At 42.5% G+C, this 71,825-nt stretch overlaps 2 protein-coding genes across 2 annotated transcripts; both read right to left on the bottom strand.

The window, feature by feature from the left end:
- Positions 1–12,479: 12,479 nt before the first annotated feature.
- LOC120063038 (tetraspanin-36-like) lies at positions 12,480–21,816 on the bottom strand. Its single transcript, XM_039013153.1, has 7 exons — positions 21,670–21,816; positions 19,237–19,428; positions 18,754–18,828; positions 18,511–18,606; positions 17,246–17,395; positions 15,210–15,293; positions 12,480–14,925 (listed from the first exon to the last, which is right to left on the bottom strand). Exons 1-7 carry the CDS (start codon positions 21,727–21,729, stop codon positions 14,848–14,850), a joined length of 735 nt encoding a protein of 244 aa, XP_038869081.1. The 5' UTR covers positions 21,730–21,816; the 3' UTR covers positions 12,480–14,847.
- A 14,383-nt stretch (positions 21,817–36,199) lies between these two features.
- Positions 36,200–66,294, bottom strand: smarcad1a (SWI/SNF-related, matrix-associated actin-dependent regulator of chromatin, subfamily a, containing DEAD/H box 1 a). Its single transcript, XM_039013152.1, has 23 exons — positions 65,867–66,294; positions 64,709–64,835; positions 64,452–64,599; positions 64,274–64,337; positions 63,920–64,011; positions 63,628–63,723; positions 63,413–63,491; positions 62,719–63,278; positions 45,287–45,483; positions 44,670–44,760; positions 42,064–42,163; positions 41,755–41,814; positions 41,053–41,128; positions 40,203–40,338; positions 39,772–39,903; positions 39,520–39,615; positions 39,261–39,378; positions 38,792–38,907; positions 38,411–38,599; positions 37,968–38,086; positions 37,539–37,721; positions 37,151–37,260; positions 36,200–36,942 (listed from the first exon to the last, which is right to left on the bottom strand). The coding sequence occupies exons 1-23, from the start codon at positions 65,976–65,978 to the stop codon at positions 36,881–36,883; spliced, it is 3,063 nt and encodes a 1,020-aa protein (XP_038869080.1). The 5' UTR covers positions 65,979–66,294; the 3' UTR covers positions 36,200–36,880.
- Positions 66,295–71,825: the final 5,531 nt, after the last annotated feature.

The raw sequence follows: 71,825 nt of genomic DNA, 5'->3' as shown, positions 1-71,825 counted from the left end.
TGTTAATTCATCAATCAAGTACAAGGGAGGAGCGAAAACCCGCAGACACTCGGCCCCCCGTGGAATGAGTTTGACACCTGTGCCCTATAGCATTCAGTGGTGTAAAGTACTTAAGTAAAAATACTTTAAAGTACTACTTAAGTCAATTTTGGGAGGTATCTGTACTATACTGAACAGAAATATGAACGCAATATTCAACAATTTAAAAGATTTTACTGTTACAGTTTATATAACGAAATCAGTCAATTGAAATAAAATCATTAGGCCCTAATCTATCGATTTCACAAGACTGGGAATATTGGCCACAGATTTTTTTTAAAGAGGCATGGATCAGAAAACCTGTCAGTATCTGGTGTGACCACCATTTGTCATGCAGCACGACAGATCTTCTTCGCATAGAGTTGATCAGGCTGTTGATTGTGGCCTGTGGAATGTTGTCCCATTCCGCACACTCCAAGAAGTTGCTAGATATTGGCGGGAATTGGAACAACGCTGTCGTACACATCGATCCAGAGCATTCCAAACATACTCAATGGGTGACATGTCTGGTGACATGCAGGCCAAGGAAGAAAAGAGACATTTTCAGCTTCTAGGAATTGTGTACAGATCCTTCCAACATGGGGCCATGCATTATCATGCTGACACATGAGCTAATGGGGGCAGATGACTGGCATGACAATGGGCCTCAGGATCTCATCACGGTATCTCTGTGTATTCAAATTGCCATCGATATAAATGCAATTGTGTTCGTTGCTTATGTCTTCCCATACCATAATCACACCACCACGGGGCACTGTTCACAACGATGACATCAGCCATCTGCTCACCCACACGACACCACGTCTGTGGTTGTGAGGCCAGTTGGACGTACTGCCGAATTCTCTAAAACAACGTTAGAGGCGGCTTATGGTAGATAAATTATCAATAAATTATATTTTAAAAGCTCTGGTTGACATTCCTGCAGTCAGCATGCCAATTGCACGCTCCCTTAAAACTTTAGACATCTGTAGCATTGTGTTGTGACAAAACTGCAATTTTAGAGAAGACTATTATTGTCCCCAACACAAAGTGCACCCGTGTAATGATCAAGCTGTTTAATCAGCTTCTTGATATGCCACACCTGTCAGGTGGATGGATTATCTTGGCAAAGGAGAAATGCTCACTAACAGGAATGTAAAAGAAAAAGTGAACAAATTGACAGAAATAAGCTTGTTGTGCGTATAGAACATTTCTGGGATCTTTAATTTCAGCTCATGAAACATGGGACCAACACTTTACATGTTGCGTTTTATATTTTTGTTCAGTGTATTTATATTAGAGGTAGTTTCGCAAGCCAATGCTAACTAGCGTTAGTGCAATGACTGGAGGTCAATGGGTATCTGCTAGCATATACACATAGACTTTCAGTCATTGTGTTGACGCTAGTTAGCATTGGCTCGCAAAACTACCTTCAACTTCCTTCATTCTGGACCAATGAAGGATGACTGACAGGGGTCACTGTATTGAAGCCACCGCTCAGCCATCTTGGTACTCCTCAATTGTAAAAAAAAAAAAAAAAAAAAAGAAAAGAAAAGAAAAGAAAAAAAGGGAGACCATTTAAAAGGAAAGGGGGAGAGGTAGTAGGTACAGAGCTACGGCAACCAAGTGGCATAGCCTTTGATTTAATTAAATTAATATTGTAGCCAGGGAATACACTGAATAATTAAATAATATTAACAAGAGATGTAATTGAAGTCTCGGTGCTAGAGATGAATATCAAAACATCATCAGTATACAAGCTTATTTTATGATGAACGTCATCAATGAGCAGACCCTGTATAGCAAGCGTTAACCTGATGGCCTCGGCCGGTCGTTTCATAGCGAGCGCAAATAGGAGGGGACAAAGGACAGCTCTGTCTGGTACCTCTGTGTGTGGAGAAGCTATTTGAACTTAGACCATTTGTAAGGACAGCAGCCTGAGGGTCATCATATAAAATCTTAACCCATTTTATAAAGTTGTCACCTAGACCAAATTTAGTCAGTGCAAAGAATAGTTAAGACCACTCCACAAGGTAAAATATTTTTTTTGCATCTAGGGAGAGCACAAGACCATCCACAGCACTTCGTTGGTAAGCTTGAATAACATTAAGAAGCCGCCTGACATTATTACATGAGTTACGGCCCCTAATGAAGCCAGTTTGGTGCCAATAGTGGCAAAAAGTCCTCTAGTCGTGTGGCTAGGATTTTACAAAGCATTTTCTTTTAGAAAGCAAGTTCTGAAGGGCAATAGGTCTGTATAGGGAAAAAGACTCTGGGAATTTTCCCTTTTTGAGAATAAGTGATATGTTAGCTTCCCTCAGCTTTGAGGGAGGCGGTCATTTGAAAATGAGTGGTTAAACATATCAGGCAATGGCTCAAGGATCAGGCCATGAAACTCCTTATAGAACTCACTACAAAACCCATCTGGTCCTGGGGCCCTACCATTTTGCAGATTCTTAATTGCAAACATTATCTCTTCCTTGGTAATGGTGGCATTAGGAGAGACCCCTGTTCTTCGGAGATACTAGGGAGCTGTCACGACTTCCACCGAAGGTGGCTCCTCACCCTGTTCGGGCGGCGCTCGGCGGTCGTCGTCACCGGTCTACAAGCTGCCACCGATTATTTTTCCCTTTTCTGTTGGTTTTGTCTTTATTGTTTTCACCTGTACCTTGTTTGTGGTTAATTCGGGGCTATTTAAGCCTTCAAGGCCCGCCTGCTTTTGTGCGGGCTTATTTTATTTTCTGTCAGTGGATGTTTGTGTTTTGTTCCATTACGGATTGTTTGGTGTCCCGTTTTGTGGTCATTTGTGCCTGTTGTTTTTGGCTTGACCATTTTTGGAATAAATACGTCCTTTCTGGAACCTCTGCTCTCTGCGCCTGACTCCACACCCACCACTCCTAGCTAACGTGACAGAAGCCCGCACCAAAAGCATGGAGTCAGCAGGAGCAGCTGCGCCCCCTCTCCCATCTATGGAAGAGCGTGTCCTCCATCACACGGCCATCCTACACCGAATCGGGACGGCGATGGACCAGATGATAGAGAGAATGGACCGATGGGAGAGGAGTGGCCTCCCTACCTCGTCTCCAGCTCCTCCTCCACCTGCTCTACCTACTTCTCCCACAGCGTCCGGACCCAGCGCTCTTCGGCTCGCGCCCCAGAGAGAGTACGATGGATCGGCTGCCGGGTGCAAGGGATTCTTGCTCCAGCTAAAGCTGTACCTGGCTACTGTTCGCCCGACTCCTTCTGGAGAGGAGAGTGTGAGCGTCCTTGTTTCCTGTCTGACGGGCAGAGCCCTGGAGTTGGCCAACGAGGTCTGGGAGAGTCCAGACTCCGCAAGGGACCACTACCCTGAGTTCACCCGCCGGTTCCGGGCCGTGTTCGACCACCCACCAGAGGGCCGAGCAGCGGGTGAACGACAGGGCCCTGATGGACCACTACCGGTGTAGCCTCCGGGAGGACGTCCGCAGGGAGCTAGCTTGTCGGGACGCCACCCTCACCCTGGACGAGCTCATAGACATGTCGATCCGACTGGACAACCTGCTAGCTGCCCGCGGGCGTCCAGAGCGGGTCCTGTTTGTTCCACCCCCCAGCCCTCCCGCTCCAACACCCATGGAGTTAGGGGGGGCCGCATCTAGGGGAACCGGAGGAGGAGGCTCCTCCTGCACTAGTTGTGGTCGGAGAGGGCACACTGCCGATCGGTGCTGGAGGAGCTCGTCTGGGAGTCGAGAGGGCAGGCAGAGCACTTCTCGGACAACCCAGGTGAGTCCGCACCAGTCTCTTCCTTATTGATTCGCCTGCGTTTCCAGTGGTGCTGGGGATTCCCTGGTTGGCTAGTCACAATCCTAGGACTTCATGGAAACAGGGGGCTCTAAAGGGGTGGTCAGAGGAATGTTCAGGTAGGTGTATAGGAGTTTCCATCGGTGCAACGATGGTGAAGAGTCCAGACCAGGTTTCCACTGTGCGCATTCCCTCAGAATATGCCGATTTGGCTATCGCCTTCTGTAAAAAGAGGGCGACCCAATTACCACCTCATCGACGAGGGGATTGCGCGATAAACCTCCAGGTAAACGCAGCACTTCCCAGGAGTCACGTGTACCCACTGTCACAGGAGGAGACAGTGGCTATGGAGACATATGTCGCTGAATCTCTGGGACAGGGGTACATTCGGCCCTCCACGTCACCCGTCTCCTGGAGTTTCTTCTTTGTGAAGAAGAAGGAGGGTGGTCTGCGTCCGTGCATTGATTATAGAGGTCTAAATTCCATCACAGTGGGGTTTAGTTACCCGCTACCTCTCATCGCTACTGCGGTGGAATCATTTCACGGAGCGCGCTTTTTCACAAAACTGGATCTCTCAGGAGCGCGTATAACTTGGTGCGTATCCGGGAGGGAGATGAGTGGAAGACCGCGTTTAGTACCACATCTGGCCATTATGAGTACCTCGTCATGCCGTATGGGTTGAAGAATGCTCCAGGCGTCTTTCAATCCTTCGTAGACGAGATTCTCAGGGACCTGCATGGGCAGGGTGTGGTGGTGTATATCGATGATATCCTGATCTATTCCGCCACACGTGCCACGCATGTGTCTCTGGTGCGCAAGGTACTTGGGCGACTGCTGGAGCATGACCTGTACGTCAAGGCTGAGAAATGTGTGTTCTCCAAACAAGCCGTTTCCTTCCTGGGGTATCGCATTTCCACATCTGGGGTGGTGATGAGGTGTCCCTCATTCAGGGGCAGCACTCTCTCTCTGTCCTTCTTCATGGTCCGAATCACACAGGGGGACTCTTGATTAACTTCTTCTAATTATTAGTGTTTACATAGCCCCTTTAAATCTCACCCAATGTCTTCAGTCTTTCTAGTGAGAGTGATCAGGCCTCACCAGGAAGTCAGAACAGAGGTCAGAGGTCAGTCAGCCCTATTAAGTGAGTGTTTGTTTGCCTGTACCTCAGACATTATTTAAAGACATTTCAAATATTTAGTGTATCAGGTTTACATTGGGTTGTTCAGTAAATTTTTTCTAATAAAGAGAATTTACATGTGTGCACCCAAAACTCTGAAAATAGAAACTTCAGAAAATGTAATTTGTGTTCAGTATTCTAAAACCAAAATAAAAAGAACCCACACAATAAATCAAACAGAGTATCAACCACTAACAAATATTCATTAACAGGTGGGTGCTGGCATGTGTAAAAACAAACAAAATGGCCAGGCCTTACTTCATTTGGGAGCTTCCTTAACAGCTGGATCCGGGTACTTTTAACTGCTCTCCCAAGGCACTTGCCTTAGGAAGCCTTTCAAAGGGAGAGATACTAAATCATTGATAAATAATTAAAATCTCCTCCAACCACAGCATTATCTGAGTTCAATTCTGAGAAGTCTAGAGATACCTTAGTGAGGAAATCAGGGGGGTGGACAGGGAGGAAGTAAATATTCATTATGTAAATGTTTTGCCCTTGTAAAGTAGCTTTAATTATAACAAAATGACCAAATTAATCTTTCACACATTTCAACACCTTAAGTGGTAGGTTATTTTTCACAAGATTTTCCACACCTCTACTTCTGGATGTAAATGTTGAGGAAAACACTTTTCCAAACCCCCCTTGTTGCAATTTCAGATGCTCCTTGTCATCCAAATGAGTTTCTTTCAACAGAGCAATATCAATTTATATATAATCTGTTTTCCTTTTAATGGGATTATGACTCCCTCTAATGTTCCATGTACTTGTATGCACATAAACACAGTCACTTACCTGCCATTGCACTTCAACCAACCACTATGCAGACTGAAGATAGGGCGGTACCTTTCCCAATGTGTTGAACTCTCCCCATTCTCACTGAACATAAACAAACTATAATACACTCGAAAAATAAACATGTAAAGTTCCACTAGCTAGCTAACATGCAGGGGATTTCAACTCTCCAATGTAGACTCTTAAGTCTACATAACCACTATAAAGCCTCATCACGTATACATATGAAAATGAAAATGAATAAAATAACATTGAGGCTCTTCCAACTAAGACCAAGCCTGGGCACCAAATACACATTCACACAGATCTCAGTCTGAGCTATGGTGGCAGTTACTGGAAAAATATAAAAATACAAATGTTACTGGACAAGAGCACTAGAGAACTCACATCACTGCTTTGTGACCAGATTTGAATAAAGTTATCTAATGTTGCAAAAGCGTAGCGTAAACGTATTTACCTGAGAGAGTCAATAAACGCAGCAGCCTCTTCAGGTGTGTAAAGCTTCTTAGGCGTTCCGTTAACAATAATCTTCAATGTGGCTGGGTACAGCAGTGCGAGGTCCATCTTCATTCTCTTCAGTCGAGCCGTCACCGTATCAAACGCCTTGCATCTTCGTACTCTGTGGAGTAGTCATTGAAGAATAAGACCCTTGGACCTTGGCGCTGAATACCGTCAGATCCGGCCGCGTCCGTGATGCACTGCTTCTCGGTGAAGTTGTGGAACTTAATAACCACTGGTCGTGGGCACTTGTTGGGACCGGGTAATGATGTTTGAGAGCAATGGGCTCTATCCAGCTTCACACATCCAGCCTTAGTATCCATCTGTAGGTAGCCAGGAATCCATTCCTCTAAGAATTTTACTGAGCGTGTCCCTTCAGTATTTTCCGGGAGACCCACCACACGGATATTGCATCTGCGTCCTCGATTATCCAAGTCATCATGAGCTCAGGCATTTCGCACACCTGTTTCTCAAGTATCTTTATCTTAGTGTCCATTGATGTAGTTGAAGTTTCCACAGTAGCAATTCTTCCTTCCGCCTCATCAACACGCTTGACAACCTTCTGTTGTTCAGCTGAATGGCCTGCTATTGCTTCCAAGACCGTCCCTATCTTGACATCAATCACTTTAGTAATGTTGTCAGTCATCTTTTGGATCACCAGATCCATTGTGCATGGATCCGCAATGGTGTAAGCTTCGCTAACGTTAGTTAGCTCATCCTGCACATCTACAGGGTGTAACGTCCTGACCAGAGTTCTTATGTGTTTTGCTTGTTTAGTGTTGGTCAGGACGTGAGCTGGGTGGGAATTCTATGTTGTGTGTCTAGTTCGTCTGTTTCTGTGTCCAGCCTAATATGGTTCTCAATCAGAGGCAGCTGTCAATCGTTGTCCCTGATTGAGAATCATATATAGGTGGCTTGTTTTGTGTTGGGGATTGTGGGTGGTTGTTTCCTGTCTTTGTGTTTTGTCTGCACCAGCTAGGACTGTGACGGTTAGTTTGTTTTGTCATTTTGTATAGTGTCTTGTTTTGTGTTAATTAAATCATGGAAAATTACCACGCTGCACATTGGTCCTCAGATCCTTCTCGCCTCTCCTCGTCTGAGGAGGAGGACGACTTAGACGAGGACGACCGTGACACAGGGGTTGCGGTTTTGGTCGAATTCTTAGTAGTTCTGCTGGGCATGTTGTCGGAAACTCCGGAGAAATAGCCATCAAGACTCATTATAAGGTAACTTATTTCACAAATTCGACCACTTTTTCAAGCCAAGAAATGTATGTGTAAAGAGAAATGAACGAATGCCACGGGAGCTGGCTGAAACACAGTGTTTACTCTACGGTGCCATTTTGTCCCTCGGAGTCTTTTTTAACATCAGGAATAATTCACTTTCTCTATTCATAGGAGTAACAACATGAGTTTGTGCAGGAAGCAGAAATAATGCTATAAGACGTGAGTTATTTAAATGTATGCATCACTCAGCTGTGCTTCACAAGTAATACAACGGATCTAATACAGGTGTGATCATATAGCCTTCCTTTTAATAAAAAAAAAATTTGAAAAAAATGGCCCGAACAACAATGCATTGGCAGGGAATTTGCTGGCTGAAGTCTTTGACAATTGTTTGGGCCTTCCCCTGACACCGCTGAGTACAGAGGTCCTGGCTGGTAGGGAGCTCGGCCTCAGCGATGTACTGGTCCGTACTCACCACCCTCTGTAGCACCTTGCATTTGGATGCCTTACAGTTGCCGTACCAAGCCGTGATGCAGCCAGTAAAGATGCTCTCAATGGTGAAGTTGTAGAACGTTTTGAAGATCTGAGGGCCCATGTCAAATATTTTCAGCCTTCTGAGGGGGAAGAGACGCTGTCTTCACGACTGTGTGAGTGTGTGTGGACCATGTTAATTCCTTAGTGATGTGTACACCGAGGAACTACAAGTTCTCGACCCGCTCCACTTCAGCCCCATAGATGTGAACGGGGGCATGCTCGCCCCTCCGTTTCCTGTATTCCATGATCAACTCCATTGACTTTCTGACGTTGAGGTGTTCAGTCGCAGGGTCCTGAGCTTGGTGATGAGCTTGGAGGGGACTATGGTGTTGAATGCTGAGCCTGTAGTCAATTAACAGAATTCTTACATTCCTTTTGTCCAGGTGGGTGAGGGCAGTGGGGAGTGCAATAGAGATGGCATCATCTGTGGATCTGTTGGCGCGGTATGCGAATTGGAGTGGACCCAGGGTGACTGGGATGATGGTGTTGATGTGAGCCATGACCAGCCTTTCAAAGCATTTCATGGCTATAGATGTCAGTGCTATGGGCAATAGTCATTTAGGTAGGTTACCTTGGCGTTTTTGGGCATGGATACTACCCCCATTTAGACAGGTCCACTAGGCTGAAGATGGACCAGCCTATCTGGCATTTGCCAGAACTGCCCAATTGCCAGTCCGTCTCTGATTGTAATTGATGACCTTTTCATTAATATCAGCTGATCAGCTCTGTTCAGCTCTGCTAGAACTTATGTTGCATGATATTCTAATATTGGGGGTGATACTGCTTTAATTCCCAATTAAAATGTATGGATTGCTATAAATGTTGTGTCGTTCATGAATTGTTTTGTTTATAGTGAACTGTTTACCAATGATACAACATAATGCCTTTATACTGCAAAACGTCATTTTTATGCATTGCTTAAAGTACTTAAAGTACGTCCCAGTAGTGACGTGTAGAGCTGTATCGAGATATTTTGGGGATTTAGAAATATTATTTTGAATACTCGAAAGTGAACCAAAGTAGTTAATGTACAGTATAGATAAATAAAAACAAAGAAGGCTATTCAAATGAAAATAAATGTTATGTTTTGCTAAGTTGTATGTGTTGGTGTTACAGCCTTGAAAATCAATAATTACATTATTATATATAAATACAAGGACCTTAAGCATTCCCTCCAGTGGCACCGTTATCGCAGGAGGGTTCTATAGAAATAAATGATTAGCTATTCACACCTACATTTGAGGATTCCATTGATCATTTTGTGTGTCTAAATCCAATGTGTCATTGGTGTTACTCGATTTAAATGACGGGAATTTACATTGTGAACAAAGTGGTTAATCATATCCCTTTAGTAAATTATCTTTAAAGGCTTTAATGACCTTAAATGGAGGCCACAGGTGCTCAATTCTAAGATAATCCTCAGTAACCTAAAAGATGTCATTGGTGTTACTACTACACAATTATTTAAAGTCATTAAGCTGCCATATAAGTTGATTTAGAATGAGAAGCCCAATTACATTATAAAAAAATAATTATATATATATATATAGGAACACCAGCCCTTTCCATGACATAGACTTGACTAGGTGAATCCAGGTGAAATAATCCCTTATTGATGTCAACTGTTAAAATCCGCTTTAATAATTTGTAGATGAAGGGGAAGAGACAGGTTAAAGAATGATTTTCAAGTCGAGACAATTGAGACATAGATTGAGACATGGACCCCTGCTGTTTCCACATAAAATGTTGCATTGGTGCTGGAGTGCAAATGTACATGCCAGGTCACCCTCAAAAGAGGTCTCCAATACTGTGTTCATAACCATGTGGGAAGGTGGGAATTACCAGTTGTGAAATCGTAAATACCAGTTGGATGCATTCACGTGCTTTGAACCTTTTGAGAAATGCAGATTGGCTAATGGATAAAAAGTTGCGTCAACCATAAACTAAAAGTACAGCTATCATGCTTGTAAACAAATGATGGTGTTTTAAAAACTTAATAGATAGCTTTTAATAAATTATGTTTTGTTACATTTAACTGCCGAAAATGCTGTTATGGAGGTCATTTCCTTAATAGGTGATGTCAGAAGTCAGCATGTTGGAAAAGTTGGAGCTCAGGGATGATAGACAAGTTGTTGTACAGTAAATACCACCTCCCCACTTGGTTATGAATGCAATATAACCTCAAGGGTCTTTCGTGGTTAAATAAAGGTTATATAAATATATAAAACATTTTAACTTACAGAATGATGCATGGGGCCCTATCTTTGTATATACTCTACTTAGAAGTGCATAGGGAATTATTGTCAAATATTAACATCCTATCTTGAGCATTTGCACCACAGGAGGTTGGTGGCACTTTAATTGGGGAGGACGGGCTCGTGGTAATGGCTGGAGTGGAATCAGTGGAATGGTATCAAATACCATTCCATTTGCTCTGTTCCAGTCATTATTATGAGCTGTCCTCCCTTCAACAGCCTCCGCTGATTTGCATTCGTCTTTTTCAAATATGTTCCTAAACCAGTGTAGCCCTCTCTTCTGAGTAACCTGGGTTCCTATCAGTTTGGACCTAAGAACTAGGTGTGTGGCAATAATAAACTATATGGAACAAAAATATAAATTCAACATGAAACAATTTCAGTTACAGTTCAGATAAGGAAATCAGTCAACTGAAATAAATGGGCATAGGCCCACCACTGGCATAGGCCCACCACTGGGGATCCAGGCCCAGCCAATCAGAATATGTTTTCCCCCACAAAAAGGCTTTATTACAGACAGAAATACTCCTGTTTCATCAGCTGTCCGGGTGGCTGGTCTTAGACAATCCCGCAGGTGAAGAAGCCCGGATGTGGAAATCCTGGGCTGCGTGGTTACACGTGGTCTGCGGTTGTGAGGCCGATTTGTTCTTATGGAACATTTCTGGGACCTTTTATTTCATTTCAGAACATGAAACATGGGAACAACACTTTACATCTTGCATTTATATTTTTGTTCAGTGCATATACACTAATTAGAATTGGAATTCCTGTCAAATATTAATATGCTATCTTGTGCATTTACAAACATTTAAAAATAAAAAAAAGTTCCTAATCAAGAGATAACCACTACGCTCAATGCCTACAACTTCTCAGAATTTGGGCACAGTGCATTTTTTCCATGGTTTACATTCACTATTTTGCAGGTCTTACTAGCCTATACAATTTCTTCCATCCTAGCCACATTTCCTCATCTGCTTGCATGCGCCTACCCTATATCAAGGTGTTTTGGTACTTCCCTAATGCACTACGCTTTTCCAGGTGCTAACTTTTACTGTACCACAGGTCAATATAGTTAGTCTAACTGTCTATCCTGCCGTCTAGCCATCATTCAGTGGCAATAGTGGTAAGTGGATCGTTTGTCCAGATTTGCAATAGTCTAACTAGCAATCATACCACACATAAAAGCACTCAACGCTGCATCAATTTTCAGAACAAATAGGAATAGCTGATGGCAGCGGGGAGGCCAGCTCCATCATTGTACATGAAAGAACTCCCCTACTGATCTTGTTTGGGGACAATACAATTATCCTACCTAGACTAGCCAACAACACTAGAATGCAATGAATAATTGCATTATTGTTTTCAGGTGAGTACAAAATTCTACTTTAAGCTGCAGTGAATATGTCATTTGAATAACGGTTCAAAAGGCCCTGAGATTTGAATGTTTCATATGCTCCTGGCAGGCCCAGTTATTCAGGAAAGCTTAATGGGGCTATTCCTCACTCACCTAGAACCTAAAGATTCATTATAGTCAAAATATTTGTCATTTAACTTTTAAAATGTATTACCTTTTATATGTGGCATAAACACAACCAGTCACAATGCTTGAATCTGATTAGGCTACTTCAAAAGTCTCCTGTAGGAAAATATAATTCCAGCATCCTCAACATTAACCAGGTTTTCATCCAACCTTTTTATGCAAGTAAAATACATGTTGGATAAAAAATGTAGACAAAATAAAATTCACTGAACAAGGTGGGATCTGCTTGTGTGTGTAAAATGTATTATGCGAGAAATGGCGGTAGAAACTCTTATGCGCAAATACTGATATAATAACCGTCATATTGAAGTAAACTTGTAGTCACATGATAATATGTTGTGTGGTCTCCCAGTACGACTCAGGAAAGCATGGAGTTTATGAGGCTACAGCTTAAATAAATGATGAACTTCACAGGGTGGTGAAAGTGCAAGGTGATGAGTTTGATGCTCCTTTCCAATAAATATCAAAGGTCTTTCTCTGGTGACAATATGATGATCGATGCTTGACTGCCATTTGACAAATAACAATTCTCACACTTTCGTCCATAATAATCATGTAGGCTATACCCTGAATGTACCTGCGATACCAGAGTAGACACATTCGCTATACCTGTGCAAAAAATTGTGACAAAACAAGGCCTAGAGTTAAAAATGCAATGGAAACCCATTTAACTTGTAGTTTATTTTGGTACATGGGAATTTAAACAAAACATTTATTTTTTATGTGCACTACGTATTTACGCAAAGACTTATCGGCAACAAGTCAATTAGATAGAAAAACAACTCTGATGGGAAAATGCGCATATTGTTTTTATGCAGATTTTAGAATATTCCCATGAAATTCTTTCCCCAATTGGAAGGAATTGACACCCTAGACTCTGGCAAGTGCACTAGTCCAGTGGCAAACAACCTTGTAAGAATTGTACTTAAACTCCCCCCCCCTTCATACTCATCTGGAGGTCAAGCATTTGAAGCAGGCTGGCTATCTGTGATTATTTTGGGGGGGATTAATTCTACTTGGTCTGGACCACAGAATTAGCACAGACTCTGCCCCCAGGTACCACATTTTTCATTTGTTAGAGATGTCCACCAGCATAATACCAGAGCCGGACACTCTAATATTCATTGTTTGAAATATAAAAGTCTATCTGGTAAGAACACATTTTTATATAACGGCGTTAGAGTGGAACAAACTACCACAGCAACTCAAAGCCATACCAACCATAAACACTTCTAAAGAAATTATGTCAAAAGCTGGCTAGTGTGTGAAAAGTATAACCTTTTGCCTACATCTATGTAAGTGTATATGTAGTTATGTAAAAATAGGGACCACATTGGAAATAAGTCCCTGACTTTATTGTGCAACCCAGGTCAATTTTTTTACTGCCAAATAAAATCAATTAATCCAAAATATGCAACAGCCAATTGATGAATGGGAAGAGACATGTTACAAAACGCCAAAATGTTTAATGACATTCTGAGATTATCAAAAACTTGGCTTGACACTCCATAGGCCTACAAGGTAGGGAGGGATTTGTTTTCTGTTTGTCGAGATTGACAGTATTTATTGTGGTGTTGAAAATGCAAACCATGATACTGAAACGCCCAAAGTCGGAACACTTTGTTTATTGGTTGCGCGGTGCATTGGCACAGAAACCTGTCAGTGGAAAATTCATTCCATATATTTTATATAATGAGAAATATGGCATCAAAATGTTTAAAAAATCTGATTCCTCTTGTTGATCGTTGTCTGCAGCCGACGCCGATCATAGTGTAAGCCCTAATGAAACAGGCAGGGAGCTAGTCCGTGGCGGTCGACAAACACTCAACCTTCAAGGCCCGTAGCCCTGTGTGGCATCGACAGTGCCACAAAAGCATGCTGAAGTGGCAAAGTCAATATCCACGCATATAAACACAGGGTCACTACAGTTATTTGTGGTCATAAACATTATTTTGAGTTAACTCTATGAGTGGGGAGAGTGTGCAATGTTTTTTTTACAGTACAAGAGGAAGGTCATTTGAAAATATTTTTTACTTTGGGGAGGGGGGTGCATTTTCTTTATGACACCACCCCACCCTCTAGTACATTTCAAACTGTCCCTTAGTTTTATCAAATAATTTCCCCAAATAATCTTGACAGTCCTTTCGTAACGTAATACGGTATATCCTAGACAATCCCGTCTTGATTAAACAGAGCCTACTACCCTGATGTGTTGAAGTCTTAAAAAGTCCTTGGCCGTTTCAACATAACATTTCAATCCTTAAAAAAAGGGGCAATCTGGGAGTGGCACATACTTTTTTTGGTCAATAAATTAATGATATATAGCAATTGATTATTGAAAAATATTACTTAAAAGCCTCATGAATTTAGTTAAACTGTCTTACCCCATCAGAACCCAAAATATAAGCCTTTTTACTCCATTGTTTGTAAACAATGTAATTGTGAAAAAAAAAACACTACCACTTTGAAAAAAAGGAAAACATTAATTTTGATCTAATATATGGTAAGTCTCTGTATCCATAGATCCCGTCTATGAATTTGAGAATGGTTACATTTCTCCAGCACCATCCATCAGCTGTTTACCAAAATAATTGCAGGGTTAGCCACTTTGTTATCGTTTGAGTCCCAGATTGCCTCTTTAAAATAGAGTGTACCCCATATACTGATATGTCACTGAGCAAACCCTTTCTTATTTTTTTCAGTATGCACAGCAGGAAATTACAAAACCAACTTCCATTGTTTAAAAGTTTGAGTGGTAATTCCTATTTGCAACTATCTTTAAAAAAAAACATGGCATCTTGTGGTTTCCAACGCTTCAAATGTCGACAGTGGTTTGCCCAACGTTCGGTGGGCTGACAACTACCTAGGAAAGCTGAATGAAAACTGTAAGAATGTTCCTGAAAGGATGCTAAAATCTTGGAGTGGGGAACATAAGTCCTAAGGCTCTATAGTCTCAGTGCTGGAGAAAGGGAAGAGGAGTCAGGAGATAGCGCAAGACAAGCCTCAGAACTATCCTTCGAGCCAACAGGATCAGGCATCCAGGGACCGGTAGCCACGTCGCCTGCCAACTTTACATGTGATCACGCACACACTGAGCGTCCCGAAAATCTGAAAGGACAAAGAAATGCAGTAAAATTCAGTACAGAGTAAATTGTCTGGCACCAAAGATTAAAGTAGGTTCACACATCTCAGAAAAGTCCCACTATCCCCATTCTGGCCCCAAGACTTTCACAGCCCAAGAACTTTGGGGTGGAAGGGGGGGGTTGTGCCTGGCCTCAGAGGTGGAAACACAAAAGCATGCAGCTTTAGGCCAAACACCGGTGCAAAGTCTGATATTGGAAATGCGACATAATAAATGAAATGTTAAGTCAGAGGACGGCCAGGTACAGTACCTTGAACATGGCAAATCCAAGGATGACCAGCATGGCATAACTCATCACATCCTGAAGGAGCAGTTCCAGCAAACCCTCACAACCCTAGAGTGACACACACACAATTTCAAGTCAGAGTAAGGACTAACAAATATAAATACAAAAAAATGGTAGGAATGATCACGCTCTCCGCAGCCGATGTGAGTAAGACCTTTAAACAGGTCAACATTCACAAGGCCGCAGGCCCAGATGAATTACTACACATACTTTGAGCATGCGCTGACCAGCTGGCAAGTGTCTTCACTGACATGTTCAATCTCTCCCTGTCGAAGTCTGTAATACCAACATGTTCCAAGCAGACCACCCTAGTCCGTGTGCCCAAGAACAGTAAGGTAACCTGACTAAATGACAATCGACTCGTAGCACACACGAGGCGCTTTGAAAGGCTGGTCATGGCTCACATCAACACCATTATCCCAGGAACCCTAGACCCACTCCAATTTGCATAACACCCTAACAGATCCAGATGATGCAATCTCTATTTCACTCCACACTGCCCTTTCCCACCTGGACAAAAGGAACACCAATGTGAGAATGATATTCATTGACTACAGCTCAGCGTTCAATACCATAGTGCCCTCAAAGCTCATCACTAAGCTAAGGACCCTGGGACTAAACACCTCCCTCTGCAACTGGATCCTGGACTTCCTGACGGGCCGCCCCCAGGTGGTAAAGGGAGGTAACAACACATCCGCCACACTGATCCTCAACACGGGGGCCCCTCAGGGGTGCGTGCTCAGTCCCCTCCTGTACTCCCTGTTCACTCATGACTGCAAGGCCAGGCACAATTCCAACACCATCATTAAGTTTGCCAATGACACAAGTGGTAGGCCTGATCACCAACAACGACGAGACAGCATATAGAGAGGAGGTCAGAGACCTGGCCGTGTGGTGCCAGGACAACAACCTCTCCCTCAATGTGATCAAGACTAAGGAAATTATTGTGGATCACAGGAAAAGGAGGACTGAGCACGTCCCCATTCTCATGGACGGGGCTGTAGTGGAGCAGGTTGAGAGCTTCAAGTTCCTTGGTGTCCACATCACCAACAAACTAACATGGTCCAAGCACACCAAGACAGTCGTGAAGAGGGCACAACAAAACCTATTCCCCCTCAGGAGACTTGGCATGGTTTCTCAGATCCTCAAAAGGTTCTACAGCTGCACCATTGAAAGCATCCTGCCCGGTTGCATCACTGCCTGGTACGGCAACTGCTCGGACTCCGACCGCAAGGCACTACAGAGAGTAGTGCGTATGGCCCAGTACATCACTGGGGCCAAGCTTCCTGCCATCCAGGACCTCTATACCAGGCGGTGTCAGAGGAAGGCCCAAAAAAATGGTTGAATACTCCAGCCACCCTAGTCATAGACTGTTCTCTCTGCTACCGCATGGCAAGAGGTACCGGAGCACCAAGCCTAGGTCCAAGAGGCTTCCAAACAGCTTCTACCCCCAAGCCATAAGACTCCTGAACATCTAAACAAATGACTACCCAGACTATTTGCATTGCCCCCCTCTTTTACACTGCTGCTACTCTGTTATTATCTATGCATAGTCACTTTAATAACTACCTACATGTACATATTACCTCAATTACCTTGACACTGGTGCCCCCGCACATTGACTCTGTACTGGTACCCCCTGTATATAGCCGCGCTATTGTTATTTTACTGCTGCTCTTTAATTATTTGTTACTTTTATAACTTTTTTTAAAAGGTATTTTTAACTGCATTGTTGGTTAAGGGCTTGTAAGTAAGCATTTCACTTTAAGGTCTACACCTGTTGTATTCGGCGCATGTGACAAATACAATTTGATTTGATATGAATAAGATAGACTATCAAAAATGGATCAAAGGCCAGTCATGCTTTTCATTTTTGTAAAGTAAGGTTAATGGGGAGGGCAAACTGATCCTAGATCTCTGCCTAAAGGCTACGTCTCCCCAGCGAGTTTAGTTAGCTTAAGAGGTAGCATCAGTTAGACGTTTACTGAATTGATCCATACCCGGGTATTGAGCAGGTCTCGCTGGTCCAGTTTGCCTGTACACTTAGTGTTGTTCCCTTTACAACAGGAGACGGGCACAGCGTTGTTAGTTTTGCTGAACCAGGGGTTGGTGGTCCAGTTCAGGTAGGTCTGCACTCCACAGCACTGCAACTGTATACAGAGAGAGGAAGAATGCTTGGTAGTTTCATATCATAGCGACTTAATGTGGTTCACGTGTAGGCTTATTTATAGGTCCTAAACCAGCTCCAAGGTGGCAAAAGCCTAGTTTCCTGTATCATGTAATCTTTGTGCAAGCCAATTATTTATACAGTATATATACACACACACACACACACACACACACACACACACACTAGGCACGGTTTTAAAGCCACTGAACTTCCATTTTAGTGCTCCTCCACCATCCACCACTACAGAAATGCCTTTATTCATGTCTACATTTGTTTTTGCCACATTTATTCTATTACAGGCACCTTAATGCATCATTTTAAATTATATTATGAGAGCTAAAAACACAAGTATACAGTATATATAGTTTTAAAGCATTTCTTATTTTTAGAGAGTACTAATGTTACCGTCAACAGCAAAAATTACTTAAATGCATGTAATTCTGTCCTTGAGACATTTCATTGAAATACAGTAGAATTCAATTAATTCCTAACAGGTTGACATTTATTGTCATGAGTCTTGCCCTGGATGCAGAACAGAGCCGTTTCCACTAGATGGGCCAGCTGCAAAGTCAAAATTGGTTATATCGTAAAAATTCACTTTTTGATCTTAATTTAAGTTAAGGCATTAGGGTTAGCAGTGTGGTTAAGTTTAGGGTTAAAATCAGATTTTATGACTGTGGCTCTGCCAGCTAGTGACCATTCTGCAGAGCTGCCTCCAGTACATGAGTCATCTCAATAAATGCCAACCTGCTTATACCTATGGGGGACTGCCCTTTCTGAGGAGTACCAACACGGTTGACCGGTGTCTTCAAAACCCTCTCATTAGCCAATACATAGATAGCATCAGCAATCTAGTGTATACATTATTGGTGCCAACCAGTGCTTGCTAGCGCCAGAGAGGTTTAAAAATCGAGAGACTGAACATGCGATTTCTTCTTGTAAACGCCCGCAACAAAGACCCAGACCACCATCAACGGGAGAGTGGCAAATTTCTCCACGAGGTCGGCCTATTTACAGGGAGTAGTCGCACATTGAGAATCTCGGGTTTCAATCCTAGTAAGCCCCCTGCTCGTTCAGAGATGGCATGATACTGACCTGAGACTGCAAGTAATCCACAGCCTGGGTGTCAGAGTTCTCACCATCATACTTCATGAATGTGTCACTCATTGACCGCTCCAAGTCCCCTTTGATCTGTAAAGATGAGGTATATAAAACTAAATCTATGTCTATTCAAATATTGCACCGATACTATACTACACATGTAATACACCTACACAAATTGAATACGTAGTGTATTCATCTATTGTAACCTGTAAGACAAATGTGGAATTCACTCACCCTTCTTTGGTAGATGAACCCATACACTAAAGCAGTGACCTCTGCTGCAAAGATGGCCAGGATAACCAGCAGGAACTGGAAGGAGAGGGAGAGACAATAAAATCAGCAAGGAGAACGAGAACAAAGGGCGCAGCAGCAGGACTTAAACACAAAGATCCTCAGAGCGTACAATGTATCAGGGTTGGGGTCAATTCTATTTCAATTCCAAAAGTAAACACAATTACAATTTCAAAAAAATGAATTGAAAAGCATCGAAGAGACTTGGAATTACAGTGTACGTCCTGAGTTGACCGCAATTGTAATAGAATTGACCCCAACTCTGCAGTGCATGCCTCCCAAATGGCACCCTATTCCATATGTAGGACTAGGGTGCCATTTGGGACACACACACACACGTGTTATTACAAAAGACCTGGCTGGCTGCACCACCAGTCTCTCCTTTCACCATCACCCACCACCAAGGCGTCTGAGGCTTATACTCACAAAGCTAAGGCCCACTTTGGATTCTCTCAGGGTGGCGTAGCAGCCCACAGTCCCGATGATGAACATCACCACTCCCACAGGTATGATGATGCCTGCCGGGATGAACGTGTACTTATCCTGCAGGAAGTTGTCAAAGTGGCTGTAGCTCTTGATCATATAAGAGCCTACATAGACAAGGGCACCCCCCGCAGCCTAGAGTGAAGAACACAACAACATGAGTACTTTATACCGCTAATCAAGGCCGAGTTGCACACTCCCCATCATGGATTTAAAAGCATAGGATTGGTGTAAGCATTGGCTGATGGGAGCTTCCACCATTGTTAAATCCATTTCACAAAGTATGAAAGTGCACTCTTCAGGGGACGGGTGGAAAATTGGGACGCAGCATGGGTGAGGCCAACTCGTACAGCTGCAGTACTGTCCTGCGAATTGCAGTGTATATAGTCAACTCTCAGGTCATATAGAAGTCATCTCTCTAAAATCATTGAATACCTGGTTAATGCACAAGGTATCTAAAGAGATAGATTTGTCAAAAACAAAGGATTCAGAATGCCCTTGGTGACTGCCTTGAGCAGTTCTCTTTACCTTTCTCTCAAACCCACTGGAGGTTTATTCAGAGTTTAAATGAATATTTCATCCACATCACATATTGGTTTCCTTACCCTGTAAGCAGTCTCAGGACAAGGTAAGACAGGAATCCATGCTTTGGTTTTGTTCACCTGACTACTGTCTCCAAATTGCAGTGATCAGGTGGTGAGCTGCTCATTGCCTAATACTCCTTTAGATTCAAAGCTCCTGGGCACATGACCCGTTTTCTCTCCCAATGAGTCCTCAGTCCTGAGATCCACCACCAGCCCACCCCGAGTAGAATGCACACACTCCACCACCCCCTCCTAATCCTTCCAGGAACATGTGCCCCAGATGAGTGAAAAAATTCAAAAGAACCACAAACAGACTGTAGGTTTTGATTTCTTGTTTTTTTGTAAAAAAAATAAAAATAATTGTCAACATCTAACATTCAACCAGATTACCTCCTGTACTGGCTGCATTGCTTGATTTAGAAATGGTATAGAATTAGATTTGAACAACAGAGCGTATGTTCAGAGAGGGAGATAAAATATATGTGGCTTTGACCACTGATACACAAGCAGACCTGTTTATTTTCCCTGGTGAATACACACAGACAGGGTTGTTCCTCCTTATTTAAAATGTGTTTGTCAACTAGAGAGAGTTCGCCACCTAGGAATCTATGCCATGCTGCAACCTAACATCTGGCAGAAGAGAGAGAACCATTTACAGGAAAAGGCAGCTGTCATAAAGTAGGAATATACAAGTTACTCAACATGGTCTGGGGGGAGGGGTTGTCCCTTGAAAAGGGGATGGACAAGGACCGGAAAACATCCCGGGCATTTTTTCTAACACATAGGCCCATTTTTTTACCCTTGAGGCCCCCATACCGGCCCAAAAATGGTAATTCTGCATTAAAATAACAAAAACAATTTAGACAGGCCCACTTGGCTAAAGATAGACCTGCCCATCTGACATTTGCCAGAACTCGCCTAGCTAGTCCTTCCCTGGATTAATCTCCAATTGACAAATGTGGTGTGGTTGGTGTCACTTTTATGTGCATTGTCGATCAACCCCATCTCAGAGGATTTCGTAATATTCTGTACGTAAATCAAGACACTACATTTAGTATGAAATGTTTGGTATGGTATGTATTAATTTGTGGATGTCCATCACCCATTTCGTATGACTTCCTGAATTACAATTCGTATTATGTTACACATTTGCAAAAGGTACAATATGCTACGAATTTGCAAAACAGATCATGTTATGAATTCTAGGTTAAAGGGTTGGGTTAGCTAACATGCTAAGTAGTTGTAAATAGTGTAAAAGTTGCTAATTAGCTCAAATTGGCCGTGATGAGATCAGAACTCATGCCTTTGGGTTGCTAGACGCTTGTACCCACCCTTCCCGCCAACCAACCACCCTACTTTCGTTTTTGCCTTATGTAACCATACCAAAGGTACCATATCATACTAATTTGGATGTCCAGGATTTACGTTTACTATATCTCGTCTATGAGACCAGGCTGTGTTGATATGCACCTGGAAGTAGGCCCACTTCAGAGACGTTTGAGATGAGTATACTGCGAATAAGGAGATGTTGAAATGTAAGCATAAATACAAACCAATAATAATTCCTTCCTCTAACCTGTTCGTAATGTTCAATAAGTCATGCACATTATTTATCACGATTTGAAATCGATATTAGATACCGTAACAATCAACAACCTACCATGTCCAGTACACACCCAGTGGTTTCGTTTCACCCAAAACTGCTCACCATAGAGGAAGTAAGGTTGCAATTTAGAGCAGTGGAAAGAACACAGAAATCACAGGAGCAACAGAAAGTCGACCAAACACTTACCCAAAATATTAAACTTAGAAGCAAAACGACTATTTTCGATGTAATAATTCCGCAATCCATGTTGTTATGGTGGTGGGGAGCCTTTCAGCTGGTCTCTGTTCTGATTTTAAGGGGGTTCTGACTGCTTTGAGCATGAGTGGCTTGCTGACACATGATCACATGCTTGTAGAAGAGCGTACCGCGCACAGTTCATGTAGGGGTCCTAATGCCGTACCTTTACAATTGTATTGCTCCATGGCTACGTTTAGACAATTCTATTCTTTTTTTACACTAATTGGTATTTTATCACATCAGATCTTTTTCAGAGCTGATCTAAATGGTCAAAAGACAGTAATTTCAGTCAGTTGTATTTTATATGAACTGTAGTTATTTGCATTCATTTCATTTTGATCATCTAAAATCAAACATATATTCCATGCACATGATTGTTTGGGGTCCAGATTATGGTTCTATTACATCCTTTGCAACGACTTCCCTAATAATTCTGTTTACATGGACACGTCTGATATGCAGAAAATCGCCAATCAAAAGACACGCTCTACCAAAGTGACCATGTTATTTTTGTGAAGACGATTTGATTCTGAGTTCGGACATATAAAGTTTGTATATGAAAACTATTTCTAAAACGCATACTTTCAGTTTTTCCGAACTCACCTCAATCCTAAAAAGAAGCGCGCTGCTAGTGCAAGCACATCCACAGATCAAATACACCTCTGTAACTCTGATTAAGGCGTTTACGTGTCCTAATAATTCGAAAGATTGGGCAGACAACCAGGTGATTTAATCGGTGTATACATACGTCGTTTACGACATTATGCCGATTAAGATAAAAAATAATAAACTGTTTAGAAGCTTAATGCCATACTCGGCCTATGAATCAGTGTAATAGTGAATTATTAGTGTGCATTTACGAAAGGGTGCCTCTCTCGACCTGTTCTTATGCCGCGTTGAAAATCTCCGATTTCCGACACCAGTGCAAAACAATTGGGAACTCAGGGGAAAAAACGACAACTCGGGCCTCTTTCTGGAGCTCCGAATTTTCGACCTGAAGATCACTGACGTCATGATTTGACCTCGTAGTCCCGGGATGTTTTCAACGCAGAAGCTTTCTAGATGTGACGTCACTCCCTGCAAAGTACGCACGCGAGCGCCTTCTGGTCATGCTCCTGGTGTATGCCCGGACCAGCTCTCAGTCAATCAATCGAATGTATTTGTAAAGCCCTTTTTACATCAGCCAATGTCACAAAGTGCTATACAGAAACCCAGCCTAAAACCCCAAACAGCAAGCAATGCAGATGTAGAAGCACGGTGGATAGGAAAAACTCCCTAAAGGCAGGAACCTTGGAAGAAACCTGGAGAGGAACCAGGCTGAGGGGTGGCCAGCCCTCTTCTGGCTATGCCTGGTGGAGATTACAACAGTACATGGCCAAGATGTTCAAACGTTCATAGACGACCAGCAGGGTCAAATAATAATAATCACAGTGGTTGTAGAGGATGCAACAGGTCAGCACCTCAGGAGTAAATGTCAGTTGGCTTTTCATAGCAGAGCATTCAGAGTTAGAGACAGCAGGTGCGGTAGACAGTGAGTCGAAAACATCAGGTCTGGGACAATGCAACACCTCTGGTGAACAGGTCAGGGTTCAAATCAAATCAAATTTTGTTACATGGACCGAATACAACCAAATACCTTACAGTGAAATGCTCACTTACAAGCCCTTAACCAACAATGTAGTTTTAAGAAAATACATTAAAAAGTAAGAAATAAAAGTAACAAATAATTACCACTTTAAACAATGCCACTTTATATAATGTTTACATACCCTACAATACTCATCTCATATGTATATACTGTACTCTATACCATCTACTGCATCTTGCCTATGCCGTTCGGCCATCGCTCATTCATATATTTTTATGTACATATTCTTATTCATTTCTTTACACTTGTGTGTATAAGGTAGTTGTTGTGAAATTGTTAGGTTAGATTACTTGTTAGATATTACTGCATGGTCGGAACTAGAAGCACAAGCATTTCGCTACACTCGCATTAACATCTGCTAATTATGTGTACGTGACAAATAAAATTTGATTTAATTTGATTTGACAGAGCAGCAGTCAGATCACAATAGCGAGGCTATATACAGGGGGTACCGGTACAGAGTCAATATGCGGGTACACAGGTTTCCATAGCCGCAGGCAGAACAGTTGAAACTGGAGCAGCAGCATGACCCGGTGGACTGGGGATAGCAAGGAGTCATCCTTAACCAGTCATGTTTAACTAGTGAAGAAGTTATTGGTGCTCCTGGCATTTAGTACATTAGGGTGTTCCCATTAATGTGTTACTACTGCCACCTAGTGGTGATATAGTTTAAGCCTTTAATCAAATACAATTGTATTTGTTACACGAGCTGAATATAACAGGAGTAGACCATACCGTGAAATGCTTACTTACAAGCCCTTAACAAAAAATGCATATCAAGAAATAGAGTTAAGAAAATATTTACAAAATAAACTAAAGGAAAAAAGTAACAATAAAATAACGAGGCTATATACAGGGGTCAATGTGCGGGGGTACAGGTTATTATATGTATAATAATTTATTATAGTGATGCCCTTATAGTTTATATTGTCAGTGTGTCACGCAATGTAATTGTATAATAGCTGTATATTATTCCTGATATTGATGCCACTTTTGTTATCTGCTTCCTCCTATAGGAAAAACACACCACATCCACACACACCCAAGTGAATGTAGCAGTAGCCTTCTCAGTGTCAAGCCATTGCTCTCTAAATGCTGTGCTGCCCCTCGTACTGTGCTGTTATATACTGTCTATCTTTTCATGTAAACTACAAGTCAACCGTTCAGTGTCTTCCCATCAATGCCCTTTGAAAAAGGATTGTAGTCAGAGTGCAGTTTAACTACAGTACAATACAGTATAACTGCAGTTTAAGTGCAGTACATCTGCAGTAGGCTGCAAATACTGTGTCCAAATAACACTGTTTTTTGACTACAGTAATTTTGCAGTGTAACTACAGTTACAGTGCAGTAAAACTGCAGTACACTGCAGTTATTCTGCAATTTCTGCATCCAAAAAACAACACTTTTACTGCAGTTTTAATACTGTATTCTTTTTTTGTAAGAGTGCGGTCTGACTGACAGCCAGAGGCGAAAATACCTATACCAAACCAGCAACGATTTTACACACAATGACTGAGGTTAAAGTGTAGACTGTCAGCTTTAATTTGAGGGTATTTTCATCCATACTGGGTGAACCGTTTAGAAATTACAGTACTTTTTGTACATAGTCCGCCCATTTTAGGGGACCAAAAGTATTGGGACGAAAACACTTATATGTGTATTAATTAAGGTAGTAAAAAGTTAAGTATTTGGTCCCATAAGAATAGAATATCTATCTCACTGATCATTATTCGCGATTAATTCATGATTATCCGTAATCATGGTAGCATCCACATTAATGTATAATTGTTTAGAAACATATTATATTCTTACTTACAATAAAAGTGACTCCAAAATGACACAATGCAACCAAAACAAACAGCAAATTCATCCCAAAACTTTTTACTTCTTTAGTACACATAAGTGCATTTGTCCCAATACTTTTGGTCCCCTAAAATGGGGGATTATGTACAAAAAGTTCTCCAATTTCTAACAAACATCAAGACTGAAAGCAAGACTAGACCCTTTGAAACCCAAAACAAGACCTATCCTCTTTAAACCCAGACTCAGGGTATCCAGACTAAGACTCCATATAATTTGTTGACAATAACCTGTAAATCCAATGCTGGAGAGGGATTTTGAGTCTACTCTCGGGATACAAGGTAGCTGTCCAGACCATGGGATGTCATTTCTTCCCCAGGCACCACTACTGCACACTGGAGATTGAGGCATGTGCATGGCTGTTGAAACTGGAGGGAGTCATGACCTTTCCACACAAATACCAGCTGCTCAGGATTCCGTAAATGTGGTTTACTTTGAAGAACACTGGAATCTCTGCCAGTGTGCACATCCCAACGTTTGAAGAACATTCCAGTAGTGGCGGTCAGTGAAGGAGGATTTAAAAAAATATTGAGCATGGCCTTATTTCTATTACAGTATATTGGATGACTGTCATTCATATTCCATTCACCCAGTTGAATGTAACAGCGATAGGTTTAGGCTACTACATGATACTAGAAATGTCTCTATACCCATCATGAGGTTGATACAACCTAGCCTATGAATGAAAGTTTACAACGTAGGTGCACACAGGTCGAGAGACAAATATGAGGTGACAGACAGTGACACATGGACAGACAGTGACATTCAATACTGCCTTGCACACTCTTGCCGGCATCTAGCTGATATAGGATGTAATCATTAGTTCAACAGTTGTAAACGAGTGTCTATTGGACAAATTCAAGTATGTTTATCTTCCGTTTAAGAAACGTTTTTCAACAGAATCGATGGAATGAATACACCCCTGATCACGAGTAAACAATCAGCCACGTTTTATTCCTTCTAGCCTCCATGCGCTCTCCTCCTCTCACCTCTTCCCTTCGCTTGTGGACTTCAATGCACAACACATCAGCTGTATGTGACCAGGAGAAAAAACCTTTCCAAGCCAAACCACTACCCACAGCCTACATGTTGTCACCATATTAGCTAAAGTAACGTCATAGTCCGCATAGCTAATAGAACTAATGCGTTAGTAAACCTGCTACAATCATATAGTAACTTTACAATGTACAGTCAGTAAGCAGTTACACCGGCTAGTTGCACTTACTAATAAATTAGTAAAACCAAAAGCTTACCTTGAGTTGGAAGAGTTCCAGTGCGGTGTTGGATAGTCATAGCTAGCAAGTGCAACTAGCTAGACTAAGTAATTGAAACTGGGAAAAAAAATGACAATCTCTCTCTATAAATATTTCTCTCTTGCTTCTCCTTCATTTTGGAAGAAATTAATTTGTTCAAAACGGTTCAACTATTGTCTTTCTCTCTCTTTGAGTCAACTACTCACCACATGCGCTGCAGTGCTAGCTAGCTGTAGGTTATGCCTTCAGTACTAGAATGAATTATCTGATCCTTTGATTGGGCGGACAACATGTCAGTTCACACTGCAAGAGCTCTGATAGGTTGGAGGACATCCTCCGGAAGTTGTCATAATTATTGTGTAAGTCTATGGAAGGGGGTGAGAACCATGAGCCTCCTAGGTTTTGAATTGAAGTAAATGTACCCAGAGGAGGACGGAAGCTAGCTGTCCTCTGGCTACACCATGATGCTACCCTACAAAGTGCTGTTGAGGCTACTGTAGACCTTCTTTGCAAAATAGTGTCTTTTAATCAATTATTTGGTGACTTGATTATATTTAGTATAGTTTTATCTAAAAATTCTAACTTTTAAAAAGTTTTACCATTTTTATGAAATTCACTGAGGATGGTCCTCCCCTTCCTCCTCTGAGGAGCCTCCATTGCATTCCAGTGTTCTTCACCAATTTTGTATGACACGGTATCTACAGTGATGGACACAGGCATCAGATCCTCCCCAAATCTAGCCTGCAAAGCACAAGTGTCAGAGACCGGGATGGCATGTAATTAGGACATCTCTTGTGTCTTCGCAGAGTGGCTCTGTGCTTCCTAAGCATGTGTTGTTTCACTGCTCCCAGCATTGCCTCATCTGGTGTTTTTTGGCTAGTGTCTTTGCAATGTTCTTGTAATTGGAGATAACGTGCAATTCTCTTGAAATACTGATGCTTTGCTTCAATGCGCATACACAACAGATGAATAAGTGGGCCATATGCTATCAGCAGTCGGAGATAATGGATCAGAAAGTGAATCTTTGGTATTTGCTTGTCTGGGAAGACCTTGAAAAATAGCATGAAATGCCACAATTTTCTTCTCCAGGTAAGGTACCCAAGACCTGATGGTAGGTGCCATGATAATGTCCTCGATTTCTCTCCGTAATAGGTACACGTCCCATGCATCACAGGCGGTTATTTGGGTCCCAATGATTTGGGGAAGTAATCTGAAGATGGTGGATTTCTCAGATGCCCATTCGTCCATAAAGCATGCTCCGAGAGTGGTGGTGGTCTGGATGATCTGCCGTGGTTGCCATAGGGGAAGTTGTTGATCCCATAATTTAGCTGGGCCACAGTGATTTGTTTTTTCTTGTTCCTGTAACACCAATGTTCCTGTAACACCAACCTCAGTACTGCAGATATGATGCCCTCAAGGAAGTCATGCATCACATCAGGGGGAAATAAGTACACAATGAGCGAAGGTGCATATGACATCTCAGAGAAGCAGCATGGACTTCTGACATCATAGACTCTGGACAGTTCTGTTTTTTTTGGCTGCCTGCAGTTGGTAGTTGTAATTTGTTGAGTCACGCATGGTGAACTTCCCCTCTGTAAACTTCGAACAGATCCCTTCCTTGGTTGCTGTGCAAAAGCGACAGGTCCTTCCTGAACTTAAGTTTTTAGATGAACCAGCAACATCATGGGCAGAGAGGTTGTCATTGGAGATTGTGGCAATGGTGCCACAAAATACATTTCTTTCTCCGTTGTACTCCAAAGAAACACCTGGTGTCTCCAACAACCTGATATCATCAAGCATAGGCTGGAAGACTTCTTTGTAACAAGTTACTACTTTCTGAATTATCTTGTGTTGTATCAAGGTGGAGAGGTATATGTTTTGAGGCTGGGATATGTGTTTCTACTCAATATTGCAAATTTTGAAATACACAGCTGTGTTTTCCTTTTTTGGGTCCAAGAGGATTAACAACCTCAAATTCATCTACAGTTGAAGTCGGAAGTTTACATACACCTTAGCAAAATACATTTAAACTCAGTTTTTCACAATTCCTGACATTTAATCCAAGTAAAAAATAAATAAAATAAAATAAAATAATAAATAAATAAATAAATAAAATCTGTTTTAGGTCAGTTAGGATCACCACTTTATTTTAAGAATGTGAAATGTCAGAATAATAGTACAGAGAATGATTTATTTCAGCTTTTATTTCTTTCATCACATTCCCAGTGGGTCAGAAGTTTACATACACTCAATTAGTATTTGGTAGCATTGCCTTTACATTGTTTAACATGGGTCAAACGTTTCGGGTAGTCTTCCACAAGATTCCCATAAGTTGGGTGAATTTTAGCCCATTCCTCCTGACAGCTGGTGTAACTGAGTCAGGTTTGTAGGTCTCCTTGCTCGCACACAATTTTTCAGTTCTGCCCACACATTTTCTATAGGATTGAGGTCAGGGCTTTGTGATGGTCACTCCAAGACCTTGACTTTGTTGTCCTTAAGCCATTTTTCCACAACTTTGGAAGTATGCTTGGGGTCATTGTCCATTTGGAAGACCCATTTGCAACCAAGCTTTAACTTCCTGACTGATGTCTTGAGATGTTGCTTCAATATATCCATATAATTTTCCTACCTCATGATGCCATCAATTTTGTGAAGTGCACCAGTCACTCCTGCAGCAAAGTACCCCCACAACATGATGCTGCCACCCCCGTGCTTCACGGTTGGGATGGTGCTCTTCGGCTTGCAAGCCTCCCCCTTTTTCCTCCAAACATAATGATGGTCATTATGGCCAACCAGTTATATTTTTGTTTCATCAGACCAGAGGACATTTCTCCAAAAAGTACAATCTTTGTCCCCAGGTGCAGTTGAAAACCGTAGTCTGGCTTTTTTATGGCAGTTTTGGAACAGTGGCTCCTTCCTTGCTGAGCGGCCTTTCAGGATATGTCGATATACACTGCTCAAAAAAATAAAGGGAACACTAAAATAACACATCCTAGATCTGAATGAATGAAATATTCTTATTAAATACTTTTTTCTTTACATAGTTGAATGTGCTGACAACAAAATCACACAAAAATTATCAATGGAAATCAATTTTATCAACCCATGGAGGTCTGGATTTGGAGTCACACTCAAAATTAAAGTGGAAAACCACACTACAGGCTGATCTAACTTTGATGTAATGTCCTTAAATCAAGTCAAAATGAGGCTCAGTAGTGTGTGTGGCCTCCACGTGCCTGTATGACCTCCCTACAACGCCTGGGCATGCTCCTGATGAGGTGGCGGATGGTCTCATGAGGGATCTTCTCCCAGACCTGGACTAAAGCATCCGCCAACTCCTGGACAGTCTGTGGTGCAACGTGGCGTTGGTGGATGGAGCGAGACATGATGTCCCAGATGTGCTCAATTGGATTCAGGTCTGGGGAACGGGCGGGCCAGTCCATAGCATCAATTCCTTCCTCTTGCAGGAACTGCTGACACACTCCAGCCACATGAGGTCTAGCATTGTCTTGCATTAGGAGGAACCCAGGGCCAACCGCACCAGCATATGGTCTCACAAGGGGTCTGAGGATCTCATCTCGGTATCTAATGGCAGTCAGGCTACCTCTGGCGAGCACATGGAGGGCTGTGCGGCCCCCCAAAGAAATGCCACCCCACACCATGACTGACCCACCGCCAAACCGGTCATGCTGGAGGATGTTGCAGGCAGCAGAACTTTCTCCACGGCGTCTCCAGACTCTGTCACGTCTGTCACATGTGCTCAGTGTGAACCTGCTTTCATCTGTGAAGAGCACAGGGCGCCAGTGGCAAATTTGCCAATCTTGGTGTTCTCTGGCAAATGCCAAACGTCCTGCACGGTGTTGGGCTGTAAGCACAACCCCCACCTGTGGACGTCGGGCCCTCATACCACCCTCATGGAGTCTGTTTCTGACCGTTTGAGCAGACACATGCACATTTGTGGCCTGCTGGAGGTCATTTTGCAGGGCTCTGGCAGTGCTCCTCCTGCTCCTCCTTGCACAAAGGCGGAGGTAGCGGTCCTGCTGCTGGGTTGTTGCCCTCCTACGGCCTCCTCCACGTCTCCTGATGTACTGGCCTGTCTCCTGGTAGCGCCTCCATGCTCTGGACACTACGCTGACAGACACAGCAAACCTTCTTGCCACAGCTCGCATTGATGTGCCATCCTGGATGAGCTGCACTACCTGAGTCACATGTGTGGGTTGTAGACTCCGTCTCATGCTACCACTAGAGTGAAAGCACCGCCAGCATTCAAAAGTGACCAAAACATCAGCCAGGAAGCATAGGAACTGAGAAGTGGTCTGTGGTCACCACCTGCAGAACCACTCCTTTATTGGGGGTGTCTTGCTAATTGCCTATAATTTCCACCTTTTGTCTATTCCATTTGCACAACAGCATGTGAAATTTATTGTCAATCAGTGTTGCTTCCTAAGTGGACAGTTTTATTTCACAGAAGTGTGATTGACTTGGAGTTACATTGTGTTGTTTAAGTGTTCCATTTCTTTTTTTGAGCAGTGTAGTACTCGTTTTACTGTGGATATAGATACTTTTGTACCTGTTTCCTCCAGCATCTTCACAAGGTCCTTTGCTGTTGTTCTGGGATTAATTTGCACTTTTCGCACCAAAGTACGTTCATCTCTAGGAGATAGAATGCGTCTCCTTCCTGAGCGGTATGATGGCTGCGTGGTCCCATGGTGTTTATACTTGCGTACTATTGTTTGTACAGATGAACATGCTACCTTCAGGCGTTTGGAAATTGCTCCCAAGGATGAACCAGACTTGTGGAGGTCACCAATTTGTTTCTGAGGTCTTGGCTGATTTCTTTTGATTTTCCCATGATGTCAAGCAAAGAGGCACTGAGTTTGAAGGTAGTCCTTGAAATACATCCACAGGTACACCTCCAATTGACTCAAATGATGTCAATTAGCCTATCAGAAGCTTCTAAAGCCATGACATCATTTTCTGGAATTTTTCAAGCTGTTTAAAGGCACAGTCAACTTAGTGTATGTAAATTGTGATACAGTGAATTATAAGAGAAATAATCTGTCTGAAAATAATTGTTGGAAAAATTACTTGTGTCATGCCCAAAGTAGATGTCCTAACCGACTTGCCAAAACTATAGTTTGTTATCAAGAAATTTGTGCAGTGGTTGAAAAACGAGTTTTAATGACTCCAACATAAGTGTATGTAAAATTCCGACTTCAACTGTATATAAAAATTAAGCCGGACCATTTGCTTTTGCGAGAATAAAGGATTGCTCTTGAAAAAAATCCCTGTCCGTGAAATCATTCAAGATTTAATAGTTTGCAGGTTCTTCTTCTTCTCCATTTAAGCTCGCCCAGACCACTCAGATGTATCTCTCTCTGTCTTGCCATTCCCATTTCTTTGCAGCAGTATTGCTCCCGCACCCACTATGTGCTGATGCTTCGCATACACTCTCCAAAAATCTTTGTCTGGTTTAAAAGCTCAGACAAGTCATTGCCCTCATCGACATTGATATGAATCTTCCCGAAGGTGGAATTTAAAGTCCTCGCTGTAGTGGGACAGGAATGAATCAAAAATGGAATGAAGGTCCTCCACTAAACTGTTCTGCACAGTCACAGGAACACAATGCTTCTCTCAGATCTTCAACATATGAAGGCAGAGGTTTCTCGTAAGGCTTTTAACCAGGTCCTCAGTTTCGCAGTCCACGGACTCAATAACATTAGTTGCAGGCAGCCAAGCGAGATCAGGATCATCATCGTCCACGGCTTCCTCTATGAAGTCAGACACAGGGATAACAGAACCATTAGACCTATCTTTCGGGCAAATCTTTGTGATTTCTGTATAAATGCAAAGCATTTACAGGTTTTCATGCGACCTCCAAGTCCACATGTTAAACAGGAACACTGGCTCACTCTGGTGATATAGACCAATGTGGCGAATCTGTTTTATAAGGGAGAAGAAACGTTTGTTGCATATTGGGCAGTTAAACAAAGCAGGCATTTTGACAGGTGTTTAAATTTGAAAAAACTTGGAAAAGAGAGGTGTTGTCCTTCAATTGATTCTGCTGAAGCCACTGGAAAACATCCTCCAAATACCTTTCAGATACTTCAGCATTTCTGAAAATAAACAATGAAATTAGGTTAGTAAATGTCATAGTGGGCTCCATTTGTTCTAATGTTTGTTGGTGAGATTTATAACAAGCATTGGGTGATCAAAACGCTGCTTCACTGCCACCTAGATGAAGCAAAACATAACTCTTTTTTTTAGGAACACTTTTCATCTCTAGGGTAGTCTCAGGTACATGCATCACTCTGCAATATGCCACTCCAGCTTGTCACAGCTCGGGCAAGCAGCACCATCCTAGGAGGATACTTCAGTTAGGATATACAGAGGCACTACATATCATGTCCACACCTGGCTCCATGAAAGAAGGATAGTTATGTGCCTACTTTGCTGTCAGCCTCAACTCCCCTTTCATAGATTGGCTACCCCCTGACTGAAGCAAAGTAACGGGCAGGACCACCCATGACCAAAACCATCTCACCAAAGACAATTTAGATGTAATTTGTATGCTTATGGATTTCAGTTTGTATTGACTGTCATGTGGGTGTAATTCAACTTAAAATGCAGCAATCCTACAACAAATTCTTACCTCCTTCTTGATCCCAATTGAATTGTGTCCATGTTCTGTCCTAAGAATAATTCCAAATGGGGGAGTGTCATAGAATAGTTTTACAGACATTAAGAGATTAAGATATTAAAATAATGTTGAAAGATACATGGCATCATCATACAATTACATGCCAATATAGTTTAAACAAAACCACACCATATTATAAACCTTACCTCTTTACATGTCATAGATCCTTTCAATTTTGGAGCCCTCTTGCTAAAACAGAGTAGAACACACAAGAGAAAACCCTCACCTAACCTTCATGTTGTAAAATAACTGTCATACAAGCCCAATATCTAAGTTCTATTTTATCAGTCTGACTAGAAAGATTCCTAGGAAACATTTTGCTGGATGACAATCATGTTTTGGGGTTTCTGAAGGGCATGCATACAGTACATGCACCATATAAAGAAGGGATGGTACATGTATGACCCCTCGTGGTATTGCATGTAGCAGGCTACATAAACATGAAGCCCTCCGTTTTCAGATTTAGTTTGTCATGACATCTCTGGATAGGTCCTCTTACTTTGGCTAGCTAAGCTAACTTAGCTGTCTCTCAAAAGTTAACTCTAAAAAAGTTAACTAATGAGAGTGTTGAAGACATGTTAGCTTTATGGAAACATTATAGAATGGGCCAGAATATCGTTTTGTAAACACTACAACTACAACCTGCTAGTTGCACAGGAGGTTAGTGGCGGATGGGCTTGGGCTTGAGGTAATGGCTGGAGTGGAAGAATGGAATTCTTAGTATGGTGTCAAATACATCAAACGCAGAGTTCCTCTGTTCAGTGTCTGTGTTCTTTTGCCCATCTTAATCTTTTCTTTATATTGGCCAGTCTGAGATATGTATTTTTCTTACCAACTCTGCCTAAAAGGCCAGCATCCCGGAGTCGCCTCTTCACTGTTGACGTTGAGACTGGTGTTTTGCAGGTACTATTTAATGAAGCTGCCAGTTGAGGACTTGTGAGGCGTCTGTTTCTCAAACTAGACACTCTAATGTACTTGTCCTCTTGTTTAGTTGTGCACCTGGGTCTCCCACTCTTTCTATTCTGGTTAGAGCCAGTTTGCGCTGTTCTGTGAAGGGAGTAGTACACAGCGTTGTACGAGATCTTCAGTTTCTTGGCAATTTCTCGCATGGAATAGCCTTCATTTCTCAGAACAAGAATAGACTGACGAGTTTCAGAAGAAAGCCTTTGTTTCTGGCCATTTTGAGCCTGTATTCAAACCCACAAATGCTGATGCTCCAGATACTCAACTAGTCTAAAGTCCAGTTTTATTGCTTCTTTAATCAGGACAACAGTTTTCAGCTGTGCTAACATAATTGCAAAAGGGTTTTCTAATGATCAATTAACCTTTTAAAATGATAAACTTGGATTAGCTAACACAACGTGCCATTGGAACACAGGAGTGATGGTTGCTGATAATGGGCCTCTGTACGCCTATGTAGATATTCCATTCAAAAATAGCTGTTTCCAGCTACAATAGTAATGTACAACATTAACAATGTTTATACTGTATTTCTGATCAATTTGATGTTATTTTAATGGACAAAAAATATTTTGATTTTCTTTCAAAAACAAGGACATTTCTAAGTGACCCCAAACTTTTGAATAGGATACCTCTACTGGTATACCATTAAACCCTGGTGTTTTTCCAGACTGAAAGGCCTTAATTGCCTCACAAAGGGGGACACCTAGTCAGTTATACAACTGAATACATTCAACTGAAATAGGTCTTCCGCATTTAACCCAACCCCTCTGAATCAGAGAAGTTCCTCCTCTGTAAATTGGCTTTCACACAGGTCTTTCAGTACATTTGTTAATTTTAGATTATTATTTGGAAAGAAATCCTTACAGTTTATATCATTCAGTGGAGATAGAATGAAAAGAAAACATATGCTTAAAATATTATGCTTCCTCTTTCAAAATATAATTTGGTAAATCATGGATGACTCATTTATAACGAGTTTGTGTAAATATTTTTTTGGTAGCATTTCTATGTTGACGTTTGTTACCTGGTAATCCCGAGTTTGTACAGCAAAGGAAAGATAGTAATGACGCTTATTGACATTATTGCAAATGATGGGGAATATCCAATCGCAATGGGGCATTGCAAGCAGTGTACTCTATAGCTCGCTTCAGACACCCGTGGTGATTGTGACAATGGTACAATGTTTGTTATAATTTTATATAATCACTTTGCCTTCTCTTAATTATCGCCTACTATGTTGGCATGCAAAACTTTTTTTTAATCAAATCTGATGGTTGTTAAAAGCAGAATTTGTACAATATTAGCTTTATATCAACACACTCATCACTCCCGTCTAACAAATCTAAATCGCTTTGGCAACAGTAGGCCGCAGGTGACTTGCGGATAATGTCACATAGAACGTTTGAAAGGTCTATCATTTTTTATCGAACTCAGTTAACATAAGCCCTAGATGCATTCAATTGTCCTACTTACAGGCATACCCAATTTAGGCTTTCCCCCCTTTTTTTTTTACAAATGTGATATTGCAAAACAAAGGGATAACTTGGAAGTAACATAACGTAGGTCATTAAATAATATTTAAAAAAACATGTTTATTTATTAGCCTAGTCTATAAGTATTTAAGCAGATCGTGTGAAATAGGCATCAAGTGAAATCACTGTCAAAGGCACAAGAGATACTGATGCATGTAGGTCTAGATCATTTATGGATTGATCATATAGAAATATCAAATCATTTTAACAACTACAAAGTAATTGCATGTGGTGCATGGACCCCTGACTTGCTGCATTTTTCTATTATCAAGACACCTGCTCATAACTCTTAACGGGTTAACTCAGCTCATGAGGTGTCCTAAATATCTGCCTACTGGGTATGACTTATGACTAAAGAGGCTTCATGCATAGCTTTTATTTTTGCCCATAAGAGTAGGAGTAAAATGTCTATTCTCGGCACTTATGACCAATTTTCGACTCAGACACTGTGGATATGGGTCCAGATCTGACAAAATGGAGACAAATGTACTTCTAAAATAAACCATTAAAACAAAAGAAAATAAATATTGACATCTTTATTTCATGTTTCGACAAACCCTGTTGATGTTGCAACAAGGACATCAAAAATACAAACGGACGAGTAACAGCTTTGACAATAGTACGTCACATCACAATGATACATAAACAGAACAGCTCTGTCACCACCTGGTAGTCCCCTGCAGGACTTTATTGTATCACTATAAGGCAGCACAGACAGAGTTGCTTTAAACAAACTTTTAGCCTGTTCCCTGCCATTGTTTCAGAGCAGAGTAGGGGTGTATTCATTAGTGCAAACCATAGCAAAACTATTTGCAACAGAAAACCGCTTGCAATGAAAACGATAATTTATTGGACAAGTTGAGGTTAGTCCCTCCCCGTTTTGGCACTTTTGCTTCCGTTTGGTTCCTAGTGAATACACCCCAGGTGCTGCACAGAGCAGAGTCGCCACTGACCTTCAACGACACCCACCATCTCTGCTACTGACAGCAAAGGCCAATAATCCAATCAACACATCCATATCGTCTCCAGTGCAGACTGTTGGAAGTGCACAGCTGCGTCTCAGGTCTCAAGGGCAGAGTGAGTAGCAAGGAAAGACCCACCTATGGCAGGGTTCGGTCAGTCAGTGAGTCAGGTCAGGTCAGTCAGGGGTGGGATGCTCCAGGCTGAGTCCCAATGAAACTCCAGGGAGGGAGCTCCCGGACTCTCACAGGCCCAGCGATGCCTTGAGGAGGACGGCCATATCCTCAGACACGGTGCCCTCATCACCTGGGCACGAAAAAAACAAAAAACAAACATACGATAACGTGATGACTCCTGTTCTCAATGTGTGTTACTGATGCATTACGTGAAAAAGAGAGGGGCCATGGACACTGAGCTTTGGGTCGAGCACCTCTTTCTCACAATTAAAGATGTTGAAATGTCTGTGTGTGTGTGTACGTGGGCAAGCTCGACTGTGTGTCCCCCAGGTCCTTACCCTCCTCGGCAGCGGTCATGTCCTGCTCCAGTTTGAGCTTCTTCTGGCCCAGCTGCAGCATGCCACCCTCTATGGTGTCCTTATGGATCAGCTTGATCACCTGGACAGTCCTGCAGAAGGAGATGGTCAGACACGGACCTTCAGTCATTCATCAGAGCAGTGTCCATTCCCTCAGCATCACTAGACCCCCCTATTTTGTCCTCACAGTACCTTCTCTAGGGCCAGAGGGGTTTTCCTGACCACATGGCAACTCGTCACTACTAATAAAGACTTCTCTGTAAGCGAGACATCTCTCGCTACAGATCTCCCTAACGCCCAAATGTCGCCTAGCCCAGCCCATACCACCCCTCTGGTCTTACCTGGTCTGGCCCCTCCCTGTCGGTCTCACCTAGTCTGGCCCAATCTGTGGCAGCGGTCCTCTGCCTGCTTGTCGTTGTAGGGGTTACAATCGATGTCGTGCATGATGACCACGTTGGCCGAGGTCAGGTTGATGCCCAGGCCGCCCGCCCGCGTCGACAGCAGGAACACAAAGATCTCCGGGTCCATGTTGTAGTCGTCAATCAGCACGATCCTGCACCAAACAAACAGAGGTGGGTCTAGGGATTACAGTGGCTCTTGTGCATTTTCTCGACACTCTAGAAGGAGGAGATTCACTAGTTGCAGTGAGATACAATACCACCAACAATCTCAGAGGTTTGCCAGTGAACAGCTTTTTAATTTGAATGTTATATGCACTATGTCCCCAGTTACACTTCCTATGGGAAAAATACTGCACACAATTATGTTAGAAAGAAGGTCGAATTCAACTGGAGCTCACCTGTCTGCTATGGGTGTGGAGCCATCCAGTCGGACGTAGCGGTGGCCCAGGTGTTTCAGCAGAATCTCCACAATGTCCAGCATCATGGTGAACTGACTGAAGAGTACCACCCGGTCTCCCTGCCGAGAGAGCAGAGCACAGCACAGCCACATCACATATCGGTTGTATTCACAAGGAACCAAAACAGGACAAAACAAGTGGGACTAACCTGAAATAAGATGCTTTATAAGTGTTTTGCTACTGTGTGCACTAATGAACACACCCCTGAAACGATCTCAACATGGCAGATAGAAACATAATGACTAGAGGTAACCCCGATTCTACGCCATACTACAATTTACATCCTCCAGAACAGGCCCGAGGAGGCACGAGGCAAAACCCACGAAAGAGTCAGGAAAAAACACTCAAAACAGAGTAATAAAAGAACTAGTCTCTCTCCTTACCTTGGTCTTAAGTGTGGCCAGTAGCGTCTGGAGCAGGTGAAACTTCCCAGAGTCCAGCAGTAGGTCTTTGTCCAGCTGGTATTTGTGCAGTGACGAGTACTGCTGGCACAGCCGGTGAAGCTCAAAGTCCGACATCACCGCCATGTCCTCCTGGATCAGCACCGGGTCCGCGTCAAAATGGGTCGGCTCCTAGGGGGAGGGGGATGAATAAAAATATACATATTGAGAGACAGACAAGAAAGGCAGAGAGGGTTGACAGAAAGACAGAAGAGATAAGGGTGGTAACATCGTTTCTTAGGAGATTAACTTACTTGATTTATATAAATCGACAGAAGAAAAAAAACTAGGACACAAACACAAAATGGCAAATAAAGCAGCAACCTTGAGCATGAGGTGACTCATGGCCTCGAGTCGCTCTGTGGTGTAGTACTGCCGGTGGAGCAGAGGGTGGTTGGCCATCTTCCTCAACTGCATCATCACGTTGCACAGCTCTCTCTCTACACAGAGATGGAGATGATGTGAGCGAGTGGTTGAGCACGCGAGAGAGAGAGAGAGCAAGAGTGAAGGTGAGAGAGAAAACAGTTCAGTTGAAATTAGGGCACAGGGTGTAAGATGCCGATCACACAAACACGCTTATTGTGCCAGCTATGCACCACCCGTCTGTCACGCCACTGCTGTAACACTACACTGAGTATGGTGAAGATTTCCCTAGACCCTGATTTTGGGTCAGTTTAGCACATTCCCCCGCTAATGGATAAGATTAGGATTGGGAGAGTAAAATCTGATCCTAGATGTGCATTTAGGAGCAACTTCACCCTGGACCTACACTACAGTTCCGTGCAGTACATACTCTCTCCGATGGCAGACTTCTTGAGCTTGCCCACCATGTTCTGGTAAAGCAGCTGCTGCTTCTCGCTCATGGCGCAGAATTCCAGCTTCTCCTCCTTCGCTGGCAGCTGCTTAAGAACCTGAGAGAGACACACACACACAAACGAGTGCATACGCACACGAGCGTACACACACACACACGCACGCCCACACATCTTTAAATATCACAGTGTGAACCATCCAGTATTTCTCAGTGTAAGTCACTTTGGGGGTGTCCTTACCTCGCTCTTAACTCGTCTGAGGATGAAAGGTTTCATGATGAGTTTAGCCTGGGCGATGCGGTCCCTCTCAAAAGTACTCTGTTCCTCGTGGGATTTCTACCACGCACAAATACAACACAAACATCAAAACACACATCCTACTGTGAGAGTCCCACTTAACATGAGGGGAGTGGTACCAGGGTCTGTATTCGCAAAGTGTCTCAGAGATGGAGACCAGAATATTTCGACGCTAAACTTGACCCTTGACCCTACCATGGAGAACATCTTGGCTATCTGCGTGGTGCTGCTGGAGAACATGGAGGGCATGATGAAGTTGAGCAGCGACATCAGCTCCAGCAGGTTGTTCTGTAGAGGGGTGCCGGTCAGGAGCAGCCGGTGCTCAGCCTGGGGACACACAGAGACAGGTAGTCAGACAGGGAATCAGGGAGACACACAGGGACAAACAGGTAGACAGACAGAGACACGGGGGCGACACGTGGACAGACGGAGACAGGGAGTCAGAAAACACAGACAGCGAGACGGAGCCAGGCAGACAGAGTCAGGAATGTCCGAGAGATTCAGACAGACACTGATGGCTAGACAGAGAGACAGAGGAGACACGGGGACATCAACTCTATCGCACACTACAACTGCTTCTACAACTTGTCAATGGGGAAGTGTGAGGTGTTGTGCCGGGAACTAACGTTGATGGCCATGAGGTGGCGGTAACGGAGGGAGTTCATGTTTTTCAGCATGTGGCCCTCGTCGAACACGGCGTACTTCAGTCTGAGCTTGCGGAAGAGACTGCGGTCGCTGTCGTTGCCGATGGCCAGATTGTAGCTGCGCAGAGAGAGATTACACCCAAACATGAGCATTTGTAGTTGAACTTTCATTCCGTATGTAGACCTACATCAAAATGGAAGGGCTACGAGCGTGCACACACACACACACACACACACACACACACACACACACACACACACACACACACACACACACACACACACACACACACACACACACACACACACACACACACACACACACACTAGGGAATGCTTCAGCACATTTAAGAAGCAAGGCCTTTTAGTTCCAGTGAATTCCCGGTATGTATCTAATTGACTCATTGTGTTGTCAACACACAGGTTTGGACACGTAGCCCGGGAGACTCAGCAGTGCCTTCATTTCCCATACGGCTGCCTCAAACAGCGTGTAATGCTCATTAATATCAATCATTAATGCATTACAAAGTGCTTTTCTGGTTCAGACAGACACGTACGTAGCCCATTAAAACACCCCCTGCACAGCTGCAAGGCTCTAGGGTGACGTTGCCCCAAGACGCTGATTTGGGGCAACTGCATCTCCCCACCCAATGGTTAAGGTTAGGATCGGGGGAGGGGAAGCTGATCCTAGATCTGCACCTAGTGGAAACATCAACCCGGAGGAGCTGTACAGAGGACGCAATGCTCTTCCCTTCCACTAGAGCTCATCGTGGTTCCACCAATAGACTGAAACCTATTCGACAATATTGTGCGTACGTGTATGTGTACTCACGTGGACACGATGACGTTGAAGTCCACCTGATTGCTGAGGATGTCATGTCGCAGGTACCGCCGGTCCTCCACAGAGCCTGAACATACAACAGGGGGTGTATTCATTAGCGATGGGGGCAAGACATCTGTACAGCTACATATTGGGATATGATTTTTTACGATATATTGTATCGTATCATCTTGACAATATCACAATATTATTTTTGCGCCAGTTGGTTGCACCTGCACCAAAACACCTGTATTTCTCCTTCATAGCTTGATCTCCATCTTCTTTCAAATAGGGAGTCAATTTGTTTTCAGCCATTTGATTTTCATGACTGACCAAAACTAATTTTCTCATGGCTCTCTTGTCCCTCTGCAGCAGACATATGTTGAGCAATATGTTTGGAACATCGAATGGCAAAAATAAAATCACCGCATCGAATTCGCAATACACATAGAATCGTGAGAATCGCAATACATATCGTATCGGCACCTAAGTGTCGTGATCATATCATATTGTGAGGTCCCTGGCAATTCCCAGCCCTAGTATTCATCATGAAAAGAGTGTTTCTGTTTGGACAAGTTCAGGTTAGTCCCTCCCCGCTTCGGCCCATCTTCTTCCACTTGGTTCCTAGGGAATACAACCCGGCTTAGACTCACAGCTAACAATCTACCACATTATCCTGGACCTGAATGGATGATAAGGGAGAAAACGACTCACCGTAGTAGACTAACACCTTGAGACTAGGGCACCACAGCTTTAGCTCACGAACCCAGTTATCTGTAGAGAAAATACAGGCCAATTAAATCCAGTCCAATTTACCCAGCCTAAACGAAACATTATGCCAAACATGACAGATATTATAAAGGGCAACGGTCGTTTTAAGTGAAATGGTCACAAGTCTTTCACAAAACAGATACATGCCAATAATACACTGATCATTTGCTTAGGTCATGTGTTCTGTTAGTGGTTATAAACAGGCTTAAAGTGGTTATAACGTGACTGGCATGACGTGAGTAGAGCCCTTACCAAGGGTGGAGGAGGGCACTGTGATGAGGTGGGGGCCGTCGATGCCGTCCTGGTGCAGTCTGCCCAGGAAGGCTATGGCTTGGATGGTCTTTCCCAAACCCTGACGGGTAGAAGAAAGAAAGATGATTTAAGAGAGATCGCGAGCGAGAGAAAGAGTGACAGAGATCAACATCTGCACTTCAAAGTATCAGTCTAAAACAGCATCACGAAGCCCCAGGTTTTATATAAGGACTTCAATCCCACACTGGCAATCTAACAGTATTTAACCAGGGGTTGCAACTGTTTCAGGAAACAGAACCGAAAAAGTTCCAAACTCTGATTTAAACCAAACAAGGCACCCCCCTTTCCCTTTTGAATGTTAAAATAAATATTTCTCACCCATTCCTTTAGTTCTCTCTGTCTGTGTGTATTCACCTGCAGGTGCTACACCCACACACAATATTACTCAAATGCTCACTTATCTAAATCGGTTATCTATTCATAAGTGTAGACTGTAGCAAACCGTTTTGCAACGGAAAATGTCTTGCAACAAAAACAATCGTTTCTGATTGGACAAGTATCGGTTAATCCCTCCCTGTTTCAGACCGTTTGCTTTCTAGTGAATACACCCCTGTTGAGGCCTTTCTACACCATCTTGCCACAGTATATTATGTTTTCTGTTGGTAACAGTTCTAGAACACGGGGAGGGGGAAATTCATAGAATTAAAAAATATATATATACTATATATGGTTAAGACCCAAATGGCACCCTATTCGCTAAGGGCTCTGGTCAAAAGTAGTGCACTATACACTGAGTGTACAAAATATTAGGAACACCTTCCTAATATTGACTTGCACCCCATTTTGTCCTCAGAACCGCCTCAATTCGTCAGGGCACGGACTTTACAAGGTGTCGAAAGCTTTCCACAAGGATGCTGGCCCATGTTGACTCCAATGCTTCCCACAGTTGTGTCAAGTTGGCTGGATGTCCTTTGGGTGGTGGACAATTCTTGAAACACACGGGAAACTGTTGAGCGTGAAAAACCCAGCAGCATTGCAGTTCTTGATACAAACCGGTGCGCCTGGCACCTACTACCACACCCTGTTCAAAGGCAATTCAATATTTAGTCTTGCCCATTCACCCTCTGAATGGCACAAATACACAATGCAGGTCTCAATTGTCTCAAGACTTAAAAATCCTTCTTTAACCTGTCTCCTCCCCTTCATCTACACTGACTGAAGTGGATTTAACAAATGACATCAATAAGGGATCATAGCTTGCACCTAGATTCACCTGGTCAGTCTATGTCATGGAAAGAATAGATGTTCCTAATGTTTTGTACACTCAGTGTATAAGGAATAGGGTGCCATTTGGGACACATATCATGTATTCTCTAAAGCAGTGTTCACATTGGCAATTGGAAGTGACTCAAATCCTATTGATTTGCATATCTAATTCCAATCTGTTCTTTTCCTGCAGTCTGAACCAAAAAGCACATGGAATCGGATATTTCAAGCTACATTTCAAACCACCTTCATAACCATGTGACTGGTGTCTGGATGGTCAAATCTGATTTATTTGCCCTCAAGTGGTTTTAAGACTGTTATTTGGCATATCGTGTTACTCGCTAGCTACTCTGTTGACAGAACATGTGCTGTGGTGCTCCCGAGTGGCGCAGCGGTCTAAGGTACTGCATCAGGGACTCCCAATTTACAATGACGGGATAGGCCGTCATCGTAAAATAAGAATTTGTTCACAACTGACTTGTCTAGTTAAATAAAGGTGAAATAAAAAAATCTATCTAGCTTGTTAATTGTTTACAAACTAATTAGTGGAGGTGCTAGAAAGTTAAACAGCTACCTAGCCGTCTCGTTGACTGCTGTGGCTAGCCAAAAAGGACTTGTTTTGGAAGTTGGATCGTCTTATCCTTTGAGCCTTTAAAAGTGTTCTTACCCTATGCTTTCGAACATTCAAAGCAACTGGGAAACATCCACGGCAGGCATTGTTGTCAAATTTGCAAAAAGCAGTGTTCAAGGACTAAGAACAAACAAGAGAGAACTATTGTAAAGTAGACTGTGTCTGTAAAATGTGTATAAGATGTATAAATTGAAGGTAAAAGCAGAAGTGTTTATTAGTTTACTCCAATTGGGGGATCGGTGGTAGGGTTTGCGGGGAATAATAATAAAGGTATATTCTTTTTAAAAAGTATGTATGTCTATATAGGTATGTGTATGTATATATGTATGCATGTGTGTATGGATATATATATTTATCCCAAAAAATATATGGGGGATTGGAAATGATGCAGACATTTACATTGATGGAAGCAACATTCTTTCCGCAATATTAAGCTGACCCCCCCCCCCCCCCCCAAAAAGCAGTGTTCACTAACTTCTGAGTGACAGGAAGCACGAACACCACCAATCAGCCTACACCACTGCACACACACCCGTCGTTACTATGACAACTAGTGTAGCCTTGTCAGCAAATCACTGCTGTCTGAACACACAAATTCGATCACGTGTAACTTGCTGTCAGTAGACATAAAAAGGATTTGAAAAAAAGATCTATATTTGAGCATTAAGGCCTGCAGTGTGAAGGAGGCTTAAGGGGTAAACCATCTCACCATCTCGTCAGCCAGGATTCCATTCAGCTTGTGTTGGTGCAGCAGGAGAAGCCACTTCAGCCCAATCAGCTGGTAGGGTTTCAACTGCAACCTGCATGGCAACCAATCACAATGCAAGACATTTACAGACAAACCAATCATAATACAAGACCTTCAACGACAAACCAAACAAGACATTTAGAGGCAAAAAAAAGTATCTGAGAAGTGTGGCATAACAACCTACTTAACTGTGATGTGATAGTTGTTTAATGGGGTTAACAAAAGGTTTATTATTTTATTCCTTTTAGACAAATCATATCAGACGTGGGGGTTTAAGAATACATCCATTATGCCATGGTAAATGGATAACTGGATTACCATGGCATTTACTTAGCATTTTGATTTATCTATTAGTTACAATGAGGAGTTGTTCTCCCAGTCTGAATATAAAAGTATATGTCCCAAATGGAACCATATCCTAGTCTATTTAGTGCACTACTTTTGACCAGGACCCATAGGGCTCTGGTCAAAAGTAGTGCACGATATAGGGAAGAGGATGCCATTTGGGACACGGCCTATAGTAGATTAGATGTAATCGTCTATGAACCAGGACAGCAGTGGAAGTTGAGCTCAATTACTTTCTGTTGAGGACTGAGGGCTGGGTCATGGAGCCCATGCCCTTGTCTATGACCTGGGTGACTCCCTTTACCATCTTGCCCGAGATGGTCTGGCACTTGGACATGAGGCCCTGGACCACAGCTCTCTCCCTCAGCACCACCCTGCAGCCCAGCAGCAGCTCTGCAGACAGGCCGTTCTCTTTGTGGAACACCTCCTCCTGAGAAACGGACACACAGCGAGACAGACAAGAGAGACAGAGACACACAAAGAGGTGTCGACAACCAGTCAATCGCTCTTATCTTTTTCTTCTGACATAATAGTGAGGCAATTGTATTGTTCTACAACAAAGCCAAACCATGAATAACAGATAAGTGGCTATGTCATGATTGAGGACTATAGTACAGTGGGCCAACTGAATTCACGCCACAATCATCACATCTCTAACCTGGTGGTGGCGGAGTCTTTCCAAGTTAAAAAGGGCTTTGTGGCTTTTCACTTCATAAGTGTCCAAACGGTGTCCAATTGAAAACGCATATTTTGACCAATCAAATCAACCTTTATTTGTCACATGCGCCAAACACAACAAGTGTAGACCTAACCGTGAAATGCTTACTTACAAGCCCATAACCAACAATGCAGTTCAAGAAAGTGTTAAGAAAATATTTACCAAATAAATTCAACAAAAAAAGAATAAAAACACAATAAAATAACAATAACGAGGCTATATAGAAGGAGTACCCGAGTCAGTGTACGGGGGTACAGGTTAGTCAAGATCATTTGTACATGTAGGTACATAGTGTAAATAGTCCGGTGGCCATTTGATTAATTGTTCAGCAGTCTTATGGCTTGGGGGTAGAAGCTGTTAAGGAGCCTTTTGGTCCTAGACTTGGCGCTCCGGTACCCCTTGCCGTGCTGTAGCAGAGAAAACAGTCTATGACTGGAGTCTCTAACAATTTTTTGGGCTTTCCTCTGACACCGCCTAGTATATAGGTCCTGGACGGCAGGAAGCTTGGCCCCAGTGATGTACTGGGCCGTACGCACTACCCTCTGTAGCGCCTTATGGTTAGATGCCGAGCAGTTGCCATACCAGGCGGTGATGCAACCGGTCAGTTTGCTCTCGATTGTGCAGCTGTAGAACTTTTTGAGGATCTGGGGACCCATGCCAAATATTTTCAGTCTCCTGAGGGGGAAAAGGTTTTGTCGTGCCCTCTTCACGACTGTCTTGGTGTGTTTGGAGCATGATAGTTCGTTGGTGATGTGGACACCAAGGAACTTGAAACTCTCGACCCGCTCCACTACAGCCTCGTCGATGTTACGGGGGCCTGTTCGGCCTGCCTTTTCCTGTAGTCCACGATCAGCTCCTTTGCCTTGCTCACATTGAGCGAGAGGTTGTTGTCCTGGCACCACACTGCCAGGTCTCTGACCTCCTCCCTATAGGCTGTCTCATCGTTGTCGGTGATCAGGCCTACAGTGGTTCCTCCTTTAAAAGTTGCGTCATACTGCGGCACACCCTGCGAACTGCTGCAACGTTCTGTGGCAAGTCATTTAATTGCCAGCCATTTTTTCTGTTACTGCAAGTTAGTGCTAGTTTGACCACCAGAGGGCATTTTTGAGAAGCGTTTGATAGTCTTCTATAATGGCATTACCAGAGACGGGGAGGGTACGTGGGAGACCGGGGTTCAATTCCCTGACGGGGAGGAATGAGTAGGCTGTCCTTGTAAATAAGAATTTGTTCTTAACTGACTCCATATGTGTTATTTCATAGTTGTGATGTCTTCACTATTATTCTATAATGTAGAAAATAGTAAAAATAAAGAAAAATCCTGGAATGAGTAGGTGTGTCCAAACTTTTGACTGGTAGCATAATCAGTGCTCTAACTCCCCCTTGGTCGTTAGGGCAAATCTGGTCTGCGATAGGACGGGGTTTTTTCACACCTAGCTCGGCTATTAGACAATTCTTTAGTAAAGGTTGAATAGTCTATTGTTCAACTATTAGCCCCCTCCCAAACTTGCAACAAATGGTTGTCTTTTTGTCGAGAGCAAAACTTTATTTTCAATCAAAAATAATTGTTCTGAAAGCAAAAACGAGGCTTCAAAGTAAAAAAATATCAAATATTTTGTAATAATAATTTAAAAGTTGCGAGCTCGCACCACGGGACTTAGAGGTACCCAGTGTCACAGCTTCATTGCTCCAGACCACCAGAAGGGGGAGTTAGAACACTCATTATGCATTTGGGTCCCAAGGTTTTTATATGACCAATCATATCGAGTGGTTCCAATGACAAATTTTGACGCGAGCTACCCATCCCTGGTGGCGTTCTTCAACAAAGATGGCTGAAAAAATATTACCGTGGAACCAAATGTAAGTAGTTATAACGTCAAGCAAAATATGTACAATTGAGAGGAATATGTTAGTTATTGTAGACAAAAGTTTGAGCATCTTTTTTTTGTCATGAAGTTCATTTACGAAAATCGCTATTTAGCAAGTTATCTGACTAGCTACCATTAGTCAGCTAGCTAGTATTATGACAGGATAATGAATTTGTAATTCGTGTGTTTAATATTTTAGGGACTCCTAAAAAAAACAGCAAACCAGGCTGTCGTCTTGTGAAACAGTGGATGTAAAGAATCTAGCTAGCTAAAGCATTTACTGCAAATTGAATTGTTAGGATTTATGTTTATGCACTATAGGCTGTTAGCATATTAGTTGAAGGTGAATGATGTTTTGTTGCACACACACACAATACAGAGGGGGGTAGGTGTGTAAAAACTGACCACCACAGGCCATAAAAGCTGTGGACAGTCTGGAGAGGGGAGGGGTGCATCTCTCTAGACCAACCAGGAGTTTAGAATACTGGACAATACCATATTAGGAACTGTTTCAGTGAATGGTCGAGGGGGACACAAGATGGAGCTGCTCTACCCAACAACCAGATGTGGAGAAGGAAAACGCCAAGGGGCTTGGACAAGTTTGGAGGCCCACAAAGGAGGAGCAAGAGTATGAACCATGCTAAACCTCTACTATGATAGGCCAACTGGACGAGTTGAGAATAAACTTGTCATAGTATAAAACTACTATTTTGAGTACATTCCACAGTTCTCTGATCTACCCTGCGCGGAGATCCAGTGAACCCGTATATACGAAAATTGCATGTACCATTTATCGTTTGAGTTTAATTAAAATACTTAAAATATATTCGGTGACTATGAATCACATTTTGTCCTGATGCCAGATTTGAACTGACGCAAATCTCTTTCATGGTGAACCCCGACGTTGGTCTGGCAAGGGAGATCGCTGGACAGCATACCAGCCAATTGGCATAGACTGTCGTCGGACGACGTTTCTCACAAAGAAAGACTGGTCTACAAAATGAAAAACAGGTTAGCAGATACCTATTGTGACTACTAAAATTCTGCATATTGGCTTTATCCAAATTTATTTGTGAGATACGAGTCTGATGTAAGTTACCAAATTTAACGCTCTATTTAGTATATAAACAATTTCATACCGAGAGTGGTAAATGCAATTTTATTTGATCAAAACCATTCAAAAATGCAATGTGTAAATGAAATGTACTGAGTGGATGAGAAGATTGAGTGTGAAGTGAAAATGAGAATAGTCGGGGACTAATGAGGTTAAATGACCATATGATAACGAATGCAATGCACGGGGTAGAAGTGAATCTACCAAGTTTGAGTGAGAATAGGTCGACGAATCTATTGGTATGTGAGGTGTGAGGTGAACGTGGATATAACGGAGAAGGTTGTGTCTAATAAGAAAAATAAGTTTGCCGTGTAATTGTGGTGCATTGGGTATTTAGTCGGCGTACTAATACCAAGATTGAATGTTTTAAAAGGAAGTGTCAGGGACACAGTTCATATGGGACAATTTTGCCTAACGCATGACAGTACGTTGAATATTACAGAAGGAGACTGGATATTCCTAGGGGATCCACATTGCATCGATGAGGGTATTAAACAGGAAGATTTAGTTTGATAGGTTAAAATAATTTACAACGATAGGTAGAGCGTTTAAAATAATTCATAACGTCAAGTGGAGCGTTTAAAATAATTCATAACGATAGGTGGATCAATTAAAATTAATTTACACACATACGCGAGTATAAGCACGGGATATATAATGTCTCCAGAAATAGAAAGGTTTTTGAGGAAGTTGAAATCTGTTCTAGAGAAAAATAATGGTAAGGAGAGGAGTGATAGAGAGTGGAAGGAGGGGCTCCTTGTCGACGGGGAGCCCGGTGGAATGTTTGGGTGAATCTAATGCCCAGGGTGGAGAGGAATGTACGAGTTTGAGAGTATGGATGTAGAAAGATTCCTATTAATGATAAAGTTGGTACAGCAGAAGGTAGAGAGTCTAGACACGGCTAGAGTGTGGTTGTCGGAAGCCAGAAAAAGAGAGGGAGAGTTACGAAGGGGTTAACTTGCAGATGCTATGGAGAAGGCAGATAGGGTTGGCTATGACGGAGAAGCATTTTTTGACTGCGGCGCGGGAGACGCGGGTTAGTATCTCAGCCCTGACATCGATAGACTAAAATTAATTCTGATGGTGATTCAAATATTTATAGGTTTTGCCCGGAAAGATACGGTTGTTAGTGTTTGTTAAAGATATGAACTGAACGTTTTAATAGGTTGTTTAGGTTGAATTGAGAGACTAATTCATTCAAAATAATAGCGAGGCAATTTCGATGGAATGCGTTGTCTTGCCTAAATGGTCCGCTGCAACAACGTATTGGGAATGGAGTCGTGTATTTAAAATACTGAATCATAGGAGAGACATTTACCTAAATCTGATGAATTCTAAAGAATAACGGAGAAATACGATAAAGTTGTGCCCATCGGAATATTATAATTATTATGGATGATTGACATGCGATATAAATTTGGCGAAGTATATGGTACTTTTACACTTTGGAGTAGAGAAAGTTGAGAAGTTGATTTTACTTATACGATAGTTTTGATGCAAAACTCAGTTGGAGTAAGTAGATGTTTTGCCTAGAAGCATGAATAACAGAGTTGTTTTGGTATTGTATTGGCTACTAATTTTCAGGGTACGTTGCTGGAGACAGGATGATTTGTTTTGTAACGACGTAAAACAACGTCATTAGGTGGGATACACGATTACGTTACTCGAATGGATTTGGCCATTGTTCAGGTACACTATTTTCTGTACTTCTGGCAGTACAATTTTGATTGAGAGATGTTGTAAGTTCTGATTCAACAGATGTGATAAATTAGGTTTGGTTTATCGAACCCGTACTACTGTTGCTGCAGACAGCCAACAATTATTTACAATTCATTGAAAGTCGTTGCGGCTTGGGTCTTGTGTTGATGACATCACTCACAAGGCACTTTTGTCGCCACGGCAATGATGTTGTGACTGGGGTGTGGCAGAGAAAAGTGTTTGTGTCATTTAGAAGGAAAATGCGTGCATTATTGTTTTGAGTCACTTTTCAGAAGTTGATAAACATTTCCAGATACATTTTTAAAAGTAGCTGTAAATCGTCAGGGTAGTTAGGAAAGATGCTAAAAACTAGCAACAGATTCGCTAGGTGGACATCATTGATTTATGGAGTTTATTGGACTATATTTGGCTGTGAGAAAGGGAGATCTGAATGTCTGAATCGTAAAACATAGTGATAATGGATTCGGATGGTTATTGATTCCTGGTTTGATTGTTTAAGTAACACCAGTTAATTTGAGCAGGAAAGTTCATGTAGTCTAACATTATAATCCGTTTCCATTATGTGGAACAATGTCAGGGTATTAATGTTGAAAAGCAACCTCTATAGTAAAAAACAATTGCATATGTTTTGGGGAAATTAGCTAGGTTGAATTTGGTTATTTGAGCTTTTCCTCTGATACATAGACATCTGTAACAGGGGCATCAGTTGTTGTTTTTTGACCAACATGCAGACTGTGTTTTTGAATTGTTTTATTGAGATGTAAACATGAGTCTCTGGAAAAGTTTGTCATCTGAACCATAATAGTAGTGAGTTCTTGGGTAGTTTGTTGTTTGTTATTTGCATGAATTTATCACTGTATTATCTGCATACTTTAGATCTTCAGACCCTGTTTAGACAGAAGGAAGATCATTGATGTAGGAGCTGAACACACATAAAACATTTGTTAGGACTATTTGTTTTAGTGCAAAGGTATTTTAAAGGGGCATGCTCACATATGGAGTTTTCTGAGTTTTTATTTTCTGAGTTTTAATTACACAAGTGAATTTTTTTATTTTTATTTTAAGGATAAAGGGTTCTTTAAAATGTCTAGGAACATGACTATACAAGGGTGGTATAACCTTTGACCTTTATCATGGCTGTCTCTTGAAGTCTGATCAGCTTCAGGGGAGGGCCGTGAAGATAATGCATTTGTGGTCATTTGGGATACTAGTTGAGGTAAATTAATTGACTATTATTGATTTGGTATTACAACAGGAAAAATTCCCTTTGTCATCAATAATAAATGGGGGAAGATATGATACATTGAGGTTTGAACAGGAGATATTTTAAGCCAATAGGGCAGGAAAATACATAAACATTAAAATCATTAATGAAAAAAAATATATATATATATATATATAAGTTTCAGTTCTTAGGAGTGGTAATTTACTGTTGATAAGGTATCCACACTGTAAAACATATATTAATTATTGATAGTGGACTCTTGGGGGAGAGAGCTTATTAGTAAAGAAAGGATTTGATATGGTTAGCATTTGTTTTGGCTATTAGAGGATTTTTATTTAAATAGTATTAAAATTGACAGGGGTATATGACATATGTGATGATTTAGGATTATTGATAGGATGGAGATAGGTTGATTAAGGTTATGTAAGGACTTTAGAGATTGACACTATAAGACATGTTGTTGTTTTTTAAATCCATGATTTTAGATAAAGTCAAAACAGTGAGACACTTAGTTAATATTTCAAAGGAACACATAGTTGTTATTGACTATTATGAGACAAAGGCAGACAGATGGGTCTACCCCGCACTGTTGAGACTTTGAAGGTTTGAGAGCAGAGTGGAGAGGGGGGACCAGGAAATGAGCAAGGTAGGCTGTGAAATAAGATAGGAGAGAAAGGGGTTAACCTATATAAGCAGCACAGATACATTTTAAAGTAGATAAGTCACTTGACAGAGAATTGGAAAAGAATAGATATGAATGGACGCCCAAGGGACAATTGGACATGTGGAAAATGAAAGGGGCATTCCTACATGATAATGTAGAACATAAGAATATTTTACTAATCTTACCTAAGTCATTATTTAGAATAGGTAAGGTTGTTACCTGGCCAGAGCCAGGTATCAAAAGGGGGATGGGTACATTGTGGTCTAGGATAGGATGGGGCCTATTGGATAATAAACTAATTTAAAAATTAAAAAAAATTCTAGCTAACAAATAGGCATAGAAGTTAAATATATAATCAGATAGAACAAATGAGAAACTGTTTGTTAACCAAACCTGTATGTCCAAGATTTTATGCATTACAGGTGAATTAAAGGAGAAGGTGATTCACTCGACCTGGGGGCATATCGCACTTGGAGGGTGAGACACACTGACACTGCCGAATGATCACAGAGTTAAGGAGAAGAACCGTAGCTATTAAAGTTCGGGGGTCAACTCCTTAATGAAGATTCCCTGACCCCGCCCTCTCATCACTGTGTACCTTCATAGAAGTGAAAGTGTTGCTTGATCTCTGGCTGATGAGGTGTTCTCTGGGAGAGGGTGGGGCTTTAGAGGAGTATTGGTTGTTCTGTGCTGTCTGATTTGTGGGAGCCATATTCCTGATACACCATGAGCCCCCGAGAAGGCTAAAGAGGGAAATCTGATCCATAGTTTAGACGATGAGGATTTTGCATTAACCAAGCATGAAGGATCACTTAATCTGGATAAGCAGGGAAGAAATTGAGATATTTGTGGAACCAGGAGAATTGAGCCAACATGTTTGGTTTTAACACCTGTGTATAGGAGTGTGCCAGTGTACCTATGTAATGGGCATGGGTGTGCTTATTGGGAATGGAGGAGGGGTTACCCGTACAGCATAGGGAACCCGACTAAAGTAGACAGGTTTCCCATTATCTGGGGAAGGAGTGAGGGGCAGACTGATGTTTGTAAAGGTGATGAAATCCTACTAACCACCAAGTCTATTAAGCTCTCCGATGCAGGTACCTATACCCTGGGATTGGAAAGAAACGGGGCGGATACGATGGGGATGGTTACCGTCACAGTACTGCCAAAACCACCACCAGTTCCAACAGGCCAAGGCCAGGTTCAGCCAAACTCCTCCACCACTTCAAGACCGTGTGCCACATCACCTAAGCTCTCCAATCCGGTATAGGTAATAAATGTAAGGGATATATCAGACAGTGACCAATTGGGGACTGAAACTGGATATGAGAGTAGGGAGAACATGTGGTTAGCCTATATGAGATACACCGCCAGAACACTTAATAGAAAAGACTGTGATCTGTGGACATGCTAGACCTGTTCTGGCTACTCACCCATTGGCCCTAAGCAGTGGGGAGGTTGGATGTGCATAATGGAGGATTGTTACCATAACAAGCTAAATTCGACCCTGTGTAAAGCTCTGAGTCTTGTGTTCCCAGAAGTCCCCCCCAGAAGGCACCGTGGGGAGTTGAGGCATATGGGGGATATTACAGCTGTATCACTGGTACAGGTAGGGGTATAGACTATGGGAGACTCCCTACTGCATCACTAATGTCACTATTAATGCCACCTGGCCCGTTGAAGGGCTGAACCAAACTAGAGGTGTTGCTGATGTATGGTGGATGCGTGGACCTGTCAGGCGGTTGACCTCCATTTTGAAAGAAGACTGGCAGGGCACATGTGCTTTGGCCAGTCTGATAACACCATTGACTATTATTGAGGTTACAGCTAACCAACTCCTGGGAGCTACACATTACAGAGGCGCGGGACCAACCCAGGAGACGGCAGAAACGTGACGCTCCTTGGTCCGAGGGTACAGATAACATCCACACCAACCTGTTGGGGTCCCCCACAAATTCTAGGCGTTAAACAGAAATGATGGTCTGTGGCATTCCCATTATTGGCCCAGCTATTGTTGATACTAAGCAAACTGCCTGGATCAATTATATTTACTATAATCAACAATGAGTTAACCACACCGCACTTATAGGGATGGCTGAACAATTGGATGCCACCTCTCGAACCGCTAGACAAGATAGGCTAGCACTAGATATGATTCTGGCCAACCAGAGAGGTGTTTTGTAAGATGTTTGAAGAACAGTGTTGTATGTTTATTCCTAATAATACCAGTCCGGATGGGAGCAATTCAAAAGCTCTGAGCGGGTTGGAAAAGTTCTGTGGAGATAAGGGGTGTTGCAGGTGTGGAGGAGGATGGACTGTTACCCTGGCTGGATGGTTGGTTTGGTAAGTGCACTACATTGATGGTTACTGGATTTCTGACCATAGTAGTTGTATTTCTTATGTTAATGTGTTGTGCTGCTTGCATCATACCTTGTCTAAAGAAATCTGTTACAGATGTAGCGAAGGCTGCTGGTATGATGCCTTTGTTTGATACTCCGGATGGAGATGCTGATACTGAGTCAAACTACAGGAGAAAGATGTGTCTGACTGAGGATGACCCTTGGTTTGCTGTCATTACGTTTGTCCTCCCTGTTGTGAAGGTTTGAAGTTCCCGGGTGGCAAGGAGCCCACCTGGTACAAGATGTATAGAGGGAGAGACCAGAGGGTTTATTTTTTTTTTTAAATATATATTCTGTGTGTACTCATGTTGTTGTGATGACACCCTAGGAGGTGTCAAAAGGGGGAATCTAAAAACCCCACTGATGTTTTTTTTAATATTCTGTATGTAATCATGTAGTTGTGATGACACCCTAGGGGGTGTCAAAAGGGGGAATTTAAAGACCCCGCTGATGTTTTTTTTTTTATATATATATATACTGTTTTGCATAAAAATGATAAATTTCATGAAAAAAAAAAAAAACTATCCTCCTGGTTGAAGGTTTCAAGTTCCTGGGTTCAACGGCAACCCAGTATATGGATATATAAGTTGGTTACACCCGATGAGGGTGTAAAAAGGGGGAAATTGTTAGGATTTATGTTTATGCACTATAGGCTGTTAGCATATTTGTTGAAGGTGAATGATGTTTTGTTGCACACACACACAATACAGAGGGGGGTAGGTGTGTAAAAACTGACCACCACAGGCCATAAAAGCTGTGGACAGTCTGGAGAGGGGAGGGGTGCATCTCTCTAAACCAACCAGGAGTTTAGAATACTGGACAATACCATATTAGGAACTGTTTCAGTGAATGGTCGAGGGGGACACAAGATGGAGCTGCTCTACCCAACAACCAGATGTGGAGAAGGAAAACGCCAAGGGGCTTGGACAAGTTTGGGGGCCCACAAAGGAGGAGCAAGAGTATGAACCATGCTAAATCTCTACTATGATAGGCCAACTGGACGAGTTGAGAATAAACTTGTCATAGTATAAAACTACTATTTTGAGTACATTCCACAGTTCTCTGATCTACCCTGCGCGGAGATCCAGTGAACCCGTATATACGAAAATTGCATGTACCATTTATCGTTTGAGTTTAATTAAAATACTTAAAATATATTCGGTGACTATGAATCACATTTTGTCCTGATGCCAGATTTGAACTGACGCAAATCTCTTTCAGAATGTACAATTGTGTAAGCTAGCCTTGCAATGCAGCAGAAGTAACATAGCTAGCTAACTATGTACTTGCTTATTGTGTAGTGGAGGATAAAAATGACTATGCCTACGGATGTGTAGCTAGCTACAGTATGTAGTCAATCTATGTATGGACCCTAAAACATTAGGTTCTGATCTAATATTCATACCAATCTATGAACCTCAGCTATCATAGTTGTTGTATCAATTTCACGTCTGAATGGCATTAATGAAGCCTATGGATAGAGTAGAATATAATAACTTTACTTTACTAATAAGTCCAAAAGTTGAAGTCGAAAGTTTACATACACTTATGTTGGAGTCATTAAAACTTGTTTTTCAACCACTCCACAAATTTCTTGTTAACAAACTATAGTTTTGGCAAGTCGGTTAAGACATCTACTTAATGCATGACACAAGTAATTTTTCCAACAATTGTTTACAGACAGATTATTTCACGTATAATTCACTGTATCACAATACCAGTGGGACAGAAGTTTACATACACTAAGTTGACTGTGCCAGAAAATAATGTCATGGCTTTAGAAGCTTCTGATAGGCTAATTGACATCATTTGAGTCAATTGGAGGTGTACCTGTGGATGTGTTAAGGACTACCTTCAAACTCAGTGCCTCTTTGCTTGACATCATGGGAAAATCAAAACAAATCAGCCAAGACCTCAGAAAATTGTAGACCTCCACAAGTCTGGTTCATCCTTGGGAGCAATTTCCAAACGCCTGAAGGTACCACGTTCATCTGTACAAACAATAGTACGCAAGTATAAACACCATGGGACCACGCAGCCGTCATACCGCTCAGGAAGGAGACGCATTCTGTCTCCTAGAGATGAATGTACTTTGGTGCTAAAAGTGCAAATAAATCCCAGAACATCAGCAAAGGACCTTGTGAAGATGCTGAAGGAAACAGGTACAAAAGTATCTATATCCACAGTAAAATGAGTCCTATATCGACATAACCTGAAAGGCCGCTCAGCAAGGAAGAAGCCACTGCTCCAAAAAAAAACAGACTACGGTTTGCAACTGCATATGGGGACAAAGATCGTACTTTTTGGAGAAATGTCCTCTGGTCTGATGAAACAAAATAGAACCGTTTGGCCATAATGACCATCATTATGTTTGGAGGAAAAAGGGGGAAGCTTGCAAGCCGAAGAACACCATCCCAACCGTGAAGCACGGGGGTGGCAGCATCATGTTGTGGGGGTGCTTTGCCGCAGGAGGGACTGGTGCACTTCACACAATAGATGGCATCATGAGGTAGGAAAATTATATGAAAGAAAGTTAGATTAATTCAACTGAAAATGGCGAAAACGCTAATCTCTTTTGGTTAGCTTGAGAATAATAATTGCATGATTTATCATTCTACGGTATGAACTGACACTGAATCGTAGGAGCTAACTACTAGCTATTTAAAAGTTGGACGGAAGAACGCCCAGTGCCGCTTACCTGAGATGCCATCATCACACAGTCCTTCGTAGGTGTCCGCTATGACTTCCTTTGTGTCGGGAAAAAGTTGCTTTCGGAACAATTATTTTTGATTGATTTTTTTTAAAAGTTTTGCTCTCAACAAAAAAGGCACAAATGTACCTCCATAGCATATAACAATTTGCCTGTGAATAACCACACCTTCATACAAACGTGCTACTGTATGCAGAATTCTTGACGCACAACCGATGCTGCTGCCATATCCTGCCAGCACACCCACAAGCGAGCCACTCAGGCGCAGAATGATGATGTGTGGGAGAGGGAAAGGAACGAGATGGGAACAACAACAATTTCTTGCAAGTTGGGGAGGGGGGCTAATAGCTGAACAATAGACTATTCAACCTTTACTAAAGAACTGTCTAATTGCCAAACTAGGTGTGAACCTGATTTGGCAGGCGAAAACCTGAGAAAAATCCATTCAGGAAGCAGTTTCTTTTGTTGGTTTTGTAGTTTTCTATTCAATGCCAATACAGTATCCATTGACTTAGGACTCAAATTGCAGTTTCTATGCCTTCCACTAGATGTCAACAGTCTTCAGAAATTGTTTCAGGCTTGTATTCTGAAAAATGAACAAGTAAGAGCAGTCTGAATGAGTGGACCCTGCCGTGTCACAGAGCTTTTTCCTGCGCCAGACCGAGAAAGTGCGTTTCTTGTTTACCCTTTAAATTGACGACGTTATTGTCCGGTTGAAATATTATCGATTATTGAGGCTAAAAACAACCTGAGGTTTGAATATAAACATCGTTTGACATGTTTCTATGAACTTTACGGATACAATTTGGATTTTTTTTTGTCTTCCTGTTTTGAGCCTGTGGATTACTGAAGAAAACGCGAACAAAAACGGAGGTTTTGGGTATAAAGAGACTTTATCGAACAAAAGGAACATTTATTGAGTAAATTAATGTCTGCTGAGTGCAACCATATGAAGATCATCAAAGGTAAGGGATTAATTTTATCTCTATTTCTAAATTGTGTAACTGTTCTACCTGGCTGGCTACTGTTTGTAATGATTTGTCTAGTGGGCTATGTTCTCAAATAATCCCACTCAAGGATTTCAAATGGTAGAAAAATCTTTGAATACGGACCCAGGCTGCTGATGTTTATGGTATGGACATAATTCATGTGAAAACGAGGATAGAGGGTAGGCCTAAGACTACCACACTTAAAATGTTGACATTTGGGTTTGTGGAAAATATGCATTTGCAGTAACACACTTTTAGTTACGTTTGTATACCTGTGTAGTAACCATATTATTCTAGTTGAAGCATTGTATTAGCATGTTGCTCCATGGTAATTTAGCCTACTTGGATAATGGAATTGTAATTACACAGTAATGGAGTTGAGCATGTTTTGTTATTAAACAAGTGGAATAAGGATCACTTCTCGAAGGTGTCCTGATATGGTCCCAATATGTCTAAACATCTCACGTTTGACAGATTTGTACCCCCCATGAAAGAAACACTACATGGCATAGGGCGACTATTCCCAAACTGGGGTACGCGCAATGCCGTCGAGGGTACGCCAAATAAAAATGCGATTCACATTTTCAAACACTCCATTTAGATTTTCCAACGGGCGCTATACATTTGGGTGATGTTTTTTCCCCCTCGCCTGAGTAGCCTCGTTTCACTGCCAAAAATAAAATTAAACCATCTAGTACTCAGCGAAATAACACAATGTCAAATACAGGAAGCCTAGTCAAATAATTAACATCCAATCACATTAACTGTTAATTTCTCACGGGAATTCCACTAACGGTCCGCATGTAGCCAAACGTAGCTGCAGCTCATTCCGTTTTCTTGAAAATGTATAAATGGTTTGAAAAAAGCAAGGCCAGTGTCCAGAGAGACACATACCAGCTCTACTGGTAGTACTGCTCCAACCAGCAGTACTACACCTGCACCTGTCGACGACACAAGTTGTTCGGCTTCCACATCAAAATCTAGCATCAGAAATTCTACATTTGTTGTTAGCCCAGCAAGCATGGACACTGACAGTTGTGAATCTGTTGCAGCCGACGAGCTACTGCCTCCTTACCCGGGAAAGCACCGAACAGACAGGGACGTTGGCCCATCGGAAAGGCTCAAATATGATGAAAACTACATTAATTAAGCATTCACTTATATTGGGAGTAGTGCCTTTCCTCAGCCAGTGTGTTATATGTGCAAAAGTACTCTCACAACTCGATGAGTCTTTCGTCAGAAATAAAACATGCCAATTTGAAAAATAAGCCACAGGAGTTTTTTTTGCGAGAATTAAGACTACTTTCGAGTAATAAGACGTATAAAAGCAACAGATACCATTAATAAGAAGGGGCTAGAAGAGTCTTAGATGGTGAGCTACCGAGTGGCTAGGACAGGCAAGCCCCATACTATTGTGAAGGACTTAATTATTCTTGCAGCCGCAGATATGGGACAATGCTGGGGGGAAAGGACAAAAAACAACTATACAGACAGTGACTTCATCAAACAACACTGGTTCACGACGCATCAGTGACATGGCAGGAGATGTTTTGAAACAATTACTGCCTCGCATACAAGCCAGTGAATTCTATGCGTTACAGCTGGATGAGTCAGACAAGGCGGGCCTGGCACAGCTCCTGGTATATGTCCGTTACGTTTATGGGGGGTCAATTAAGGAAGACATCCTCTTCTGCAAACCACTGGAAACCAGGACAACAGGAGAGGATATTTTTAAAGTACTGGACAGCTTTGTGACACCAAATGGACTTTGGTGGTCAAGATGTGCTGGTATCTGTACTGATGGAGCAAAAGCCATGACAGGGAGACATAGTGGAGTGGTAACACGCGTGCAAGCAGTTGATCCTGAAGCCACTTGGGTACACTGCAGCATCTACCAAGAGGTTCTTGTTGCCAAGGGAATACCTGACTGCTTGAAAGACATTTTGGACACTACAGTGAAAATGGTTAACTTTGTAAAAGCAAGGCCCCTGAACTCTCGTGTATTTTCTGCATTATGCAATGACATGGGCAGTGACGATATAACGCTTTTACAACGCACAGAAGTGCGCTGGTTATCAAGGGGCAAAGTATTGACACGTTTTTTTTTCGAGAGACGAGCTTAAAGTTCTTTACTGACCATAATTTTTCACTTGTCTGACCACTTGCATGATGACGAGTTTCTCACACGACTGGCCTATCTGGGTGACGTTTTTTCCTCACCTGAATGATCTGAATCTAGGATTACAGGGACTCTCCGCAACTATATTCAATGTGCGGGACACAATTGAGGCTATGATTAAGAAGTTGGAGCTCTTCTCTGTCTGCATTAACAAGGACAACACACAGGTCTTTCCATCATTGTATGCTTACGGACAATGTCAAATGTGCTATAGCGAAGCACACGAGTGAGCTGGGTGCGCAATTACGCAGGTACTTTCCCCGAAATGAACAACACAAACAACTGGATTCGTTATCCCTTTCATGCACTGTCTCCAGTCCACTTACCGATTTCTGAACAGGGGAGCCTCATCAAAATTGCAACAAGCGGTTCTGTGAAAATTGAATTTAAATCAGAAGCCACTGTCAGATCTGAATATGGCTGCGCTCAGAGTATCCAACCTTGGCAAATCACACTGTTAAGACACTGATGCACTTTGCAACCACATACCTATGTGAAAGTGGATTCTCGGCCCTCACTAGCATGAAAACTAAATACAGGCAGACTGTGTGTAAAATCATTTAAGACTGAGACTCTCTCCAATACAACCCAACATTTCAGAGTTTTGTGCATCCTTTCAAGCACACCCTTCTCATTAACCTGTGGTGAGTTATTCACAATTTTTGATGAACAAATACGTTTTTATATGTAAGATGGCTAAATAAAGAGCAAAATTATTGATTATTAGTATTTGTGCCCAGGTCCTAGAAGAGCTCTGTCATTTCCCACGAGCCGGGTTGTGACAAACTCACTCATTCTTATGTTTAATAAATGTATCGTATAGTGTGTGTGTGGCAGGCTTACAATGATGGCAAAAAAACAACATTTGAGAGTGCGCTGACCCTGGTGCTAGAGGGGGTACGCAGCTGGAGGTTGAATGTTTGAAGGGATACAGGGCTATAAAAAGTTTGGGAACCACTGGCATAGGATAAATAAACTTCTTCAACATGAAATCAATACACATTAGTAAGATGTCGGCTGTATTCAGCACTTGAAAGAACTCTGTAATGACACTCTTGCAATGGATAAGCGGTGGAAAATGGCATACTATTCCCTATATAGGCTCTGAGTGGCGCAGCGGTCTAAGGCACTGCATCTCAGTGCAACAGGCGTCACTGCAGTCCCTGGTTCAAATCCAGGCTGCGTCACATCCGGCAGTGATTGGGAGTCCCATAGGGTGACGCACAATTGGCTCAGCCTTGTCCGGGTTTGGCCGGGGTAGGCCGTCATTGTAAATAAGAATTTGTTCTTAACTGACTTGTCTAGTTAAATAAAGGTTAAATAAAAAATATAGTGCAAGATTTTTCACTTGAACCATATGGGTCCTGGTCAAAAGTAGTGCACTATATAGGGAAACGGGTGACATTTGGGACGCAACAAAAGAGTTCTGCTCACGCCAGGCGGCTCCAGATCGCTGCTGGGGTGTTTTGGACCAAAAATCTAACTAGCGCTTTATTCCAGTAGGTAACATTTCTACCACGCTATTATAGGGGAGCGTGACCAGAAAGATACCAAGCTGTGATATTTTATTAACACATCTAGATTGAGAAGATATAGACTACAGTTATTTTCAGTGTTAATGTTAATGGAGAGGAAAAAACGTGGAGGGGCGAGGTGGATTTGTGTGGTCACTCAACACTTTAAATTTGATAAGACTATCTTTAGCATCTCTATAATTAAAGTTCTCATATATTCCCTTTAAAAAACTGAGGGTGTAACGCATCCCAGCAGCAGTGAAAGTAACACACACACACACTCTCTGAACGTACCCTTCAAAGGCACCGACACTCTTCAAAATCAACTAGCACCTGTTGTGCCTTCATTCCTCCCTGCAGTTTCCATGTTTAAAAGAATGTCATCTTGTTCTAACCTGCTGGGTTTACCTTGTGGAGGAGCAGACCCACTGTGCAACGCAGCTGGCAGTGACACACCCGAGATTGCTCTCTTACATAATATATGACGTTATGCCATTTAGCAGACGCTTTTTATACAAAGTGACTTAGTATGCATACATTTTTCGTATGGGTAAGTTTCTCTTACTCACCAGGTCCTGCCAAACAGCAAAGGGCCGTAGCTCCACTATCTTCTGGGCCTTCTTCAACGAGCAGCCGGCGATGAGAGACAGCTCATCCAGCGAGGCCTCCTGGAAGAAGCTCAGGATCTGGCTTTTGAGCGTGGATGTGCCCTCGTCCTCCGCCACAAAATCTAACTCGTCGTCCTCGCCCTCAAACTCACTGCTGGCCCCCTCCGTGTCCTCATCCTCCGAGCTGCTGGCCCTTTCGTAGGAGGCGCGAGCCATCCTCTTCCTCTCCGACGCCTCCTTCTTAGCCACGCTGGTCCCGTTGGAGAGCTTCTGGCTGGTAGAAGTCGAAGAGGAGGACGAGGAGTTAGGCCTAGATTCAGGTGCAGGTTTCTTGAACATCCATTTCAGAGCGGAAGCATTGCTTCGCCTGGCCTCCTCCTTGCTATCCTTAGACTCCCAACGGTCTCTGTTCGGCTTGGCATCACTCTTTGCTTTGCTTGGTTTGGCATTACTCTTGGCATTCAGTTCCTTTTGCTTGACATCAGGGGAGCTGGATACTTCAGGTGCACCAGAGTCTTCATCTTCAGCAGAAGAATCAGTAAAAATGGCAAATTGATGAATATAACGAGTACAGTACAAATAAATATAGTATATAGTGGTTGTAGCAGCACATTATCAGTGATGTTTCAACTGGGTGAGGACAGTGTCATCTCACCTGGGTCCGAGAACATGCGCAGCACCTCCAGGGCGTCGTCCACGTTCCACTCATGTTCCTGGAGCACGGACCTCAGTTCCTATAGAGTGACAGACGGGGTAGAATAAAACACTCTTCATTAAGATATGGATTCTCTCACCTGGAGTGTCATGATCATGTCCTCTACCGAGGTGTATGTGGTTGCCGTGTCAACGTCTGAAAACAGTCCCCCTCACCTCCTTATCCTGGTCGGGGAACTTCCTCTGCAGCTTCCTGACCATGGCCTCCCGTCTCTCCCAGCTGGGCTCTGCTCCCTCCTCAGAGTCTTCAGTCTGGAGGATCAGACCGCGGTGAAGGTTAATATTGCCAAGAAGATGCAACAACACAATGCCTGCCTGGGGTATTTTTACTAGTGCACACCGTAGCAAAATGTTTTTGATACAAAAAAACACGCCTTTCTTAAAATGGTCAATTTCGAGGTTAGTCCATCCCCATTTCGGCCTGTTTGGTTGCTAGTCCCAGTCTTACCAGAGACGATCTCCTCTTCTTACTGGGCTGCTGAACCACGTCGCTGTCTTGGGAACTGCTGGAGCCATCCTGTTTCCTCTTTCGCGTTGAGTCTGGACAAACAATTGTGTCAATGTGTGAGGAGATACACATGCCGGATGCCCAAGCCAACTTCTGGTTTGGTCCATTTTTTCCCCCTTCTTCATGTTTTACCAATGGCAGACAAAGCCCGATAACCATCACTACAATGAGGTCTAGGCTATGTTGTCATGAGCGGAAGAAAACATGGCATAAAACACTGGTCAAGCTGTGTTTGGGGGTGCAGTAGGGACAGGCTGCAACCTGCGGTCTATGATGTTAGTAAATGAAAGATACCTTTGTCACCAAACATCAGGCATGAGGCTATGGCACCATCCAAAGTGCTTGTGCTTTTAATCACCTGAAAACAAAGCAAAGTTTAACATATAGCTATGTGTATCCACAGAAACTGAGCAGCAGCCATCTTTGAGAGACTATACTATAGCTTGTGACATAAAAGTGACTATGACATTACCTCCAGCAGCTCCTTCCCGTCTCTTTGAGGGAAGATTTCCTGCAGTTTGGCCAGTCTCTCTTCCAGCTCCTTGTCCATTTTGTCTTCCTTATCAGATGTCTCAGTCATCTCTCTTACCTCTCGTTTCAGTGATTCCTTCACAGGTTCACTGAAATAGAAAGAACTACAAGATTAGACTGGCATTTTAGGTTACACTATATGGAATTCGCTATACCTTGAAGTCAAGGGGAATATTTAGATATTTCAGCTCTACTTACGTCACCCTTTTTGTTAATTTATCACTTCTCGAGTCACTTGCCAAATCGTCAGAGTCACTGATGACATCTTCAAATACTACTCCTCGCCCAGGTTTTCCAAGGTTGGATACAGGTGTTGTTACTTGGGCTGTATGTGCCACAGAAATATGGGCAAAGACAGTTTAGCAATCATTTTATTACTCCAGTGAGTGCGTTTTGGAATTCTAACCTCTTAAAAGCACTGTGTGTTTGAGCTACAGACTTCTGGGCCGTACCATTGGATTTGTTTTTCTTCAGCATCTGTAGATACCAACCATTAGTCTGTGTGATTATTGGGGGCTGAGCTAGTGCAGTGTCTGTGAGACAAGGGCGGATACTGAAGGGGCCCGGGGTCGGGAATTTAAAAACATACATGTCTTTATCATAGAAAATGGCAGGTCTATAATATCTGTAAAAAGCTCACATTAATGAGGTCACAAACTCCAAACAGTTGTCACTGACTAGTTGGATATTCATTTCCCAGTGAGCAAAAATGTCTGCATTCATATAAATTCTTTCGGTTTTTGCTTTGGCAGACCTTTTTTATTGACATTTGTCAATAAAACTCATGAACGCAACCGTTTATGTACAATGGTTTTGTGTTCTAATGGTAGCCTTCGTTGTCCTGAAAATAAAATGGTAAAACACTTCAATGTGAGGATACATCTAAGGCTGGATATGCAGATGCATGGAAGTAAGATACATGAAAAGCCGATTTTTGCTGGGGTCTCGGGACTGATAGGTTTAAAACGAGGCCCATAGCCTAGGTATGCTGTTGTTGTTAGCTACCCGTTCCCAACCAAAAACATCGTTTAATTAGCTAACGGTAGCCATCTATCTAGCTAACGTTAATGTTAACTGACGCCCCAGAGAAAGCCACTGATAACACTAGCTAGCTGGCTGGCTAACTAGTGTTGTTGGCTATTAAGGCTACCAAGCAAGTCAATGGCTGTCACCTGTCAAACAGCCAACGTTAGCTACCTAACGTTAGCTAGCTAGATGTCAACAGTCAGTATCAGCAAAGATTATCCCCACAGATATAACTATGCGTTATAAAAACCTTTGTTACAGGGGTGGGAGTTAGCTAACGTTACATTAATAATGGCTGGCTAGTGGCTACAGTCATCAAGCAAATCATACCTGGTTTATTCTCCTTTTCCGACTCTGGACTTACGGAACCGCTGTATTTGTCCTGGTTTGATGTCGGTTTATTCTTGTCAAAACGAAACCGCTCTAAATTAAATAAACTCATTTTCAAACGGCAAGTATTGAACGTTACACAACTAGCACGCAAGAGAGGTGAGCTCTTTGTCTCCGTACAAAATATTCCTTATTCTGGCTATCGAAAGCTGGCTAGCTACGATTACCATGAATTGTATGAATACCGTTAACTAGCAAGACAGTCACGTGTTACTCGTTTGAAAGCCGATCTCAACAGTTTAAATGTCAGTACTCAAAATATCTAACGATAAACTCACCAATAAAACATTTAAAAATACGTTCATTAATTTAGATATACAAGTTAAAAAATATAGCTACAAAACCTAGCTATCTTATTTTCCCGCGAACTCACACTGCGGCGAAAGACTATAAAAACGCTATCTATTGGACAAGATAACTCAGGACTGCACCAATAGTAAGAAAAAAAGACACTAAAGCCGGTACACTTCCGGCACCATGTTACCACAGATAGAACAATGAGACAGATATTTCACTGGATGTTTCAATGTGAAGCATCCGCTTGGTGTTTCCACTCACTAACAAATATGGTAGTGAGAGGAAGCCCACTGGCGGGCAGTAGGAGAAGATTGAACGAGATCGATTTTGGCCGACATTCTGCAAATCTTCTCATCGATTAAACATTTGATCTCAATACTGTTTTCTGTTTCCAAAACGAGAATCTGTTATGATAGGAGTGGACTAAGGTTTGTAAACTTTAACCTTTGCAAAAGTTTTTTAAAAATGAGTTGTTTAGAAGGAGTGCAAAGGAGGTTTGAGTTATTGCACAGGCGCACTTCACAGAGTAGGCGAAAATATTCAGATATTTAGTGAATGCACCAATAGGATCTCGCTAGCTCGTGCTTGGCTCTGCCCCCCTAGTCACTTGTTCTGCCCACTATGACTCTTTGTTCCCATTGGAAACGAAAGACTGAGGTCTATATAAATATTTGATGTTACTTCTTGTAAGCTAACCACAAATAGAAAAATGCGTTATCACAGATAGAACAATGAGACAGACATTTCACCAGATGTATAAATGTGAAGCATCCGCTTAGCGTTTCTTCTCACTACCAAATATGGCAGTGAGAGAAGATGGATTTTGGCTGACATTTTGCACATTTTCTCATCGATGAAACATTTGATCTCAATAAATGTTTCTGTTCCCAAAACTAGAATATGTTATGAACAGAGTGGTCTAGGTTTTGTACACTTTACCCCTTTGCCAGAGTGCAAGGGCTAATGGGGTTATTGCACGGAAATATACAAATCAAATTGTATTTGTCACATGCGCCAAATACAACAGGTGTAGACCTTACAGTGAAATGCTTACTTACAAGCCCTTAACCAACAATGCAGTTTAAGAAAAATAAGTGTTGAGTAAAAATAGATAAGTAAAACATTAAAATAACAAATAATTAAAGAGCAACAGTAAAATAACAGCAGCGAGGCTATACACAGGGGGTACCGGTACAGTCAATGTGCCTGGGCACAGGTTAGTCGAGGTGGGGTGGGGTGGGGTGGTGGTGGTGGTGGTGGTGGTGGGGGGGGGGGGGGGCAATGCAATGATTAGCTGTTCAGGAGTCTTATGGCTTGGGGGTAGCTGTTAAGAAGCCTTTTGGACCTAGACTTGTGCTCCGGTATCGCTTGTGGTAGCAGAGAGAACAGTCTATGACTAGGGTGGCTGGAGTCTTTGCCAATTTTTAGGGCCTTCCTCTGACACCGCCTGGTATAGAGGTCCTGGATGGCAGGAAGCTTGGCTCCAGTGATGTACTGGGCCATACACACTATTCTCTGTAGTGCCTTGCGGACAGAGGCCGAGTAGTTGCCATACCAGGCAGTGATACAACCAGTCAGGATTCTCTCGATGGTTCAGCTGTAGAAGCTTTTGAAGATCTGAGGACCCATGCCAAATCTTTTCAGTCTCCTGAGGGGGAATAGGCTTTATCGTGCCCTCTTCACGACTGTCTTGGTGTGTTTGGACCATATTAGTTTGTTGGTGATGTGGACACCAAGGAACTTGAAACTCTCAACCTGCTCCGCTACAGCCCCGTCGATGAGAATGGGGGCGTGCTCTGTTCTCCTTTTCCTGTAGTCCACAATCATCTCCTTTGTCTTGATCACGTTGAGGGAGAGGATGTTATCCTGGCACCACATCACCACATCTCATCGTTGTCGGTGATCAGGCCTACCACTGTTGTGTCGTCAGCAAACTTAATGATGGTGTTGGAGTCGTGCCTGACCATGCAGTCATGAGTGAACAGGGAGTACAGGAGGGGACTGAGCACGCACCCCTGAGGGGCACCCGTGTTGAGGATCAGCGTGGCGGCCCGTCAGGAAGTCCAGGATCCAGTTGCAGAGGGAGGTGTTTAGTCCCAGGGTCCTTAGGTTAGTGATGAGCTTTGAGGGCACTATGGTGTTGAACGCTGAGCTGTAGTCAATGAATAGCATTCTCACATAGGTGTTCCTTTTGTCCAGGTGGGAAAGGGTAGTGTGGAGTGAAATATAGATTGCATCATCTGTGGATCTGTTGGGGCGATATGCAAATTGGAGGGGGTCTAGGGTTTCTGGGATAATGGTGTTGATGTGAGCCATGACCAGCCTTTCAAAGCACTTCATGGCTACAGACGTGAGTGCTACGGGTCGGTAGTCATTTAGGCAGGTTACCTTAGTGTTCTTGGGCACAGGGACTAAATACATGCTACAATGCTCCCGTAGGTTGGTTCTGCCCCCCTCTTTGCTTTTTCTGCCCGCTATGACTCATTTGTTTCCAATGGAAACGACAGGCTTTGGTCTATCTTCGGTTAGTTATAGACATCTTTGGTAGTACAGCACTCCTGAAGCAAATTTGAGTTAAGTGCCTTACTCAAGGGCACGTCAACAAATAGATTTTTTACCTGGCTACCCGCCGCCCATCTATGTATCCCAACACATCAGAGATTAATAAATAGTCAAACTTGTTTAATGCTGATGTTAACCTGGCATGTTTCAAAATTTGCTAACAATTTTAACATAGGATTTCAATAAGAAATTAACTGTATCACTAGCTAGCTAAAATAATACAATAATTACAGATTATTTAACAAGGATTTTTATACAGCCCAACCCTAAAGATTTGAGCCTGTCCACTCGGTGACAGCTATAATAACGGTCTCACTCCCTGTAATAACAGAGCTACTTTTTTCTCCACCCTCATGTCAGTAGTGTCCACAGGAGGGCAACACATACAAATACTCTTACCTTGGGCTGGGGTGGATACTCTCTTGGCTCATACATCTACAGGTGTGAACCACTCTTATTAATATCATCAAGATTACTCACAAAAACACGTCACTATGGAACAGACATAAACGTATAGGCCTACATTTATTTAGGTTCACTTTTTGTTCATTGCATGAGGTGCAACTACTCACCTGTATTCAATTCAGTTGTTGTTCCAACTCTTAGACCTTGATGGGTTGAAATGCTGCCGAGTGAAATCCACCAACATTGGGAGAAAAAACAGACGGTATGTACTGCTTTTCAACATCAACTTAGCATACTATTTTAACCAGGTTGATAGGTTGATGGTTCACAAGGATTAGATGTAAATAAATACTAACCTGCTTTTATGGCCTTGTAATGCTGTTTGAGCCTTGGAGTTTCATGTGTTGAAAAAGGCATGCACCCTTATAGCATAACATTGACTGGATGCATTACAATGTACAGTCCTGGCTTGTGTCAGCACAGCAGCGCCATTCTGCCGCCACCCTGTCTCCTCTCCCCATCACTATGGAGAACCTATAACTTACACTACTGCCATGAAGACAATGGGCACACTGACATGGAGTCTGATCAGGGCCTTGACCCCGCACAGTGGGACGCCAAACCATGGCTCAAGTTTTCCTGCAGTTTCTCGGCTCACATAGGAACGCACAGTCGCTCACCCTGTCTCTCTCTCTCTCTGTGTTTACAACTTTTACTTTAAGTAACAGTACTCAAGTCGGGCTCTTTAGAAAGAGATGAATGCCTCATTGCTCCCACTGTCACCTCAAAGAATAGATGGGAAAGCACAATAACAAATGTACGTGAGCTGGCAGCCACTGTTTGTTAGCAGGTATGAATCCTTTATGGTTTTACCTTTTACCTCCTATGCTTTTCAGTAGAGACGGACAGAGATGCAGATCAGAGATAAGAGTAGCCAGGGAGTCAGAATGGAGGTGGTTGATGAAGATGAATATGGGGGTTTGAAGAGAGTGTTTGGATTAGTGATTGTATACATGATAAGACCCCATCTAAAGATGGAGTACACATTGAGATTGGGGATCCCATTGGGAAAGCACTTTTCAAGGTTGACTCAATATATTCCAGTGGACTTGTCACTGTGCCTGTCACTATACGGTCGCCATGACGCCCAACTTGGCCGAGACCCGACGACGGCAGGGAGCACCTTATCTCCGTGGCAACACGTCTGGGATTTGACCCACCGCCCTTCTGAGAATGCATATCACCCCTTCAAACCCTTACTGGGAGAGAAAAAAATCATCAGAACATTAAGTAACCATTGCCTCTGACTATTACATCCAAAACCCAAGAGCTGACAGAGTGATGATATTCATGATGGGATTGATCATAATACTAATTATGGTAAGGGTATATGTCAGTATATAATTTGCATTAACAGTTTAATTTATATTCATCGTGTGATGGATAAAACACACGCACGCGAAGTAAACATCCCTCTGTACCTATTATTTATTTTTTATTATAATCTTCTATTAGAGTTGTCATCCCACTGGGCAAAAACTGGTTGAATTAATGTTGCTTCCACATCATTTCAACCCCAAAAAATCAATGTGATGATGTTCAAACAATGTGGAAAACTGATTGGATTTGCAAAAAGTCATCAACGTTTTTTTTACCCAACTTTTAAACCTAAATCCAATGACATGGTGAATTGTTTTGTTGATTTCATGTTGAATTCACGTTAGTTGACAACTGAAACAAATGTAAATCAAAACCTGACATTGAAATGACGTCTGTGCCTTGTGGAATGTCAACATGGAATACTGGTATGCAATTCATGGACTTGGAAGGGCCAAAAGTGCTTTATGAAAATATGAAAGATAGAAAGGTATGATTAAGTAAGAATTATAAGGGGTAAAACCCAGCTGTTATCAACAGGGACGGTAACTGTCCTGTGAATTTCGCTCTATCTCTCTCTCTGCCTCCGTACCCAGTAGATGTGGGAAAGGAGGGTGAGTCCCCTGTGTCCCTCCGTGGCAGACTAGGGTCAAACCCCGGTGAGGACGGGTCCGGGTGGCACAGCCTGGGGACTTTATTTAAAACGGTGGGGTGGGAGTGCATTGAGTGGAGGGGGCACTGGGTACTACCGGGTCACTGTGGCAGCCAGTGAGGGGAGATGGAATCAACCCATCTCCAGGGTAAAGGCAGTGTGGGAAGAGAATGTGACGCTCCTCACCATGTCTCCTCTTTGTTGTCGCTCTGCTGCTAATATACTATGAGAATTCCCAGGGGGGAGAGAGGAGGGTGGGTGGGTGTAATGGGTGGGTGTTTTGAGGAAACACCTTAGGCTTATTAACTAGTCATAACGAACGTGGATATGCACGCATATATGTAGGAAAAGATGCCAGTCAAACGGCAAAGTGCATATTGAAAACGTCTGTGATTGTTCACTAGTGCGCTAGTGGAATTGTGCAATAGTGTCTGTGATTGTTCAATCATCTGTAATTGGGTATGATCTTGGAAGGACTGGCAGGAGATATCATGCTCTTTCCCCCAACCTGTCACCATTATCACTACCACAACTATCTCATAACTAATCTGAATTACTGACATGTACCACACGCATCATTTCAACAGACACCGTTGTCAGTCTGAG

The sequence above is a fragment of the Salvelinus namaycush genome, chromosome 18, assembly GCF_016432855.1.
Source record: "Salvelinus namaycush isolate Seneca chromosome 18, SaNama_1.0, whole genome shotgun sequence".
Lineage (NCBI taxonomy): Eukaryota > Metazoa > Chordata > Actinopteri > Salmoniformes > Salmonidae > Salvelinus > Salvelinus namaycush.
This window is presented reverse-complemented; position numbering and strand designations above follow the sequence as displayed.

Coding starts and splice junctions, on each gene's coding strand:
- LOC120063038 (XM_039013153.1), bottom strand. CDS start 21,729: ATGGATTGCGGAATTATTACATCGAAAATAGTCGTTTTGCTTCTAAGT. Junction 19,429..21,669: donor TTCTAAGTTTAATATTTTGG/GTAAGTGTTTGG, acceptor TCTTCACTCTAG/GCTGCGGGGGGTGCCCTTGT. Junction 18,607..18,753: donor GGTTCATCTACCAAAGAAGG/GTGAGTGAATTC, acceptor TCATCTTTACAG/ATCAAAGGGGACTTGGAGCG.
- smarcad1a (XM_039013152.1), bottom strand. CDS start 65,978: ATGAGTTTATTTAATTTAGAGCGGTTTCGTTTTGACAAGAATAAACCG. Junction 41,815..42,063: donor AGTGCCCTCCTCCACCCTTG/GTAAGGGCTCTA, acceptor TTTTCTCTACAG/ATAACTGGGTTCGTGAGCTA. Junction 38,600..38,791: donor TGAGTCACCTCATGCTCAAG/GTTGCTGCTTTA, acceptor CCCTCCCCCTAG/GAGCCGACCCATTTTGACGC.